General features: G+C 43.0%; 1 protein-coding gene across 1 annotated transcript; it reads right to left on the minus strand.

Moving 5' to 3' along the window:
- Window positions 1-4506: 4506 nt before the first annotated feature.
- NDRG1 (N-myc downstream regulated 1) lies at window positions 4507-44044 on the minus strand. Its single transcript, XM_041407579.1, has 16 exons — window positions 43986-44044; window positions 30554-30632; window positions 27811-27846; window positions 20423-20528; window positions 18842-18962; window positions 16532-16594; window positions 14877-14937; window positions 14332-14418; window positions 13130-13186; window positions 12104-12207; window positions 11636-11692; window positions 10835-10886; window positions 10033-10080; window positions 8461-8496; window positions 7082-7133; window positions 4507-6356 (listed from the first exon to the last, which is right to left on the minus strand). The coding sequence occupies exons 2-16, from the start codon at window positions 30614-30616 to the stop codon at window positions 6091-6093; spliced, it is 1209 nt and encodes a 402-aa protein (XP_041263513.1). The 5' UTR covers window positions 30617-30632; window positions 43986-44044; the 3' UTR covers window positions 4507-6090.
- Window positions 44045-72089: the final 28045 nt, after the last annotated feature.

Below are 72089 nucleotides of genomic sequence, written 5' to 3' on the forward strand. Positions count from 1 at the left end.
TTTGCTGGTCTATTTCTGGCTCAACATTTGGGGTTTTTTTTCTGCATTGGATTTGGGACAGAGGTCTAGATTATTTGAGCAAAGTGGAGTGTATTACCCAATCTGCCTAAGCGTGTCTTCATTATTGGTTCTCTTGAGAAGTTGTAGGAGTAACCTGTTTACAAAATCTATACACACAAAAATTGTTCAAATAAGGTTATTAAAAACATGGGGGAAAGCATTTAAATCAAAGAATCATTGTTTTGTATCCCTTCATTTTCATACTTCCAGAGCTAACCCCAGTAAGGATTCTATCTTTCAATTCTAGAAAAAAATACCTGTAGTGTTTTCCAACAAATCCAGCTTGCCTTCCAGCCTGAAGTATGTTACTTACCTTCATAAGAACATAAACACTTTGAGTGGCCTCCTGTCCTGGACTGAGATTGGTCACTTGGGCTTTTTATGGTAAGAAAGCACCTTCTCATTCTCCCCAGCCTTCTACTCCAGTGTGCCTTTTTTTTTTTCACACTTACTCTTTTTTTTTTTTTTTTTTTTTTTTTTTTTTTTTTTTTTTTTTTTTTTTTTTTTTTTTTTTTTTTCCCCAGGAGGGGCAGTTCTCTACACTTTTAAGCATTTTCCAGCCAACTCTGCCTCTGGCAATAGTTTTCAACTAAGGTACCATATTTCCCTGCTGTTTCTACAGGTACCAGAAGTCCCATCTGGCCTCTGCAACCTCTGCTCACCCATGCGGCAGCTGCCCAGCACACAATCCTGCATGAAGGGCTGCCTGGCTGCTTTCACTACTCTGGGAATATCATCATCTCCTCAGTACTTTCCACTTTGCAAATGAAGTGCTGACCCTTTGTGAGGCTCTGCTTCTGTAGGAGCCCCTCTGCCCCAAAAACACATGAGCAGCAGAGAGGGAATCACAACAGGATCAGATCAATGTTTAACATTGGCAGCTGGTGATAAAGAAATAAGATTTTTTTTATTTGGTCATATTATCATTAAAAATAAATGAAAACACATTGCAGTCATTCAGCAAATGACAATTTCCTAGCTGGAGAGATCTGTGTGGGTCTCAGGCCCAGCAGGTTTGTGGGACAGTGTGCATCTCACCCTTGTGTGTGGGGCTGGCTGGCACCTTTGCATGGGGTGGGTTTGCCAAACCCTACAAGCAGATTGGACATTCCCTGTGCCAATGCCAGGTCCAAAGGGTGGTGTCGGTGTCCGCTGTTATGTGTCTCTGCCCCGACACGGGGAAAGGTGGCTATGTGTCTCTGCACATCCACAGTGGTGTGCTGAGATCCCACAGGTGGGGCAGACCCACAGCTCAGCAGCCCCATCTTCCCTGCCCATGGTGCTGCTGAGCCTCCTGGGGACTTGTGCACACACAGAGGTACACACACACACAGGTACACACACACACAGGTACATACACACATAGATATATACACACACAGATACATACACACATAGATATACACACACACACATAGATACATACACACATAGATATATACACAGATACATACACACAGATACATACACATAGATACACACACACACGCAGGTACATACACACACAGATACATACACACACATAGATATATATACACACAGAGCCAGGGCATGAAAATCTCAGGCTGGTGGCACGTCCTGCTCTTTTCCAAGTGCCCCGGATCATGTAGGCTTTGCCTGGAGCTGCCCCAGCCCTTCTCCAGTGCTGCTGCCCAGCAAACAAACCTGCCCTCACCCAGCCCCCTCCACACACTGACCTTGACCTGAATACCATAATCCACCCCAGCCACAAGCAATTGCAGAGAGTGGCAGGTCACCCAGGGATAGTTTTTGCAGCTCTACTTCAGGTCACAGCCCACTATGGTGCAGCTGCTTGTGTAGGAAAACTGCCTGCCATCCCCTTTCCCAGCCCTTGGGCTGTTCCAGACATGCCCAGCAATGTCTGCATCCAGTGTGGGATGCACATCCACCAGTGCCAAAGTATGTAAGGGTCTATGGGATGTGGGGCTGCCCCTTCAATGACATCAAAACAATAACTCTCCTCCAGCCCATAGGAGTGCTGGGTAAGCAAATGATCCCCACGCTAAGCTGCAGAGAACAGACATTGAACTGTCTGGCAGTTGCAATCAGAAGCCTTTTTTTTCCTTTTTCTTCCCCCCTAACACTGGTCAGCAGCTGTGTTGTTTATAAAATGAATGGAGCCCTTAATGAAGCAATAGATAGAAACAGTGAGAGGCTGTGTCTGTCTGTTACAAAGGGCTGCGGGGGAAGGGTTGAGCTCTTAAAATACCCTGACATCCTTTCTGTCACTTATTTAAACATTAGGCATAGCAGTGATCAGCTACCATCATAAAGTCTGTATTTGGCTCAGTGGAAATGCTAAATCCACACATCAAACCAGCTGTTCATATAGACAGACAGGGAGAGGCTTTCTGTGCATGTGAATGTAAAGTAGTGCAAAATAGTGCAAAAAAAAAAAAAAAGAAACAGACAGCATGTGGGAAGGGGGAGGGCCAAGCTGCAACCAACACTGCTCAGTGTGTTGCATTGGTGGATGCAACAGACCCTATTACAGGCACATGGAGGATTGCAGCAGATACTCTGCCCAAGATGCAAAAGCAGACAGGGAGAGGATTCCAGCACTGGGGAGGAAAAAATAAGCAGCTTTGCTATAAACAGTTTTCACTCCAGCTCAGTCTATCACTCACAACACATGACATCAATCATAAACCTCGAAAACACATCTAGGTTAAAGTTTCCAGCTGTCCAGTCAATAGAGACTTTTAAAGAGGAAAGCAGCAGCATCCTTCAGCACAAAAGTCCTGCTGCCACCACATGGTATTGGCACATCCTCCCCCAATCCCCCTCTGCCAGGACAGGGAGGGGGGAGGATAGCATGAAATTTAGCCAGTTTTTTATACAGTAGATGTCGAGGCCTAGGCAGAGGTGGAAATAACTTGGATTTCAGCAATGACATCCTTTCTGTTAGTGGTTTTGAAGAGTTCCACTGCAGCAAAGATTTGGCATTGAGATACACTAATGCAATCATGAGGCCTCATGGTCCCTGGGAGCCCATCCTGTCTTCTTTATAGGCCCAAAAGCACTGTGAGGGGCAAACTGGTTATTTTCTGGAAACCTCCTGTTACCCAGTCAGAATTTCCTCTATGCCACAGTAGCTCTTTGTTCCCTAGTGGCCATTCACACTTGGAAAAAAGTGAGACCCCAGCTCCCGTTTTCCAGGTTAACAACTCTACAATATCCAGGCTATTTTTGTCTCCAACAGTAACACCAAAGTCAGCTTTTGTAGGTCAGGTTTTTTTAAAAATTTCTAATAAATCTGCAAGCCACTTGCATCTCTTCAGTTACAACACAAGCTAAAGATGCCAGGGGACCAGTACTGCAGGGAAAGAGGAGTCATAACTCCTTGTAAAAAGTGAGACACCACTCCTCTGCGCTGCCCTCCAGCTTTTGTGCACAGGGACACAGCGTTCTCTGCCAAATGAACCCTTCTGATTGCAAAGCTGACATTTGTAATGATCCTAGCAACTCCTTGCAGCTCAGAAGTGCTCGCAGATCCCTTTGTGCTGCAATAAGCCTTGGATGCATTCCTCGTCATTAAACCAAAATAAACTGCCTAGGCTTGACAGGCACACCATGGTGTCCTTGTGGAAGGAATGATTAGCCATTCCCAGAAAAGCTCAGCAAAGAACCTAACTTTGCCCTTCTTTTGTAAGATGAGCTGGCACAGTTTGCTTCTGTTTTCACTGGCACTGGCTGTCAAGCCCTTTGCTGCTATCAGTCCAGTCCTGATTGCTGAATCATCATATCCAGTAGAGCCTTGGCTCAGACATGACAAATATTTGCTTTTGCATCTTCCTATCACAGGATTTTTTGAGCTACAGGAGGAATGAGCAGCCCAAAATTGTCCCAGCAGAGTCATCAAAGCACCTGTCCCTGAAAACTACAGGATGTTAAGTAAGTCACTAGGTTAATCTTTACTTTCCTGAAGTTACATTCTTGTAAGAGCTCCAAAAAGAACCACCTTTAGAAAATACAAGTGGCATCAATTTCAGTCAGGAGGACTGAATAACTCCAGATATTCATGGGGAACTCATAACAGCAATGGATTTAGAGATCAGAAAGGATGCAATGAGCGTGGCACCAACTCCAGTGAGGATGTCAGACCCCAGGTCTTTGTACTAGACAGTACTTCAGCCAGGGAAACAGAAAAAAGTTCAAACAGCAAATAGTGCTCTGTATCATGGCTCAGTATTTTTCTGTATTTCTATACCCTTTAGTACTAAAATAGTCAGCAGCAATGCTGAAGAAGTGTGTGGTGTTTTCTTAGAATAGTAGGCTGGAGGAGGGAAAGCTCTGAGCACAAAAGCAGGGAATGACAGATCTGAGTAAAATCAGAAAGACTTCATTGATACAAAGGGATGACAAGAATACATTTGGACTGAAAAAGATTATTGTACTCCTGGTAAAATATGAACACACCAGACATTGCAAAGTTACAAATTTATTTGTTTTGAAATAAATACAAATACTTCATTAAGAAACTTTTCTTGATAGACTTTACACAATAGCTTTATTCTTTCTGGAAATTGTCTGCTCTTCCCACAAAATGTTATGGATATTCTACACAAGAGCTGAAGTTAGTCAATATAAAGTAACCTAGATGGTGTTCTTCTGAACAAGCAATCCCAAAGTATTAAAGTTTGCTATTTAACTGCTCAGCATTTGAGCTTTTTGTCTGTGTGAGGACTGCAATTCAGCAGGTATGCACTGGAGCTGTGGAAATCCTGTCCCACTAGCTATGGAAGGACAAACTTAAGAACACCCATCTGTGACATTCTGAGTGGCAGAAAGGTATCAAGCCACTAGCTTCAAAGAAAGCAACTCAAGGAGGCTATGCAAAGATGCAGAACCAGCAGATCATGACATTTACAAAGTCATTAGACACTGTATTCCAGAGGTACAGTGTTGCTGTTCCACCACTTCATGGAATACACTTTTCAGCACCAGTGAAATCTCATCAGTTTCAAATCTAGTAATTAGTGGCAGTTGAATGTACAGTATCTAATTACATGCCCATCCCACAGTTATTCATCTCCCCTGACAAAGAACAGCTGGATCTGTCTTTGCTTACAGAATTCCAAATTTAGGACAATTGTGCTGGACACAAAAAAACTTGAGCTGCAAAGATAAGAAGCTTTCTGAAGGAAATATCAAGCTGTTTCTGCTTAGCTGGCATGTACAGCCACCCTACTTGTTACAACTACACCAACTTCTGCAGTTTGGTAAACCCTTTGGCCCAAGTTCCCAAACAGGAAATCCTACCTTGCTTACCAAATTTAAATCCTGTCCTCATTTGGCTAAGCAGGTTTTAGGGTCTAGGAGGGGGGAAGGAAAGGAAGACTGGAACTAAACCTCAAAAAAGTGAAATGAAAAACCTTAAAGATTTAGTTCATCTCAAAGTCACATTAAAATGCCTATTTTAGTAGTATATTATTGTACATAGGAAAACAGGCTTGAATACTAATGAATTAGAAGGCCTATAAATGCACGATACGTTAACTTCTCTATCATTTGAAGTCAAGCTATATACAATGAATTCAACTCCAGCTCCAACATGAGGCCATAACACATTTGTTTCATTTCCTTTTCTTAAAGTCATCCTTAACAGTTATTTTTTTTCTCCCCCGCTTTGAAACTCATCTCAAATTGTGCCAGTTTACTTCAAGAGAAGAAGAGATAAAGGGGCCTGTAACAGCTTTGATTTTAAAGGAGGGTATTGAGCAATTCTGGTTTGTCTCTGAAGTGTTTACAACCACATCAGCTTTTGGCAAGTATCCTTTAGAATTTGGCATCCACTGAAGGAGGGCACAATAGCAGCAGTTGTCTGAGATACAAGAATAATGATAGAGCAAATGAGATGCTTCTTTTCTTTGGTCCCTCTCAGACCCTGGTGAACAGAGCTCATCCTACAGAATAGCTAGAGATTAATACCAGTTATGTTTTTGTGATACACAGGGGGCATCCATTACTTTTTCACACTGTGACCAGTTTTAAACCTCCCACAGCCATCTAACAGGACACTTCCATGGACTTGGGGCTTGATTGTTCAGCGTTACTCGCCGAGTTGGGCGTCAGCTCGATCCGTGTGTCTGTGTGGGAGCGGTGCCTGGAGCCATCCCCGGTGTGGGAGCGGCTCCTCGTTCCCTCCCCGGTGTGGGAGCGGCTCCTGGTGCCTTCCCCGGTGTGGGAGCGGCTCCTCTGTCCTTCCAAGGAGGTGACACTGGAGCCAGAAGCAGTGCGGGACCTCATCAGCCGGGTCATGCTGGCAGAGGGCACTGGAAGAAGAGCCTCTCATTAATGCCTCGCTGCACGGACCTGGAAGGAAGCCCTGGCCTTCCCCTCGGCCTTAACCATCCCTGGAGGAGCCTCCATGGTTGAATGGATACTTTTCAGGGTACCTTCACATGCAGCAGTACCTCCCCTGCTCCAGGCATGTGGTTAAGGAGACCAAATTACGACACTGGAATTAGTGGCCAGGGCTGAGGGATTCAAGAAACTTTAGGGCACGCTGCTGCAGCTGCAAGAATCCAGAGGGGAACTGAAGAGACCATCAGCCCTCCCATTACTTTCCAATATTCAACCTCTGCTGGCAGCCCAGGCTCATAGTGCATCCTCACAGCAGCTGCCAGAAGCAAATATACAAAAAAACAAAGCTACAACACAAAGAAGTTTAAATGAGGTTTTAAATGCTGCATGCAGTAGATGAACCATATCCTTTGATGCCACGAGGGGACACTATTTCAAATAGCCAACCTTAAAAACACTGAGATGAAGTAAAAGAGGTATTTGTGGGTTTAAGCTGTTTACAAAGCTCTCTACTATTAAATAACATCACTTTGCCTGAAAACCCTTTGCACAGATACAGCATGTGTTTTTCCCCTTACAAATGCATATCCAAAAAGGAAAAGGTGATACATCTGGGATCAGAGACTTTCTGTATGCTTAGATGCCCAATTAACTTCGGTAGCAAGATCAGCCATTCAATAAAACCAATACTTACTGTATCCCATTCCCTGAACGAAGTATTTGAAAGCTTCAGCAAGCTTGGCAGGCTGCAAAAGAAAGACAGAGTTATTGTAGGCAGTGCTCAGTAGGTTATATTTTACAACGTTACAGATTCTACAGATGCCCTATCTTAACAGGGACATATTAAATATTCTCTGGCTTCTACTGACTGTGTGAAAACTTCATTTTTAAGAAAATTCCATCATTTCCCTCCCTAGTCATCCCCCATTATTTTACAAAATGGATACATGCATTTCAGATCTAGGGAATACAAATGGTCTAAACCTGGCTCAAGACTTGACTTGAGCAGTTTCTGAGGCAGGTGAATGAAAGTAAAACAACTGTCCTCACAAAATGTACAGGGCAGTTCATACAAGACTGGTAAGTGAGTAATTCCTAATCAGCAGAGAACAAATTCAGCCATTCAGAGCTGATAGTTATGTGTATAGGGCAAGAAAGCTTACCAGGAATAGACCAGCACAACTGCCTACAACATTCTTGCAATGAGGCACTCCTTGTTATTCTCCTCTGCTAACAGGGGCCACATAAGCTTTACATAAGTCTCAATTATTTCACATGAAAATATTTTTTGTGTTATTCTCAGAACCACTGCAAAGAATGGACTCTCTATAACAGAAGCAATGCACATACTACTGTCTGGCTTTAAAAAAACCTGTTCCCAATTCCCACTGTTGGAGCACACACTGCCTATATAGGGACTTCAGCTGCAGGCAATTACAAATTTAGCTTTTCCTAAAGTTCACAAACATCACTTTATGTTGCTTAGAAATCTGTTTAAACGTTAGATCACATTCCAAAGCTGATTTACAAATCAGCTCTTTAAGTGAAGCAACACAAGGGCATAGGTAAATTTTAACTTTGCCAGCCTGGCTTTATTAGCAGCTTGGAACTTATGCCTAAATGTGTTGTAGAAACTCCAGTTCCTCCACAGTCAAGCTGAGCCAGTGTGTGCAATAACCTAGCATCATAATTTCCTTTCTTCCACTTTCCTGATGTATACTATAAATAGTCCAAGTAAGAATGTTGTTAAAATGTCAGTGGCTCAAGACTTAATCCACATTATCTTAGTAAATAGGCATCAAATAATACCTCTGCATTCCCACCTCAGTTCTTTACTTGGTTAAGACTATCAGTGAAAACAATATCCCGTCCCAATCTTAATTTTGTGCTTCATTGCTCTTTAAAGAAAAAGGAAAGCTCAGATGACCAACTGAGATCATTATTCATGAAATCATAACCATCCTTTTGGCTGACATTTGGGAACAGCAAGTACCCTACAGGAAAACACTCATTTGTTGCAGTCTGACACTCTGCAGAACATGATTAGTAGGATTTCCGCCAGCCAAATCCTACCTGGGAAACTTGGGGGAGCCCACCACAGTCAGCCATCTGAAACGGGATGAGAACAGCCAGTTAGAGTAATGCCAGAGGAACTCGCTTGTGCTCAGGATATATTGAAATGACCTTTTTAGCTATCTGGCAGAAAAAAACACTTCCTTTTGTTGTGTGACTACATACACATGGACGAACACATCAAAGCAAGCTGTTAAATGTTCAGGAAAGCTATGACTGTACCCCAGAAAACCACAAAGGCTCTTGATGCTCAGGGAAAGCATCAGCTGGAGCTACAAATGCTTTTTGCTGGGCAGCCATTACCAGTTTCTTAGAAACCAGCCTATTAGTCCTGCTTGCAAGTTCAGCTCTGAATTCCAATAACATGACTCTGCATTGACCTGGATGACAAACAGGGTAGAGAAAACAAACACCTAAAGCTCAGAGGTGAGAGAAAAAAGGGGAAAAAATGATTTGCTGAGATTGCTGATGGCAAGCATCAGCCTGACTTGCCAAGGGAAGCAGGGAAAGCCAAATGAGAAAAGCTATCTTGAGTGCATGAAATATTTTTGGAGCATTTCATTTTTCCTGCCACTCCACCCCTCAAAGTCAACCCAACAAAAACAGTCCTGTTCCAAGGAACACTACAAGCTGAAAACAGTAGAGTTGTAAATTACAGGAAACCCCAAATCCTATCTAGGATTAGTTAGCAGAAAAACAGGCCTGCAGCAGGATCTGGCATCAGCCACATCCCTGGACTGAGCAAAGGCTGGTCGCTGATACAAGGTCTGAGACTGTGTCAAGCTTTCTTAGGGCGTCTGCCCCACCCACATTATAGGACAGCAGTAGAACTCCTCAATGTTAGGAGGAAAAAAAAAAATTATTTATTATAATTTTCACTGACAAGTTCACTAAAGAGAGATGCAGTAGAAGCTCTTGGCAAAACATGACCAAACTTGTTTCACTGTTTGCATGCTATTACTTCATCATTACTTCATTACAAGCTGAAGATTGCACTCATACTCTGAATGCCAAATATCAGCCAAAGCCTTTGCATGATGTTCTGCTGTTTTTAAGTACATTTTAGCAAATGCTCTGGAAAATAGCAGGAAGAAGTCCTGGACTGTACCCTCATAAAAGGTAAGTTGACCAAACTGTGGCTGATAGATTAGCTGTTGATTCACCTGACACTACTGCTGAGAGGCAAGCACAGGAACAGAATGAACTGGTTTGCACTCCTACTCTGCTCACAGCTTTTCAAACCTTTCAAAATATCTCAAGATCAGCTTTGCCAGCTCTAGTCAAATTCATTATGGGTATGTGAAATACTGAACATTTCAACTCTCATCCCTACTGTTCTAAAATGGAGGAGTTGAGAAATTCCCTGTTGTTAATTCTGACACGAAGCCCCTAATCTTGTTTATCTCACTAAAATACTCTCACCCTGAAGGAACTGTCTTTTTAAATCAGAACTGGATTCTCACTGTATTATCAGTATTGCAACATGTCACTCTAGTTCTGCTTTTTTAGCTAATCCAACTGGTTTTATGTGAGAGGAATGTTTATTTTGAGAAGCACAGTTTATGTTATTACCTTCAGAAGCGTGGTTCTTGTTGGGTCCAGTTTTGAGTTGCATTCAACCTATAGAAAAGAATAGCAGGATAAGGCATTGCACACAAGATTTTAAGTATGAATTCCTGTATCAAAACAGACCCAACACCTTATTTTGTGGCTTAATTCAGACTAAACTGAGTGTTTTATGATTCTGTGTGAAGACTCTGTATACATATACACATTTTTAAACCCAAGTAAGTCAGCTCACATTTTTAACTGCATTTTGTCCATGTTACAAACCCATACTTGGGAACTGGAGACTTTTTTTTTCCCATCTGTTTCTGGGACTTCAATGGCAACAAGTGTTGTTTATCTTGTGATTTGGGGTCATCTGGTAGCGTCCCAAGTGGTGAGTAGCCATGTGGCCACAGGCCAGCAGACTGGGCATGCCCATTAAGGCACAACATTTGAAGTCATCCAGTCATCTGGGGAGAGTTATAATGGTCAAAAAGAAACTCTTCACTTCCAGAGTGACCCAGGGCACAGCTCCAGCACCACACAGCAAGTTAAAATACCAGCAGCAGATTCCTCTCTAAAGGAAAATATTTGCGGTTCACTGGAACTGCTGTGGTGATTGTTCCTAGTGTGGTAGCTATTAAATAATAGTGCACAGGCAGAAGGGACAAACAGCATGGAATTAATGGCAGCTCTCCTGTGGTCTGGAAGAGGAGAGCCACTGGGCTCAGGGCTGCTGTGTGGCAAGGGCTCTGCTGGCCTATTGCAGCCCCTTGGCTCGCCCACCCATCCTCACAGCGGGGCAAAGATGGCTCGAGGTACCCACCACAGCATCCACTGCTGGGGAGCTGTCACCGACCACCAGGAGGACAGGACACCTGCAAAGAAGCACACACAAGTGATGTTATCTCTGCCACCCAGCCCAGACTTGTCCTGAGCTGAATTTTGTGTCTCTGGAAGGGTGAGACAGTTAATTATGTGAAATGATTTGGTTTGTAGTCCAGACACCTTAAAGATACATCAAATCCTGCATTAGCTGCAGATCTAGTGACATGCTCTGATTCCTTGCCTGAGAACCTGTTCTTTTCCCCAGCTGGCAGCAAATCAGTGCTCTTATTCCTTCCTTGCTTTATAAGAAATTGAATGTGAGTATCAGCATCAAAGTCTCATGCCTACCACCCCCCCAGACCCCTAAGCTCCAACTTTTGGTTCTGTCCATCCAGTTCCAAACTGATTGTCAGAGGAACAGAGTGATCTGTGTGTAACCATCAGCAGCTGAGCTAGGAAGGACCTGACAACTTATGTTGCACAAGTAGAGGCATATGGAAAAGCCAGATGATCTGTCAGTAATTGTCATTCTTGCTCTATCTTCCTGGAAGTTTTTGTTGTTTGGTTGGTTTTCTAAATGGTTTTAGGCTGGGCTTTCTTGGTTGCATTAGCACAGCTCAAGTGCCTTTAGAGCTATAGTTTCCATTAACCATAACACATTTGTAAGCCCAAATTTTTAGATGCACAGTGACAGGAACTACTTAACTTTCAATTTTAATATGTTTGCCAGGTCTGAAGAGAGGTGTTCTTCCTAATGGCAGTCCCTGACCTGCAGTAAGCTCTCAAATAAAATACTTACTGAAGGGTGACAACATTCACTCCAGGAACAGGGCGCTCAATCTCCAGGTCTCGCCGACTTAAAAAAAACAAAAAAATAGAGAGGACAAAGGCTTTTGAAACACTGGAATTTTATAGATACTTCTATATTCTTCTAGTTTGGAGAATTTGGAGAAAGCACAGACACTCACTTGTTAATTTAATCTGACTTAATGTTAATTTAATCACAACTTAATATGTTGTGGCCTTCAAAACTGATGTAGAACCACACTTAGACTGAAGGATCAATGTTGCAGTTCAGTCCCAGTGTATAACATTTCACCCCACAAGTGCACGAGGTCCTTCTCCAATAAGCAAACCACCTGAGATCCCTAAAGACACTATTAAGCAGAGCTTCATACTGGGGGAACACATGTAATCCCACTATGCAAGAAATACCATCTCTAAAGAGCTGGAAGTTTCCAGTTAGAAATCAGGTAAATGTATTTACCTGTTGTAAGAGTTGACAAAGAGATGAAGGTTGGTTTGATTCATATCATTAATGATATGCTGACGGTAAGTATGGATCAGGTCATGGTTGCTGTGAATCTCTTCCTAAAGTGGAGACAGAATTGTTCAGAACAGGGGCTATTTTCTGAAAGGATCTGAAGACATGGCACAGTAGTTGTGTATCAGACTCATAGATATGATATGCACAACAGGAGTGTTTCCTTGAGGAAAGGGACAGCTTTCAGCACCCAGTGAAGTCACCCAGAATTAATACTGGCTTCTGATTGCAGAACCACAATTTTCACTTGAAAACTCAAATATGTTGTAATGTTTAAATCTCACAATTGCAAAACATGTTGTAGTGCAGATGGTTACAGTCAGACAAGTGTGAGGTTTTAAAACAAACAAAAGCAGATTCAGGGTAAGAAGCCTAATAAATGTTTCCAGGGTAAAGCAGATGTTGAAAGCTTACAAACATGTAATGTGGAACTCAATTTCACAATAGTATGTAACTAAGCTTTGAGGACTTCAATCAGTAACATTTTCAAACAGTTGGGTTCTAAAGTCTTTATAGATTAGTTCCTTGCTCTGCTGGAATGGAGTTTTCCATTGCAGTTTCAAGCACAGTGAAGTACCCTCAAAAACAGTCCAGCATTAGGCTTGCACTGGAGAGCACTATTAATGCTAATAACCAGCTGTCACAGAGCTACAGGAATATTATATAAAAAAATCTGTGGGGTTTTTCAGCTCAGAACATGAGCATATACAACTCTTATACCCATGTTTAAGTGTTGGCTGCCCAGACAGGGAGCTACCCCTACTAGACTTGTCACAACTGAGATGCACTTGAGCACTCAGGACACAGAAAACCCCATAGCAGGATACTGTCCAAAATGCTGGGGACAAAAGTATGAATCCTATCTCAGTTTAACTTCATCTTCTGTTGTTTAACTGAAAGCTTCTGTACTTCTCCCAGCCCCAGGAGGTAAATACAGATGAATACATCAGAGGAATTTTTGAATATTACCTTTCCAAATAGATGTGAAATGACCATGTCTGGCAAAGCATTCGTCCAACCTGAAATCTGAACAGCAAGATTACCTAAGTATCTGCTATTAACACAGCCCCTGAACAAATTATACCTTCCAATTACCCATAAACAGACCAATGGATGTTTCTCTGCTCTCTCTACATGTACAGTACCCTAAACTGGTATTTTTCCCCCGCAGTCCAACTAGGGTTTGAGTCTCTCTCATCAGCTGTCTTCACTAGTGCAGTTACACAGGGAACACACTGCTAGGGGCAGAGGTGTACAGGGATTCCCCCTGCAGGAACACCAAGCAAACCAGCCTGGGGCTGCCACTGAACCCCAGTGCCCACTCTCCTCCCTGACAATGCAATGGAGCTGGTACCAGAAGCTCACAACCCGCAGTAGATGCTCTGCTGTGGAAGAACACAAGAACATAAGGCACCTGCTGTGCTCTGGAGGTGAGCTATACTCACCTTGAGAGGTGGAAGCCAGAGGCACAGATGTGAAAGAATTGGGCGGCATTGGGTGAGTGCATCAAAATGCATCAGGAGGTTTATTCAGCATAGAAAAGTTACTACATTTCATTTAAATAAGTTTGTCTATCAGTTGATAAATTTGACATGGGAATATATATAGTAACTAAGCCTTGAAAGAATGTTACATCCTGGCTCTGCAAGTTTCTCCTAGGAGTTTCTTTTATATCAGCAACTTCTGGTCCTATAAACGATCTATAGCCAATGCTCTTTTGTGAGTCCTTTTGGCATCAAAGACTCACAGATGACTGAAACATGGAGGGTGCTGTTCTGGACATTTTTCTATGCTCTGCTTCATATTTTGGACTGTGTTGGTAAACAAAACCATGAACAAGAAAGCACTGAATGCTACACTACACTTGAAGTTTTCTTGAAAGTTGTTTCCAAAACTACCATGTCCAGGTAAACTGTTCTCCCCAGCAGTTACGAGCTGTTATGAATTGTCCCAGTCACTCCATTGTGCCACATGTATGTGTTTTCTCAAAGTATTTATTTTTATCACTAGCCCTGCTTAAAGATTCTTTTTGCAAATGGAAGAATAAACCCAAAAGGAATTATCCCAGGATGTTTAGTATCTGCAGCCATGCCTGACATACAAGACTGCCAAGCTCCTCATGTGCCACAGACTTGCAGTACGATTTATTTTTCCAGCTTAAAGAGGTTTACCTTAGTTGCTGCCCAGTCCATCCAACCTTCAGCACAAGGGTTTACATTAATGAGAACTAATCCTTCCACCATCTCTGCATGGTTTAACTGCAAAAGAGAAGATCTAAGATTCATCAGATATCCTTTGCAGCTCGACAGTCAGCAAAAAATTTAAATTAGCAAATTATGTCATGGGGATGAAAGTGGTAGGTCTAGTTTTATCTTGCAGAAAAGAAGCATATGTATGGGGAAAAAAAAATCATTAAAGCAATTCAACTGAGCAGCTGGAGAACATTAGGATTTAACTTTTTCTCCACCCTCAGTTTAAATAGAGAACTCCCATTATAAAAACCTTCTGCAAATTAACTGGGTAGAGCCCAGGCCTTAAAATGGAAAATCTAGTTCTTCTGGATTAGCTATCCTGCAGACTGTGGTATTTCACTTGAAAGCTTGGCTTGCATACTTAACTGGGCACAGCAGAACAGGAATTCTCCATGCATGCTACGGGACAACAATGTGTAAGGGAAATCAGCCTTGAGGCTTTAGGGAAGTTCCACAAAACTTACAGCAAATCTGGTTAAAATGTAGGCACCAGCTCCAGTTCCCATTCCTATGATGGTTTTCAGCCTGCACAGCAATAAAACAGAAGAGACAAATGAGGAAGGGTGCTGAAAATAAAATTACACCAGTAGCCTTCCTCTTTCACATGCCTTCACAAGGAAGGGAGGGCTCAGCTTGGGCAAGCTGTGCACCCTCAGCAATGTCAGTGGCCCCAGGGATATCTGCAGGACCCTGGTCCTCCTGCATTGCAGGGTAGCAGCTATCCTCACTTATCCTTAAGTAAATATACTGAGCAACCACAGCATTGTTCTGATCCTGGGAGGAAATTATTAGTCTCTGCCAGAAAAACTTATAAGATACAGACCTGAAATCTGCAGCCTAAATACAAAGCTCCCCCTCCCCAGGCTCCCCCTGCCTTCCCCAGAACAGCCATCCAACTGGGGCACTGGTTCCTCTTTAACAGGAGGCTGGCAGGGGAACATCTCCTGCTATCCAGTCACTGGGGTGATGAAGTTTAAATTTCATAACCAAACAGGGCAGAGACAAACCAAATATTTGCATTAACTGAAATCAGATCTAAAGCATCACCTTCAAGGTCATAGAAAATACATGGAAGGAAAGGCTAGACAAAACCACTGAGAAAAACAGGTTATTCAATGTTTTTAGGAAAATACCTGAGGCTAGTTTTAACTCTCATTAGCAATATTAAATAAAGATTTTGTAAAAACACTCCAGTTTCATTGATTTTCAAGGTACTGATGTTATTGGTCACATTTTTTTTGAGCAGTGCAACAGAACTGATGACCCTCTGCCTGACATTAGGCATTTCAAAAAATACCCCTAAGGAGGTAGTGAGGTAACCTGCTCCACAGTACTGTAAGAGCTGGTTATAACTGTGCAATGTCTAAACTGGGGAGATGGTCCAGCCTGTGTTTTCCAAAGCTGCCTGAATGCCAGGTTTTCTCTGCTTGTTCTAAAAACCCGTTGGAGGTGCCTACCTGCCCTCTCCACTGTGTACCAGGAGCACAAGCTCCACAGAAAATGAACTTTTCTCAGCTACAGCTCCTTATAAAGCTGAGCTTTAAGGGAGGACAAATCCCCAGACGTGGTGCAGGTAGACCATCCAGGAACACTGCCACTAGGTCTTTCAACACTGGTAGCCTGGCATCTGCACTTGGTAGTGAAGAGGCTCAGGGAGGTCAGACTGACCCCCTAGAACACTCAAGCCACAGAAGCAAAACAGTAAACGTATTCAGATGGGACTGTGTTTTTGTGGGTTTTTTTGGTTTTTTTTTTTTTTCCTGCTTAACCACGCAGGAAAACGTGGGTTGTTACAGTGGGAAGAACAGATTGTCTGTGCCCTGCCCCTGAGAGGGCTATGCACAGAGACTACTGGAGGAAGGCCCTAAATTAGGAACATGGGATTTCTCCTAAGATGCTTCCTGTTTAAAAATAACCAGACCTTTCAAAAAGGGCCAAAAAATAAGCTCTTTCAGAAACCAAGGCAAAAGCAATCCATCTGTAAGAGAGGAATCCAAAAGAACCACAAGTGTATTTCTGGCAAACAAAATGCCAGACAGCCAAGTTAAAACAAATGCCTGCTCTTTCAGTGAGCCACAAAGAGAGAATGAGAAAAATAAGTAAACAATTCTGCACTCACCCAAACTGTTTCAGGATTCCAGGAATCATTTCAGCCAGCTGGTCCATGGAGGGATACACATACCTAAAACACGCATGTTTTTGAGGAGTTACTATCCCACGTCCAGCAGAACACAGTGGCATATTTAGAGACACAGTGATCACTGTAGAGCTAGTACCAAATGTGGTCATCATGAGATCACTGAGTGCATGAGCTGAATTTAAATCAGAAGCAGAAATATGAGCATAATCTATATATGTATTCTATATGTCACAAGCCAATAGATGTCTAAGAACAAAACAGACTACAAGGAATCCTTCCCAAGGAAAGTTAACACTTAGAACTTATGAGAAAGTTTGAACAAGAGAGATGAATTTCCAACCACATTCACTATGTTTGTATTTCTAGTCCACCACAAAAAAGTTTCCCAGTATTGCATAATCAGAGACTACAGAGATGACTTCTAGATATTTGGCAAAAAACTTACTTGCATGTTTTTAGGGACACAAACATTACCATAGGATAAATGAGAACAGCTTCCCCTTAATATAGATTAAGAAAATGAAGGCATAAGAAAGGCTATGAAGCTGATGAAGAAGGTTCAATAAAACCAGCTGTTTCTTAATGATCTTGGTCTTCTTAAAAGCAGAAATAAAACTTTAAGAGAAGGAGATTCTGAGCAAAATCTCAACTGAGTAGCACGTAGAAAAAAATCTATCCAGAGTAGAGCTGGAAAACATCTGCCTAGGATGTATTTAAATCTCTGTTATACCTAATTATTCTCTAGTTTAGTCTCCAAAATATAACCAAACAAAAACCACCAAGCACTCAAAAACATTTATTTTTTAGATTTTATTTTTGGGAAATTAAACCTTAACATAACAAAAGCTGGTGCCACTGCAACAGCTTTGGTCTGGGAGACTTTATTGCAGCCTTTCAGTACTTAAAAGAGACCTATAAGAAAGAGGAGGAAAAACTTTTCAGCAGGGCTAGTTGTGATAGGAAAAGGGGTAATGGTTTTAAACTGAAAGAGTGTAGATTTAAATTGGATCTAAGGAAGAAGTTTTTTTACAACAAGGATGGTAAATCCTGAAACAGGTTACCCAGACAGGTGGTGGGTGCCCCATCCCTGCAAACATTCAAGATCAGGTTGGACAGGGCTCTGGGCAATCTGATCAACTTGTTCCTGCTCACTGCAGAGGGGTTGGACTAGGTGACCTGCAAGTTTCCCTTCTAAACCAAACCATGATTCTGTGACTTAATTTGGGAATGCTGGTCTCCCAGCTGAAGGGCAGGTAGAGATAATACAGCTTCTTATATGACCATCATGACTATATCAAGTCTTTGCCAGCCACAGACCATGATGGTTGCCCTCTGCAACTGACAACTCAGAAGTGTTAACACTCCTCCAGGACATGAGGGCTAAGGCATTTAAAAGCTCATGATTTAAACAAATGCAAAGACAGGGTGACTGAAATAGCTTTGTAGGCTGCTCTGAGAGACAACTGGGCCATTGCAGCTAACAGCAGCATCAGACCAGCTTAAATATTAAGCAGGGAAGTAGACTGGCTCATGCAATAAGGGTACTTATAAGCTCCTTAATAGCAGTTCTTACAGAACAACTGCTCCTTGCCTTGTATCCTCTCCTTGGCATGCTGGCTGCTCCCTTCCTCAGCCAAGCTGATTCTTGTCCAAGGGGCATCTCAAGGTAAACCTGTCTCACTTGCCCTAAACAGGTAAAGCATTTTTGGCAGTGGCAGTGCTCCTGGCCCACAAGGTTTCTGAGAGTTACAGCATCATACATGGCACAGCCAGGAGCACACAGCTACCTACAGCCTTCTGTGGGGGTCATCACCCTGTTACTGCCCAACCACCTGCATTTTCCAGGAAGGTTATCAACTTCACATCTACCATGTTGCCACTTCATAAAGACCACAGATTTAGGAAGGAGGTGATGTAGAGGTTAATGCCTGTCTTGTTTGCAGCAATCATTTAGTTTTCATTCAGTATTTATATTCAGGATGTCATTATAAAACAAGCTAAGTCAATATTTAAATTGGCAAGATGTAGATATCTGTCAAGGAACTGCTTTACAAGCAGCCTAGTTAGCAGAGCTAAAATGCAAAACTGCAGCCACAAAGTCTGCTGTGAACTGGCACAACAAAACAGAGCTCCCAACACTCCAGTACTTTAGAAATACTGTCAGGATTTAAGTCCAAAAGTTAACTACTGTGCTTGGTGCAAGTACTTTTTCATGAAACTGCAGCTCAAGGCTCTTTTTTTCCAAAAATAGGGTAACTGAAAGCATGGGCTGTTTCCCTGACAACTCACCCAGCCTGGAAAGATGGTGCTCCATCCTGCTGACCAGGTGCATCCACATGGCAGACTGCAAAGTGCTGGGTGATTTCCTGCATATCCTCGAAGTTGAAGAGAGGATTGAAACAAGTTTTATCTTGGGAAGGAAAAGAAATGAAATAATGAAAAATGAAATAATTATGCTGAAAGAAATACTAAGTTTGCAGCTACAAAAGTAATTTATTAATCTATCCTGCAGGTTAATGGAAAGTTCAACCAATCAGGTCAGCTAAGGTTTTCCATCTTATTTTTGTACCAACTAGAAGTATTTACTTGGTACACCTAATTCCTAAAAAAACTATTCTTTATGCAAAGCTAAAATACTGACAAAATTTAGCCAAGGGTATTCATCTCAGGTTGTGTCATACATTAAATTATCCATTTCCTTGTCTGTGTTTTTTTTTTGGTTTTTTTTTTATTGTGTCAAGAGAAGTGGAGGGAAAAAAATATTCAAGGCTAAGATTGTGACTTGTGCTTTTGCCCAAATATTACAAGTTAAACATTATGTGATCAACTGCTGCAGCTCAAGACAAAAGCATCTTTTTGGGATACTCAGTGCCATAGGCTCCAAGGCTTGAGGTGATCTGATTTCTGATTTTTAAGCAATATTAATACAGGGAGAGGATTATCTTATTTTCCTTCTGGTGTGGAAAGTACCATCTTTGAGATGCCTAGAAAATGGTTCAATACTCTGTGTGTTTCTTGAATGTCCTCACAAAACACACATGCAAAATCTTGGCAGAATATAAAATACTTTTAGCCCAAATCAACTTTAGAAGAATATGCAAGTCTATAACAACTTTGTAACTCTGGAAAGAAAAAGATGCAATTTAAAGTTAAGTTCCAGATTTTCTCTGAGCTGATTCACTGAAAATCAAAATTAATGACACTTCCACAAAACACAGGCAAGGAAGCTTTTTTTTTTTGGTCTTAATAGTAATATTCACCCCTTGTAATAGCCAGCCCATAAAGATCAACAGGTGTTTTTAAATATTGATAACTGATTAAGAAACCATGAACTGTGTGCAACAAATAGGCCTGACAAAAGAACAAACTAGGGCAGGTCTGGCTATTAACTCATCATATGACAGATAAGATAAAAGGCACTTGAAGTATTTTTCCCAATGCTGGTTAGGGACACAAAGCAAGCACTCATTTCATACTGACTTGACACATAATTCATAAAAACCCAAGCAGCACAAGACTGCTTATCAGAGAGGACCCAAAGCCCCAGCAGAGTTCTTTTTTCAGTCCTGTTGGCAATACACCACCAGCCTCCCCCTGAGATTTTTTACAGCATTCATACACAGTCACTGTGAACTACCAGAGATCTTTCACCCCTTTAACTGAAGTACTCCAATTATTTACTGAGCAGGGCTAAAAAAAAAAAATCTGAGAATTACACTTGCTGTAAGAGTTAGGTGCCATCTAATGTCTTCCAAGGCACACAAACAAGCAAGGACCTGGGAAGGGTTTCCTAAGCACTGCTGCTTTCACACCTCTGCTTGTGGCAGCACTGTCCCAGCACCCGTGCAGGTAAAGGCAGAGCCCACTTACGGTTCAGGCCGATGTCGTGGTAGGTGAGGATGGCCGGGCGGTTCCCCCGGGGAGTGCCGCACATGGTGACCCGCACGGATCCATGCACAGTCTCCACATCCTGCTCCTGGCAGAGGACAGCAACCATCTGTCAGTGGTTGTCCGAGTGCTCCTGCACAGCTGCTGCAGCAGACCCTGATGGACCACGAGCACGGGTCCTGCCCCATCCCAGGGTCTGCCCTGCAATCCCACCCTGACACCCCCTGCTCTCCCCCATGGTGGGGGCTCTGTGCTGACATTTGACTGTCACCTCCTCCAGTCCAGAATTACAGAAGCACTCAAACTGCTGGCTCTAACCAGATGCTGAGGGAACAGTTTAACAGTGTTTATCCGCATTAAAAGGCAGGATAAGAAAGCAAAGAAAGCAGTTTTGTTGTAATGACACCCAGAATACCAAGAGCTTACAACTATGACCCTCAACATTTGCAAAAGTCACCATGATAAAATATTTCTGATTTCTAGGAAAAGAACTCTAGCTGAGAAAATGACCTCTATTCCCCAAAGAAAGCATTAAGCAGCTTGTACATGCTTATCTGCCATGAGGATTTATTACACTGTGAAGCCTTGGGATTGCAGTAGTCTTCTCCAATAAAATCAGCAGCTACATGTGTTTGTTTTACAGCTTGTGATGTACAAACCTGAGCATAAACCCAACTGTCTAAAGTTTGCTATTAGAACAAACTAGCCACAATATTATTCTGGTGCTCTTCAGAAAAAAACAACATTAAGAAGTAAACTGCTATTATTTGGCATAACAGGGTTTTATATTGCTTACTGATCTTAAAGCCAAGGACACCTTCACTAACAAACCAAGTCCCCATGAGCACCACTTTTCGGATCTCTAAGTTAGATGTGAGTTACACAAAAGATGGAACAGTTTTTTTGTTTCTTTTCCACTTGAACTTCAGATGGGTATAAACAATTTTGTATTTTGCTAACATGTATCAAGGGAATCACAAACCAACAGTTATTTCTGACACTTATTTACAATATAGTTACACTCACATAACAATCAAGGAATTATATAGGCAGTAGGCAATTTTTGCATCTCCCCAGAATCCTTTATTTACAGCACAGGACAGAGATATGATCCATGGCATTCCAGCGCACTGCCTGCTGCTGCAGGGCTTGCTTGACTTGTTCCATGCAGTAACACTCAGAGGCAAAGTCCAAGTTAAATTGAAACCTATCAAAAATTATGCTGTAGAAATCAGAGGTGTACAGCCCCTGCAAAAACCTTTTTAAAAGATTTGATTACCTTCCAATATCTGAAGTAATAATTCAATCTAAATCTCAGCTCCTCGATTTGATACAAGGAACGCACTCCACATTTTATTACAAATAAGGATTCTAGGCAAGACCATTCTACATTTAATCTATTTTCCTTTTAATTACACAATTACATCAGTTTTAAGTTACAACTGAGGCAGTAAATCAAGATCTATCCCTCCTTGCAACACAGGACAAGTTAAGCACCGCTGCTCTCTCTACTATACTCCAAAACTCTAATTTTCAGATTCTCTATCTCCTTAGAGACTCATTCCTCTGCATACTCACTGCATTACTTATCAGGTAAGCTGTATCTTCCACATCTAGGACCATCCTTAGGCAAAACAGGGTGACGGATCCAGCGAGTCAAGCAGAGGACGGGTGGCAGGTTTTTATTCTGCCCCAGCAGGAAACTGGGTTATATAGACAAGCTGCTCTTCTACATAGGCTTATGACTCCCATAATGCCCAGCTGGGGAAACCAAAACAGACTAAATCACGAGGATGCCACTCTTAAATAGGATTTGAGCCAGGTTTGACCAGGGGAAGAAAGTACTCAGAGGTCAGACATCAAAGATGAACTAAGTCCTTGCCACACAATGTACAAAGTGCCAAATTTCTAACCTGGGATTTAGCAGTCTTTCCTGTTGCCGTTTCCATCAGATTTTGAGAAGTTTAGCTTCATTTAATGTTTTGTTACCTGAAATGCTGAAATACCCCAAACTTACGCTAAATTAAATCAGAATTGAGTTCTTTCCTAAAAGCCAGGATTAAAGTCTCCAGTGAACACAAAAGAATGAAAAATTAGTGTAAGTCACAATGATTCTGAACAAAAAAAAAAAAAAACAAACAAGGCCATTTAAACGTTTGATATCTGGTATTTCCAAAGTAGATAAGCAACATTTAGTTTAAGGGATTCCTACACCACCACACTAATGTCACCAAGTTCAGCTTTTGGTGGAAAATATGGTATTGTACATTATACATTGGGTAGGTCATTAATATATACTATTAAAATATAATTATAGAAAGGCTTGGGTCAGAGGTGATGTTAAAAATCATCTAATTCCAGCCCCCTGCTGTGGGCAGGGATGCCACCCACTAAATCAGATTGCTCAGGGCCCCAGTAACATTCTATATCATTAATATATATTTGGGTACTGTCATTATACGATACACCTAAAGAAATTTGCAATGCCAGTATATAGCAATTAATAATACATGAAATTAATAATGATGGCGATTAATATTTTCCACATTGTACTCTCTCAGGATTAGCTAAATAAAAAAAATAATAATTTGGCAACCTCAGCACTGTAATGAGAGTAAGCATTATTGTGTAACACACCTCCTACTGAGTGTGGAATATTGAAATTATTTTCTCCTCAGTTAGAGACTAATAGGCATTTCATATAATCAATTTTCACAACTGTGAAAATCCAGAACCTGTTTTCTTTGCAGGGAGCACCTTCAAGATTCAGGATCATCCCTCCTTCATGCATGAAAGGAAGTCTGTTCATGGTCGATAAAACCAAACCCTTGAACCTGCACATCCCACTGACCGCCACAGAGAACTCTTCTGGAACTGGAAACCTGTATCTAGTTCAAGCCCAGTGTCAACTAAAAATAGTTCAGAGACAACAGGTGACCATGCTCCCAATAAGTGGCACAACACAGTCAGTTTAACAATTGGCTCAATTCCTCATTATTGTCACAGTGAGACTCCCCTAATTCACTAGGGTTGTGCTGTTTTCCCGTAGCACAAATTCTTAATGGGAAATGCACACAAGGTTCTAAAAAACAATCAATTCAAACCAGTTTGTTTGGTGACATCAACAACTTCACATCCCTATTGATCCTATTAAAGATCAAGAGATTTGTCTACGTGATGTAAGGATGGATGTTTTCAAAATGCAGAGCACTGAAAACAGATGGCAGCACATCCCAATCAACATCAACATTATAGTAAGAGGCTCTTCACCAACTGATTTGTATTAAAACACTATCTTGGAAAAAAAAATCCAAGGTACACTAATCCGATAGAAGGATAAAGACAAACACACCATCTGTTCACATCTCTCACTTTAACAGAGGTGCAGTCTTATCTCAGGGCACTAAACACACACATAAAAATACTTTCAGTACATGCAATTTAAGGAAGGCTGTCTCAGTTTGGAGGAGCTGGTAGATCCTAAAATAGGTTTTATTTTTCTTCAAGTGACCTTTTTATTTTTTCATGAGGTTTGAAGGGAAAGACAATTTGTTATCACACAGGAGGGCTCCTTATTCCTTCCCCTCCACCCTGGGTAAGTAAGACATGGATTGAGAAACATGTTTATGAACAAGCCGTTTTCTGAAGTACGGAATACACGACCGAATTTTCTCAGATAGCTAAAAAGGAAAACTGCACATGCACACTGCACATTTTGCTAAATACGTCATGTTTTATATTTTAAGTAAAACACTGCATTCGATCAAGATTATTTTAAAGCTTTCAAATATACTTAATCCTCAATTACAATCTCATGCTTTTATTTTAATTCATGATATTATGACTGTTAAATACACCTCCCTTCCCTTGCCTTAGAACTGAGGGAAAAGCTTCGGAGCTTTCAAAGATGATTTAAATAGCTTTTAAATTTCTAGGAGAGAGTATATTTTAAATTCATATTATTTAAGAACTTTATTATAGTAATACCTGCCTAAGCTATTTTTCCACTTTTCTTTTTCAATTTCTTGTAGACTAAAATTGAGATTTTAATGTGCTATTTCAATGTTGAATTTCAAACCCCCTTTGCCCTGAAGTTCTTTAGCATTTTCTCAATAGATTTTTTACTCTAAAATAGAATTTCAATTCATCTTATGCTCATTTTTTTCCTAAAACCCCAATGTCCACATTTCGAATTTTTTTTTTTTTAATTTGTTAAAATTTCTATTTTGAATCAGGAACATTAAGAAAAAGGCTCCCCAAAATCAGGCTGGGAGTCAGGTACATTAGTGAGGATGATGACTTCAGATGTAAATGTAAGTGACCCTGCTAAGTTGGAAGCCAAGAACAAAAACTTTGCAGCAGGAACTGACGCAGGTTATTGCGAGCGCTCTGCCCAGGGATCCTTCCTAGTCCGATTAGCGCCGGGTCACCCTGCTCTGCTCTCACTCTGCTGATGCAAACCACAGCCACCCCCATCCCTTTCCTTCAGCGCCCCAAAGGATGAGGAAATCCACACAGCACACTGCTCCAAACCTGGGAATCCCACCCCTCCTGCTGGCTGCTCCAGCTGATCCATCTCCCTTGCAGCTCTTCCCTTCTCCCTGAACAGGCAGGAGGGGGAGGAAGTAAAGCAGAAACAGATCTTTCCTGCCTATGGATACAGATGGCCACAAGTGCAGGGGACAAACTCATCTCTGCAGCTGCCACACTGCTCCAAGTTCTGCTGAGTGCTGATGGACTGAAACAGAGCTGGGAGGATGAACATGCACAGTGAGGAGGAGCCAAGGCTCCATTGGCTCCAAAGCTACTGAGCTAGAGACTACACACACACACCAAACTGGAAATGCAATTAAAATGTGCTTGGCTTGAAGACAACAAAGGCATCCAGGGCACAGTGCCCTGCACCATTTATCATCAATTATCCTAAAACAGGTTTGGCCAGGAACACTCCCCTGCTTGAGACACAGGAGACCTTTACTTCAGTTTTCAGGTGGGTGCCACAGACATCATAACAGACAAATTGCTGACTGGAGGCAGCTCAGAGCTGTCAGTTCTTTCATCTCTTGTCTTGTCATCCCCAGTAACTCCAAAGATTTTTTTCCCAGAGAATAGCCACATACATGTCTTGCAACATGTGCTTTCAGAAGGGCAATATACCACTATACAGTGGCTTACTCTAAAAACGGAAAGCTGTGTTTAACTCCAGTCTGTCTAGAACTGCATGTGAAGTAAGAATCTATTTTTTTCCAAATCCAAGCAACTAGGTAAAATTTACTCTTGGAAGGAAAACATGTCACAGACCTTTTCACTAGTGGCAGAAACAAAGCCATTAACTGAACACTGCTTAACTGGCTCCCAGAAGGACGGAGGAACTTGCAGTGGATATGGTGGACACCCATGTCCATACACAGGCATTAAATAAGAAGCTCCATCCTGCCAAGCACCAATAACTTCCTTCCCTGGCCAGGTCCATCCTCTTGCCAAGTAGTTCATAGGAGAGGTTGCTCCCTCAGAGCATGCTTCAGCCTCAGTCCTGAGAGACCTGGGTCCTCTAGGGCCACACAGGAATTTCACTAATGAACTAAGCAATCAAATCTCTCATAGCAGTTCCTAACCACTTTTTCCACAAATCAACCACAAAAGAACTCAAAGAAACACAGGGAGGGTACTTGTGGCTTTAAGGACCAAAGCTAAGTCTCTTTTGCAGTCACAATTTTTAACAAAATGCATTGAGACTTATTCCACATTTTTCCTGAACTAGAACAACTAAAGATTAAACTCTTAACAAAGATAGATCATTAAAAAAAAGTAAGAGCTGGCAGAACAGAGCTAAATGACGAGAACCACTGCTCTGGATTAGTGAGAGTTAATCCAAAACATGGAGGGGAAAAAAAAGCAAAAAGGCTTAGAGAATTTGATCTTGCAAGTTAAAAAAATCTATATATACACATGGTTTACAAACCAAGCAATTTATTCCAAGAATAGAAATGAAATATGGGTCACTTCTGGATTCTTAATCAAAAGACTGTAGTATTCCTGTTAGCAGGCTTAATCTGAGATTCAATTCATTTAGACCAAGTGATCAATCCGGAACCAAACAAAAAGCTTCTCCCATGCTGCGCACAGTCCTGCAAGAAGCTGTGTGGTGACAATCTTAACTTACATTTATCAAGACTTCAGGCAGTAGATTTCATCAGAAAAAAAATGAGGGGCAAGACACGGGATTAGTGTAAAGTACAGCTTTGCTGTAGAAGTAAGAACCATTGGAAGATGAAAAAAGTTCAAGATAGCTGTCTCACTTGGTTTCCAATAAAAAGTCTCAAATTTGGGCTGTATTTTTAAAGCAACTGGCACAACATTGAAAAAAAAATACATATAGAGGGGTGCTAATAAAACACAACATGCAATAAAGTAGAGAAAGGTTATTTCCTTCAAGGACCTGAACAGAGACTAGAACAATTTAATAGCTTTCCCTAGTTCTGTACAGTCTGCTTCCATTTCTGCACACCTTGATAAAAATGAGACACCCAGTGACCCTCTTTTCCCAGCACACAATCCTCGTCCTCAGCAGTGGGAAAACAGCACTCACACCGATCATCGGGGCAGGTACACCCTCCCTGATCTCCATCCCAGCTCACTCCAGCCTGGCTCCTGCAGCCATGCAATTCCTTAGTCTCAGCTAAGAATCAGCAAGGACAAATTCTCAGTCAAAAAAAGCCCAAATGACAATAAAACAAGGGGAGCCAGGAGAGTGACAAAGTCATCTGCCAAAAGCATGACACTCAGGGAAAGTGAAGGGCCTCCATGTGCCCTAGTGCTGTGCTATGAACTTGTATGCTCTGTCTCTAAATAAAAATATAGAAATACCATCATTCCTTTTACTGACAATACTGATTGCTTAGCACCTTCCACCACCCCACAGGCTTCAGGAATATTTTGGAAAATTTCAACTGCATAATGGGATGCATCCAGAGGTACGTTTCCTCTGAGGAAATGCACGCACACTGCTAACGAAAGCAAATTAACTGGGGGAAGTGTGTGTCCATGTGGGAGGGATATATTGTTTTCACCATCACTGCTGAAGATTCTCATTCTCTTAGCAAGAGTAGAACTGCTTGCAAACCAGCCACTTCCCTTTGACTGAAACTTTCTCAGCTCCAGTCTCAAAAGGCCCCCTGTGGTCCCCTTCACATCGCTACAGCACAGCCCCATTCAGACCCCTCTCCCACAGTAACAGCATTCCTGGCAAGCAGGCAGTCCCTTCTGGTCACATCTTGCTGTTTTTCTCAAATGTCAATTCAATCTCCCCTTGTGCAAAAAGAGAAAGAGAAAAGGAAAAAAAAAAAAGAAAGAATAATAGCTTTACTTGCCTGAACATCAAAGTCTGGAAGGAGGCGAGTGATGGCCTGTGAAGAGATTTGAAAGCATTAATGGAAGTAACTTGCAGCTATGGAAATCTATGCTTGGGTATGTGTTCAAGTCCCCCAGTTCTGCAGCTGAGAGCTCTCTCTGTCCATTCAATGAAAGCTCTTCTGACAAGCATCAAAATTCACCCAAGAACTTTTAAACCCACTAATGGAGAAATGAAAGCAGTAAAATTAAAGCAGTAAAAATGAAATCTAATAAAATACTAGATAACAGACCAGCAAAATGATGGTCAAAGGCTGGTGCATTCTCAGTTGTTGTTAAATCTCTCAGCAATGCACTCACAAGGAGCAGTAAAACTGAACTTTTCTGCATCACTTATTGTAGCCATGGGACAGCCAACAGCCTCAGTCCTGCCTAGGATGGAAGTCTCAGTTCAAGAATGTACTGAACACTTGGAACTCAGTTAAGCAGTCATTACTGGGACTTGGTTACGTGATGTGGAAGGTGGGAAGGGTCTTATTCTGACCAAAATTAGTCTTTGCAGTGTTTGAGAAGCTGGTTGGACACAGAGAAGTCCATTCCACCCTGTCACCTGCCATAGCTGCTACTGACAATCTCCTGCACCTGTCAAGGGTCTCCACCAGGAAAGGAGATAGGTGACAGCCTCCCCACCTCCAATAGCCTACAAGGCTTATAGCTCCAAAGGAGGAAATGTCTTATAGTTACCTCCTTTTTTTAAGGGAGAAGAAAGAAGTCAAACTCTTATTTCCACTGGAGGGAAAGAAAACAGAGGGAAGAGCAGCCAAGAAAACACTTTATATGCTGCAAAGTGCAAAAGGCCAAAGCTTGAAAAATAATATTGAGATAAAAAGGAAAGCTAAGAATTCTGGCAAGGAGGTCACTCAGCCTCAGAAGCCCAGGTAAATTAAGGACAGATGTCAGAAGCACCATAGCTGCTTTCTTAGGGACCCTGAAGCACTGCAGTACAACCTGTAATTCTCACAGCTGTGACTTTTAGGCAATTAGGCACAGTCTTGGACAGGTAAACAACTACCTAAGATCTGACTGGGCAGAAATAATTTTGCACAGCCTTAGCTTTAGAGAATATGCTGTGTTTCACTCATATTGTTGGTCTCATGATCTTTTAAACAAAACATTTCAGCCACTGTTTCTCCTGTGGGACCCAGGGCTGAAAGGAATAAGTATGTTTGGCACCTGTACCAACAGCATATGAAATAAGGGTAATCATTGCTCAGGAACAAAGACTTGGCTGCAGCAGAAACCCAAGCACAACAAGCCAGGACACAACTCCAGAGAGCCTCACCCAATAACCCGCTCAACACCAGCTCCCCTGTTCATCTCAATATGTGCTGAGCAGCCTTCAGGGCAACCTTTTCCGCTTCCTCAAAACACATATGCATCCTCCATCGATGTTAAAATGGCCACAGAGGAAATCAAACTCTGTCCTAGTTTCCCCCATGCAGACAAAATTTAAGGTAACATCATGAACAAAAGCATATAGGGCTCCTTGTCAAGATTCCAACTTTTGGCCCATGAGGTACCAAAACCCAAGAAGTTAATCAGTATTTTAAGATATTCCTGAACTTTGAAACAAAAATATTCCAGTACCAACAGGACTTCTGCTTAGAATCTCCTTTGCTTTGGTAGTTCTGAACAATATGGGCATTAAAAAGGGGTCTTAGTTTCTGAAAAGTTTGAGCACTGCATTCAGTGGTATCCAAACAAGTTCTGCTTTCATGCAATGTCCTTGGCAAAGGAGCCGTGTTTAAAGTTTCTCTGGCCATTTCACTGCAGTCACAAGTGGAAATTATTTTCTGAAGTGTTTACATAAAAGAGGGAGGGAATAAAAAAGAAAGCAGCAGATAGAGCAATGAATTCTAGTGTATAAGAACACAAAAAACCCAACACATTTACATACATGATTGTCAAGAAAAATGTCATTGGGAACAAGAGAAAAATCTTAGTTTTGTTTCAAGAAAATGTTGATATGTTTCTTCACATATTACAGTGAATTTTTTGCCATGAACACACAAAGCACAAAGTATAGCTACCACTAAAGGGTCAGATAGCCAATAAATCCAGATGTTGATAGGTTTTTTTTGTGGTTTTTTTTTTTTTTTAAGTCCAATAAAGAGTAGAAAGTAGTATAACAAGGTTAAGGGGAAAAAAAAAAAAAACCAAGAAGGCTAGGATGTTTCTGTGCTGCAACTCCAGTCGCTGCAACAGGCTGTGGGTTGTACACACCCAGCTGTCTGTAACTCATGGCTCAGTGCACTCAGGACAAGAAGGGGCTCAGCCCTACCTCTGGACTCAGCTGTGCCCAAAGGAAATGTAAAGGCTCTCTCTGTGAGAGGCAGCTGACAGAGCAAAGTCTGTCTTCACACTGAGAAATGTGTAGCTGTAGAGGCATGTACACGAGACTGCCCAATTGGCATCTTTTGATACAGATAAAGACACCCAGAGCTGTCATTACTCAGAGAAGAAAAAATGTCGTCATCATCATATTAAAAGAACAAAACCAAACAAGAACAAACCATTAGGGTCAGTTGTGCATTATTAAAACAAAACTAACAAAACAACTCAATGAACTATTCCTATTCAATCTCCAGTTTTTCTTTTCTTCTTCCACACAATATGTTCAAAATAATCTAAGCACACACATGCAGTTCCAAAAGCAGTCCTGACAGAAAACACATAAGCTCTAAAAAGCTCTAGATTAATTACCTCCTCCTTCTCCACCAGAGGTTTCACCTCTGCAAGGTGAGCATCCTGGAACTCTGTTGACATGGTCAGTAGCTGATATCTGCAAAGAGGAAAAGAGATTTGTTCTCAGCTTGCATCAAAGATTAAATACAGGAACAAGTAAAGATCCTGCTCCACCCAGCCCCCACAATGACCCACTCTTTCAGGTTATAAAGACCTCTGCAAGAAGATTATAAATCTCTTGTAAAATGCCTCCCTGGTTTATTTATATACACACTCCTGCACAATATGAGATTAAAGAAATATTAAGGCTGCAAGATCAAACAGAAGTTTGGCAGCTTCAAAGCAGGGAACGCTGAAGAAAACAGGGTAGGGACAGCAGAGAGAACCATGGAAACTGTCGTTGCAAGAGTGAAAGAAGATACAGCCAAATCTGCATGACTGCCTATTGAAATGTGCTTGAATAGTTGTTTCTGAAAACCTTTTTTTCTTTTCAGAGTATACAAGGCTTCCTCATTATTCCCCAGATTTTTACAGTGAGAAAACCAAACTGGACACACATTAGCATCATTTTATTGTCAGATGTGCTCCATTCTTCAGGACAGATAAAAATCAGATACTCCTTTAAGTGGACACCAACAAGGTTCATGCAATAATGGGGTTTTTTTTCAAAACTGTCAAAGGAAAGGACAAGACTGCTGTATCCTGCTCTTGGACTGGACTGGCATTGTGATGTCCAGCCCTCAGCTGCACGAAGCTCAGCTGGGAACACAGACACAGCAAACCCCAGCAGAGGTGATTGCCAAGGCAAACAGAGTCATAGGTCATGGCTCAGGTGCAAAGCACCTTCTGCTTTTGTCCAGACTGGGAGTCATCTTTCCCTTTGACAAAGAGAAGGTACCAGAGTCAGAGGGCTGTTCCCTGTGAAGCTCTAATGAATGACTAGGAACAGTTCTCAAAAGAGATCCTGGAACTGCTGCGCAGCAAATACAGAAGTCAAAGTCATTTTATTACATATCCTTTAGTCTGCTGAAGAAATGCATATCATATGGGATTTGGGCATCTTTAATAAATTTCTAATTTTGTCCATCTACACAATTATAAAACAAATTAAATATTTTACTTTTTATAAAAATTTTAGAATGGTCTCAAGTAAAGCATATGAGTAGGTGAACTCAAAGCAAACCAAAAGCCTGAAACATATTTAGGAATTATTGATTAAATGTAACTGAACACATTTTAATTATTTTCTGAAAATAAGCATAGAAGTACAGAACACAATTTACATTGATTCTTTAAAGCATGATTCCCCATCTCCTGACTTAAATCTGATTTAAGCCCATCATGCCGTCTACATAAATGACCTGAAGGCTCAGGAAGGGCTGTGAAGCCTGCAGGAGCACCCAGGCAGTGGCAGCAGCATTATTTTTCACTCTGCCCCATGGGTTAACTCGATGCACTTGTCCCTGGGCAGAGATGCTCTGGTGACAGTTTGCAGGACAGCTGGATGCTGCAGAAAGCCACAAAGGGACACACTCAGACTAAAAGAGTGTTTTAATGCTGGAAAAACGTGGGTGTCCATTCACATTCAAATAGCTTTGGACTTTAGGAGCTCTTCTTGATAGCTATGCAACTGCGGAGATTTTAGGCAAAAATTAGACTGTGGATTTTAAGTTCAGAGAAATTTTTCATTAATATTTTACACCACCAGCTGAGGCATGAAGATAGAACCAAAACTAACCCCACTAGTTCAAATTTACAAGATGACATCAGAGATACTTTAATAGTCAGGAGACTCAAATTACTCTGCTTCACCCTTTCCTCCAGGTTTTCCATTGTGTTTTGTCCATTACAAATTTTAATCATAAAGAATAACCAGTAAAAAAAAATATTGCAAAATATTGAAAAAATGCAAATGATGTTCTAGCAAATGTTACATGCTTTTGTGATTACAGCCTTCTATGTACTCTGCCATTCTACACAGTGGGCCACTGGACACAGCAGAGAGGAAAAATAAATATTGTTGCAATATTTGGCAGTTGAAATATCCATATGCAATTGCACCTAAGAGCTTTTTTTTTTTGTAAATTCAGCAAATTCTGTTAAGACAAATACCTTAATATTACACCTAATACTGCAGTAGGGATTAGAAGTGCAAGAGATTTTTCTATGGTTTACCAAAGGTGAGGAGAGTACGAAAGCAGGTCCCTGCAGTTTTCCAGTAAGAAGTGGCTCGGGGGACAAAGCTGCAGCAACTGTTTGTGGAATAGAGCTGTTTACATGGGGCAGTTTTGCATTTTCAGGGACTCAGAGCATTGCCTACAAATGAGTGAAAAAATTGTGCCGAAAAAGAACAAGATGGATGCTTTTTATAGCCTTAAAAACAATCCTGTTTTCACAAGAGTTCAAAGTTGTTGCTCTGTGCTTCCGAAAGAGCCGGCATTAGGAAGTGCTGACCAGCAGATTGCACGACTGCCACCAAGTTTGCTGAACAAAAGCCCTACCTTCAAGTTCTCACTTTTGGAAAGATACCATATCTTGGAGCCACAGTGTTTTCAGATCAGACATTCCCAAGCTGTGGGTTTTCCTTCTGCGCATCAGGAATACCTGAAACATTCCTACCAAGCGGCAACCTTGCGTCAAGGCGGGATAACAACATGCTGTTTGTTCACAAGAGCTGGCAAACAAAGCCCTGCTATCTGACAGCGCTGCAAAAAACATCTTATTTTCTAAGGAGAAAGATGGGGAAGTGGCTTTGTACCACCCTTGTTCAGCACAAATTTTTTACTTTCTAAATAGGTGCTTTGTGCTGCCCTCTGTTATGTGACAGGGCAGCTCAAAGCTAATCTATCTGCATAACTCTCCTAAATAGATAACCATACAAGCATCCCTTTATACACATTTCAAAGCACTTCCCTCACAGATGCCTTCCAAAGACAAAGTTCATTTATATCTGGAAGCAGTAGTGTAAAGTTGCCAGCTTGGAGGAAAACAACTTTTTTTCACTCTGCTTGGCCAATTCAGTCTGCTGAGAGGTCCCAGGTTCTCCTCTCCAGGACAAGCCACTTCCACCAAGCAGCCACCCACCAACCTGTACCCAGGTACCTGTCTTAAAATAATTATACTTTAAGAGAAAACTAAATGTTTAAAACACTTCTGAGCTGACAAAATGCTTTAAAAGTGATGGCATATCGATTTTTGCCAAGTAGTAGGAAAGGCATCAGACTTTAGGAAGCAAGGAAAGTGTGGGGTAGGGTGAAGTCATCTGTGTTGGCTAATTTCATTCAGAGGTTTTTCTATACATCCCTTCCAGCCCAATCCCACTGCTCCAAAACCACTGCAGCAACTGGCTAGTAGCTATTGAATTTCTGTCAGGAGCCTGATTATTTTGATATTAAAAGTTCAGAACACATCCCCTCTCCCTCTGCATCATTGCTGGAAGGACAATCATTGCTGCAGCCTTGTTTTGGTAGCAGAAGGTACAGGATAAATGTGCAGCCTGGCTTTGCATAGCAGAGGTGCCAGCAAAGAGGCTAAGAAGGCACCCATCAGGCCATCCTCAGACCCCAGAAACACTGCAATCATAAATACCAAACATCAGTGTGATCAAATTCCTCTCAAGCACAAAAGCAAACAAATTCCAAGATCTCCCATTTCCAACTTCCTATTTCTGAAGGCACATACAGGGTTGTCCAAGCTTGTGCCATGGGGTGCAAAATCAAACACAATGGCCTCACACCCATGACGGGCTTGGGAGCACTGCTACTGGCTCTACAGCATTTTTCTGCCCTCAAACCCAACCATTTTTTATTTATATGCTATCATAGAAAACAAAGAGCAACAAAAGGCTCCTGCCTGAATTTCATAAAGAAGGCAATTTCCTCAAATTGGCTTGTTTAAACACTGGCAGCAGAAATTATTCTCCTTTTGAGTACTGATGTGTAGAAGGGTAACCAGAGCATCTTGATGGCATTTTCCTCTCTGCAGGCTGAGCAAGCAGGAGGGACAGCAATCACTTTGCATGTGGGATTAAATACTCATGAGCATCTAATGGTAAAGAGGGAAACAGTTGTGGGCACTGAGGGTCCCAGCTCCCAAGAACTGGTGTTGTTCTCTTTGGAGAGAGAGGGGCCACATGAAACTTGTGCTCCAGGACCACAGGTGAAAGGTGTTTCCAAGGCAGTCACATCACTCTGCATTTTATCCCTTGAAAACTATGGGTGTCTTCTGCACTGTCACCAAAGAAGGTAGGAAGGACAGGGGTGGTGGAAGTTTTGTGCACCAGAGCAATTACGCAAGAATGAGAGAAGAATGGAGAGAGCTAAAATGTCTCCAAAGCTCTGAAAAACTTGATTGGCAAATATCCACTTAAAAAAAACCAAAAAAACTCTCAGGCATCTGACAATGAAGAAAGGTTACTGCAATACTCAAACAGCCTTTGAGCCTTCCACGGTGAATTAGACCTCTTCCAGTCATTAACAGCAAATGCTGTAAACTTGTCTGACTGGCCTATCATAAACATGGTTACTGCAAACTGGAGGCAATCTTGAAAAAAAAATAGTCTCCACTAATCAGAGACTAAACAGAGTTAAGTGGACAGCAAGACAAGACAGTTCATAGCACCCATGTGTGGTTTTGGGGCAGAATGCATCTCTAAGTGCAGTTTACATCTCAGATATTTTATAACAAAGTTCATAAATTTAATCTTCCTGTTTGTGAACCAAATGATTCATTTGCAAGCATCCAAACAGTTCATGCATAAGCATCTGCCCCCACTGTGCCCTGTTTAAACTACTCTTTGTTACAGGCGTCGGTATCACGAGGTCCTTTGTGCTCAGTTACTGCTTTTCTCTGTCATCGTTCCACACAATAAATTATGAAAGAGGTTTTTACAGCAGTTCCTCCCCTTTAAAAAAGGCAAATGACTTTTGGCATTTAAATAGGATCTGAACAAACATTTTGAGCAGGAAGTGTCAAAAGTTGAAGACACTCAACTACCTGGGACTCCCCCGGCTTCCTTAGCCTCCAGTTACACATTATCTCAATTTGTAACTAAAAGTTAATAACATGAGACAAAGGAAGTTTGAAAGCAGAACTCTTAAATAGCCTGAAGTTTCAAATAAGAAAAGGTCAGGAATCAAAGCATTAAAACAAATATTATCAGGGAACTGAAACAATTGTGCTGCCTGGTGGTCTCCAGTTCATAGGTGTCCTGGGAGCTGCTCTCACCTAGCCCTCTACACTGCTGATACTCAATTACTTTTTTCTAGCCATTTAACTTTTATTTTCTTTCAACCCTCTTTGTGAGTTACTCCACCAGCAGGTTTTCATGAAGGCTTTAGCTGAAAATGAGAGCTGGCAGCCAAAGGAAAAAAAACCCAAATGTGAGTTGTTAGGAAGATAATGCAGCATAACAGTTACTTTTTCAAGCCAAAAAACCAAGAACCTTAAGTTTTAAGCATTTTTAACTTTACACTTATGCTATGTGCTAATCAATCTGATTAGGAAACGAAGACCTTTCAGCCAAGAACTCGAGCCCTGTGCCAAGGAGCAGCCGGGTGAAGCCACAGGGAAACAGCTGCAGGGACAGAGCCAGCAGCTGGCCCAGCACAAAGGCACAGCTGGGGGCCACAGCATCTCCCCAGCCCCACTTGCCAGCAGCTGGGACACTGTTCTGCAGTGAGGAGGAGATCTCCAGGCTCATCTCCACTCTGGACCTGGTACCTGATGGACAGAGCTCAGTGGTCACTCCAGGATCAGACACAGCTCTGAAGCTGCCGGTCCCTCACACCAGGGGCTGGTCAGCATCCACACGCACAAACCACGCCGGCAGCTGCACATGGAGAGCAGCACCAAAACACAGGGAGCTCGAAGCAGCCCTTCGGCCCACCCCACAGATGTTGAGCAAGAAACTGTTGCAATGTATCTTACACAACCCTCTCTCTGTGGGATGCGATGAGGAATGTTCCTTAGAAAGCTTGAGGTCCTCCCGTGTTCCACAGGAGTAGAAGCTGGCTGTGGGAAGGGTTGGTGAGCTGGCCAAAGGACACCCCTGCTGTCCCTCATTGTACCCCTCCCAATATAATGAGGTGCTCTCTCTTCCTAGCTGGCAGGGAAATGGAAAGATTTCAATGCCTTTAGGGCTTTTTCCTGTTGTAGCAATCCTTAATGATACCTACACTATAACATGTTCCATGAGGGACAGATTACAAACCCTAATGAAATTCTCCAAAAATTAATGTTTACCTGAAACTGCCTCGGGTCACACCTCTGTGACAAGTGGTTCTGTCTAGTAATGCAGAGAAGTGTTCAAGGCCAGGCTGGATGGGGTTTTGAGAAGCCTGGGCTAGCAGAAGAAGGGTTGGAACCAGATCTTCAAAAAAGAGAGATTTGCCCATTCACACTGGTGCCAGTGTTGTGCTTTAGCTTTAAAGGGCTCCAGGCCATGGGTGGCAGCACTGGAGGGTGGAAAGGATGAAGAGCAATCAGCTGCTTTCCCAGGCTTTGTTTCCTTACACCCACCCCACCAGCCAACCTGTCTCCTTCCACTGCCCCAGCACCCTCCTCTGCATCCATCCCACTGCTCCTTCCACTGACCACACACAAGGGTCCGAAACAAAGATTAAAGGTGATGCACTGACACAGGACCTGACACCTGCTCTGCGCTGGGCTGTTGGGCTGGGCTTTGGGGGTAGAGGAAATAACAGAGATGTTATGAGGGGGCAGAGATGGATTTAGGTATTTCATAACATGGAAGACACAGCTTCTGCCACAAAGATTACAGTCTAAACAGACAAGAAAAAAGCTATTGTTCCTGCAGCTCACCAGTGTCAGGACATGCTCCCTGCCCCCTCCTATTCTCGATCTGCCATGCCTTAACAGCTCAGAGCTGCTGCCCAGCTGCAGCCGCTTCAACAAGTGGGTGGTACTGTCAAAGTTAGAGGCAAAAACACACTGAGATTATTCCAGAAGGGAGAGGCTCACAGTATCCTCAGAGATGAGGAATGTTTTCTGGCTCTCTAGGTTGCACCCTCACAAGATTATAGTGGATTATTTTTATATGTTTTGCATTTTCACATTGATGTTGCAATGATGAGGACTTAAGTTACAAAAGCATCACAGCTAAAGTTGATGATGTTTCTTAATTTACATTTATTCATGAGGTTGTACTATACAGGTTGCAGCTTCTGAGTACATAGATGACTTGTTCTACCACCTATTAAAATTGCTTTGTCATTGCTATTACAAGATCTTTCTAACCCCTGCCAAAATGTCTGGGCTGAAGTTTTCCATGATGAGTGCATGAGGGTTTTTGCTTGTTTGTTGAAAAGTATAATTTATGGATATTATTCTGTTCCCATGCATGGCCAGTTCCCTTTTCTAGGATGAACTTTAGCCTTCTACAGCTTAATCTGAACTCGAACTTTGCACAAATGGCCATTGTGTTAAGACATATCTTTCATTCTTCCCAAGCAAGTCCCTTTATAAAATTACCCAAATGTAAGCATTTTCACATGCTGAATTACGTGGGACTACATCTGAGCAAAAGTTTTCCACTGCCTGCAAGCACCAGCACCCAAATATACAATATGATCTTCCCAAGGGCTGAGCACACAGCCTGTAGCATAACAGGTGGCACTGGTGAGGAAGTGTCTAAATCAGCAACATCCAGTACCAGAATACTCCTTGTTTCTCAAAACAAACCCTTTCAAAATCCTTCAAAGTAGGCAAAAGGCAATTCACCATCTTCTGCTGACTTATTTCAAAGCCTTACCCATCTACACTACAGGTTAGTGCCTATCACAGGCAGAGAACTTTCTTATCACTTTCCAGGCCATGTTTACAAGAAGGGTTGGAGTTATACATGTCCAAGCTTTTATATAGCATTGGGATTTTATGTAAAACTTCATAAAACTCATAGTGTTTCAGATGGGAAAAAATGTGATGCTCTTAAACTGAATCATCTAGGAAAGAAAATATAAAAGGTCACCATAAAATTCTGCAGTGCTTCTACTGCATAATTAGTCTCATGGCCCAAAAAGCCACAACTTTGTCAAAGGATAAAAATACATCTTAAAATTTAGCAGGGATAAGTTACAGTACATGCAAAGCATGTCTAGAGCACTCTAGAACTATGGCAGCAGGAAAGTGACATCATGAGTTTGACAAGGTGCACACAAGCTTTCTGAAGGAAGCAACCGAAAAAACCACAGCAAGAGCAATCCTTCCTTTCTTGAACAGTGCATTTCCCATGTCTGTTCACTGTGTTCACAAATAAAAGTTCCTTTGGAAGTTGCATCCTACTTTGCTGATTACTTTTCCATTACAGATTATGCCTACCAGTAAACACACTACCAAATGTTACCTCTTTTTTGTCACATTGCCTTCACCTACAGTCTTTGTGAGGACATTAGAGTTTAAGATCCTTATTACTTAGTTTGTGCTTCCTAAAATTCAGAATTTCCTAAAGTCAGGTAATAAGAAAAGTGAGGTTGTAATAGTGATGAAATGGCAAGGACAGAAAAACAACACACACACACACAAAACGTCCAAGGAATTGTTGAAGGCAAATGGAAAGATTTGTTTTGCAGTGAGTTGGGGTTTTCATGCTGCACTAAGTCCTAATGTTTGGTGTTTCCACTAATTTCTGCTTCATATGTACAGGTCTAGCAGACCAGCCCTACACGTCCACGGTAGAAAATAAGCTGAAAAAGCTATACTTTCAAAGCTATACTTAGGTCAGGCAGGAAGCAGCCAGTTGATGGCTTCGAAAAGTAGTGAATACCCAGTTCTAAAAACAGGTCTTGAAAAGGAAGATCTACATTGACTAACTTCCAGCTACCAAGAGAAAAACCTTGACAGATGAAAAAGATATATTAAAATTTTGACAACTAACTGAAAGGAAGCAGCCCCAAACCCAAAAGAAACATAGGAAACGTGATCAGCCACACAAAATAAGAGCAGCAAAACTGACACACATCCTGCTTAGTACAAAGAGATACAGCTGTGGAAAATTTCCTCAGCACAGGCAGTCCAGCTGTGCATCAGCAAGCACACCACAGAGCACCTCTGCATGGAGAACACCCTGTCTGACGACAAACTCCTGGGCATTATCCAAAGGCAACACTCTCTTGCCAGCTGGGAAACAAAACAGACCTGAACCTGCAGCAGCCCTGAGACAAAAGTAAAACTAAACCCTCATCATCCAACATAGGAGCTTGCACATTCAAGTCTGACACTTAGACAATTTCAGGCTTTGCTTTTTTCTATACTCCACACTTGCTGTTCTGGTTCAAATGACAAATACTGGTACTGATTCGCAGGGACTCTCAGTACTGGGATTAATTATGTCATAATAACACTTCAATGATACGTGAACACATACTCAGGAAAAGCTCTAAAAGGCTCCTTACGGCTGCTTAAAAATCACAGCCAAAGGAGATTGACAGTAGGGATTACCTCCCACTAGCTGTCCCTCACTGAAGTCACCCAGGGCTCTGGAAGTGACACAGATGGGGAAAAAAGCTGCCACCATTTGACAAAAACACCAAGTTCAATAGCCATTATATATTCACAGCCATTGATTTCCAAGAAGTCTAACCCAGATTTTAGTCATCCATAGGAACACATACCACTGAACCTGAAAATGGGTTTGCCTTACTCTTAGTCTTTGAAGCAGTTGCAGAATATTTCCCCTAACTTTCCAGTAGTAGCAAGTAATTTACTTGGAACTTTCGCAACAAAGCTTTGGACAGAAGGCAGAGGAGTAACTGCTGCTCCTGGACCTAAGCAACCTGATCTAGTGGGTGGCATCCCTGCCCATGGCAGAGGGGGTGGAACTAGAGGGTTTTTAAGGTCCTTGCCAACCCAAGCCCTTTATGATTTTGTGATGAGCTACTGAAACTGGAGATCAGCCCCCACCTAACTGTCCAGAGAACTCTCCCACAGAGGCAGCTTCAGGGACAGCACCATCCCGCTTTAGGCAAACATTCAAATTCACATCAAAAGCTGAAGCCAGGGGCAGTCTATAAGTGCAGTGCCATCTTTTAACAACAGTGACAGGAAAAATTGGGGTCCTCCGTACTTCTGTATTTCTAGGTGCTGTGACTGAACTTGAAAGTCAGATCTAAAAAGTCATCTGGAGGTCTTACTTCATCTCCAGAACCAGTATTTCATCCTGGTTAATGCTAAGCAGTTGCATTTCCTGTATATTGGAAGGTTTTCCTTCCAAGGGATCAAACCATGGCAGCTAGAGACAGCCACTCATGTTGCACATTGCTGTGACGGAACTGATCCAGGCCACTGCTTCCCCAGGCTCTGCTCTCCCTGACAGCAAACAGGCTTTTGCTGCCTTAAGCTTCCAGCTGTGCGCATGATGTAAACATTGCTGATCCACCACAATTAGAATTTGGATTATTTTTGAGAGTTTCACAGTTTTTGCTCATGTTCATTCTGAAGAGCTTCAAGTCAGCTTCACCCCTTCTGTATCTTTTCTTTTACTCTTTGTTTTGAGACAATAAAAGCTGGAAATGTCTCATTACATCTATGCTCTATGTTTTGTGCTCTAATGAGGTAAGTGAAAAAAACAGTATTTTCTGTGGGAAGCTAGAAGTTTGTCAAAATCTCTTAAGCTGGTCATGAGAAGATTTATGTTGCACTTCAGTCAAAGAAATTAATCACTTAGGCTTAAAAATATGAATCAAAGAATTTTTCTCCCAACGTTTCACTGCTAATCTCACCTGAACTACAAGTGCAAATTACTTAATTGCCCTATAACTACCTCTAAGGATCAGGTTCCCTTGCCAAAGTGTTCCAAAAGGTGACCTGTAATCTCCCCATGTAATTGTCATAGTCCAAAAAGGAATATCCAAAGAGCAGGGTACTTCCCACTGGAGGAAAGACAATAGGGGAATCCTGCTGGTTTTACTGAGCATTCATACAATCTGCCCAGATGGTCTGCCAGAGTTTTAGTGTTCCTTTTCTTTTGGCATGAATAAAAAAAGCCATTGTGGAAGGCACAAACTGAAAACCTTAAGAGCTTGTTTTCTGGTAGCTCAGGTGCTGGTTCCCAAACACAGGCAGTGCATGTGGCAGCCCTCTCTCAGCAGAGGGTGACACTTCTTTGGCTGTTGCCTAATTCTGTGGACACCTGACACTTTGACATCTCTATCTTGCTGTCATCTTGGTAAAGAGGCCAATGAATACAGGAAATAAGTACACAAACCCTTCTTTCTAAGGGAAACAAATGCAAACACTAGTTTGTCTAGACCCTTCTTCCCCAGTCTGGTTCAAGGTCTGTCACTTTGCAGTGCCCATTCTCAGGGGAAGAGCTCATCTTTTTACAAGGGTGTGTAATGACAGGGCAAGGGGGAATGGCTTTAAAGTGAAAGAAGGTCCATTTTTAGCTAGATATTGAGAAGAAATTCTTCATTGTGCCTTCATTCTGAGGCACTAGCACAGGCTGCCCAGAGAAGCTGTAGATGCTTTATCCCTGAAGGTGTTCGAGGCCAAGCTGGATGGGGCTTTGAGCAGCCTGGTCTAGTTGAAGGTGTTCTTGTCCATGACAGGGGATTGAAACAGATAATCTTTCAACAAAAACCATTCTGTGATCTTGCAGTTCAGTACCTGTAGAAATTCCTGTTCAAAGTTTTCAAAGTTGAAATCAAACCCCTTCAGTTTTCTGCTGTGCAAAGAACTCAGACTCAGAAGCTGAGGCCTCCAGGTCCCCAAACCATTATGCTGTGGCATCTGTTCAGTTTTTACTGAAAAATATTAGGTGTAAAAGCCAAACCCTAAGGAGTTCGTCATTACTACATTAAAAACCTGCTTTCACTGCATCTGTGTTTTCCATATCAAAACACACACCAGTTCCTCCTGAACACATTCATGAGTTACTCTTCTTTGAGGGCCTGGGACTCATTAGTACTCTGGGAGCTGTACAGGACTTTAAGAATCACTATTTGTGCTGCATCTACTCCAAGCTTTAGCATTTCATCCAAAGTCATTAAATTCTTGCTGTGCAAAGAACATCATACAGCATTAGCTAACTGCTGTTTACTCAAGTACCTGTGATAAAAACACAGTCATTCTATGTCAAACTACATTAGACTCTGGTTAAAAGACCACAAAATTAAAATAAACAATGGGAAAGAAAACTCCACACACACACAAAAAAAAAAAAACCTAATGAAAATACCAAAACCAAACTAAAACAGAAAAAGCCCGCCCCCCCCCCCCCAAAAAAAAAAAAAAATCAAAACACAAAAACCAGCCACCAAATATGTTCCCAGAGCCAAGTTCAAAGTGCACTGCTTAATACCACTGGCTGAAGTTTTGAGGTAAATTATACCTGCAACAGCCAAGGCTAAAAACAGCAAGGCAGGCTTGTCAGATGTTTGCCTGAAGCACTTGATAGCTCCTCTTTACAGGTTATTTCCATTGCTTGCCCTCAACAGCGAGTTTTGCAGCAGTCGTGTATCTTTGACACACTTCAATACACACACACAAAAAAAGTTGATAAAAAGCCAGAAGAAAGCAAAACAATCAAAACACCATGCAGAGAACCTGGACAGAAAGCTTCAGGTTGTCTTTGACCTCTTCTACGTCACTACAATTGCATTTGTGCAAAATACAGCTCCTAGGTTCAAAATACAGTTCCTATTTAAACCACAGCAAGAAAATCATCAAAATAACGTAGGTGAGAAATATTTCTATCTAAGTCTGTTTGGCGATGGGGTGCTAAGCAGCGCACTGTGATCTTTGTGAAATAGTGGGTTATGGTGTGAGCAATGCCAACTTGCAAGTGTTTCATAGGAAAACTGAACCATGATGAAAAGCATCAGCCAAAACCTCCTCCTTAACAGAAGTGAAATCCCTTATTTCACCAGAAGTGAAATCCCTTATTTCCAGCGCGTGGCTGCGCCTCCACGGCACACACTCCCCTCAGGGGCTCCGAGCCGAGCAGCGCCTGGAGCACGGGTGGAACTGCGCCTGTCGGCACACACGATGGCAACAACCCCGCTGAGACACAGAGCGGACACGGGGCCGTGCTGCCCGGTGCTCCAAGCCCAGCACAGAGCTGCGAGAGCAGAGAAACACAAGCAACCACCACCAGTGGTCAACTTCCTTAGAGAAAGTATGTGCCTTGGCTGCACAGCTGTTTTCCTACGCAGCCCATCCCATCCCGCTGCTACCCGGGAGCCCGGACCTTGGCAGCAGCATCCCGCTCCCGGGAAGGGCCGGGGTCCGGCTCGGGGCGCGCCGTGCGCTGCCCCCTCCAAGCCGCGGAGAGCCGCCCGCTCCCCCGGCACCGCCCTGCTCGGAGCCACGGGAGAGGGGGATTTAGTTCTCAGAAAAAGGAGGAGGGTGATGCAAGGATGCGCGCTCGAGGGGACTGCGAGGTCCGCGGGGGCGGGTGAACGGACGGACGGAAAGACGGACGGAGCTCCCTTACCTGCCACGCTCCCGTTGTCCCTGCGCCGCCGCTGCCGCCCCACGCTCCGATCGCCGCCCGCGGCCCCGGGGTGCCTTTATAGCCCCTGCCCCGCCCGCCGGGCGGTGCCGCCGCCCGCCCGCCACGGGCTCCGCCCGCCCGCCCGCCCGCCACTGGGCTCGCCCCGCCGGCCGCGGGCCTTTGCGGCGGCTGCGTCCCCGTGCCCGGCCTGACAGGGAGCCCCGGTATCAGCAGGGAGCCCCGACAGTCACCCCCAAGCCCGGGCCGCCTCCCCCCTGGCCGCGCAGCCCCGGCGGAGGAGGCTCAGCGCTGGCACCGCGCTCCCGGGCAGGCTGGAGAGCAGCCAGCGGCGGAGACCCGCATCCCCCTTCCCGCATTAGCCGGGGCATCCAGCCGTTTGGCGAGGAGAAGGGGATGTGTGCAAGGGCTTGCCCAAGGACCGAGCAGCCGCCTTGGGAAAGGCTGAGCCGAGGATGGCGACAGCGGGGTCCTGCCACAGGTGGTCTTGGCAAAGTCCTGCGGCCATACTTCTATGTGATATAAAGTCTGTTTTCCAGAGTTGCAAAATCTTATGCTCACACATTAAAATGACCGCTAGGAAGGAACTGTATTTGCAGGAGGGAAATAATGCCTTTGCACATTTCTCGTGAAGTTCAGAGGGTGCAGCTGGTGCTGCAAGTGCTGGGTGAGTTTCCCATTGAACAGCCCTTTGGCAAGAAGTGCAGCTAATCGTTTATTCCAAAAAAGAGGCCCTCGCCTGCTGAGCAAAGAGTATCTCTGTATACACAGCTCTGTGTGGAGCCATCCGCCAAGAGGCGGGTTAAACTGTCACTGCCTGAGCTGCTTTTTCTGACTTTACTGTAAAACACTCTTCCCTCAAGTGTGTGATTTCACTTAACAAACTTCACTTTCATGGCATGTTACTGTGACCCAAACACATGAAATCCACAGCATGTTGTCATTGCCCCTTGTGAAGTAGCCTGAAGAGGAAATCAGAAATTCCTCAAACTCTGAAACTGTGTTAAACTCTCAGCCTCTGTTTTCTCAGCTATATAATAAGGTTATTAACTGGAGTCTACCAAAGCTTGCTTCTGTTTAAATGCATATTAGCTTCTATCCTCCCAAGTCAGCTTTTGCACCTGAATCAGAAACTTCTGCCTTTGGAAGTAGAACCCTGGAAGTCTGGTTCCTTTTTCACTACAAAATTATGGAAGATCATGTTCTGCAGCTATAACTGAAGTATTACCAAGTGTAGAATAAAGGAAATGTTTTGTTTTCTTCCCTCTGATTAACTAATGTCTGCAAGGGTGAAAAGTATTTCTGAACAATTCAAGATAGCATTTGTCATCCTAAGACAGTGTTGTTCTCCACGTGCTTTCTTTGTTGTTTTTTTTTTTAATTATAAAAGGCCTAATCTTTTTCATAATTGTTTTAAACTGTGATGTCAGGAAACCAATGAAATCATCACAAATAATTTGATTTGCAGCTGAGCCTATTTTGAAGTCATATGTTCAAAGTTATGTCATCAGGTCACTGGCATGCTGTGTTTGTTATGGAAGATCTGTCTAGCTCGATGTACCAGGTTATGGAACAACTGCAAATGCTAGAACGAGAACGTGGGCTTGACTAATTTTCCAACAGATTAATCCTTCCTTCATCTGATCATGAAACAATATCCTCACTCAAAAACATTCAGTCCTTCAGAAAACAGATCTGGGGCAGTGTCTGAATTGTATGATTTGGCCCATCCTCAAGCAGTTTTAGTGTGCTGTACTTGGCTGCTTTTTGGGGAAGGGGCTGAAAACTTCAGAGATTCAGATGAAATGAACTATTCTCTGTTCACTAGATTCAGACTTTTGCAGTTAAAAAATAAGTGCTGAGTCTGGAATGGACTGGAATACTGAAATGAAGTGTTTTCTTTTGCTTTTGTCTTGCAGTTTGTTATTTAGATCATATGCAGTGTTGGACCTTCAAAAATGCTGAAGGCAGGCAGGTAGAAGTCCCAAGGAGTAGTTGCTTGGAAAGCCTGGTAATCTGTGCATCCAAACAGAGCCTTCAGTAGTTCACGCACTCCTCCCAGCTATTTTGCTAGTTGTGGCTGAGGATAACATGGTGGTTTACAGTCCCTTTTGAGAGATCTGTGGATTGCGAAAGAAAATGAAGTAATTCTAAAAATCCAACTTAGGAAGTATTTTACTGTGTAAAGATGTAATTGATAAAGTACTCAGAGATCCAAATTCTGACCTGTGCCAGAAAGGAGCACAGCTGAAAGCTTGGGGAACATCACTCCCCTCTGCTTGAAAAAGTCTGCATAGAAGACAGGTTGGAAAAACAGGAATTTCCAGACTTAATTTGCCAGAGTCACTGCTGACAATGCAACAACCCAGCCTTAGTGAGTTTTCAGGCCGTGCTGGGCTGCAGGACTGCTCTCACTGCATTCCCACAGCAGCTGAATGGCTCCTGTAGCAGCAGCTGTACGTGTACAGACGTGTGTACTTTAGGAACCACTCTGCTGGGGAGACAATACAAGCTGCCACCCATGTGGGCCCTCTGAAATCCTAATGGCTACTTCTACTGTAAATATTATTTCACTTGATAAACCAGCTCTGTGCAGCTGGCATGCACTTGTCCTTTCAAGAAGAGCATCTCCGGAGGGGTGGCTGCCCTGACCAGATCTCCATTCCCATGCCAGCAAACAGGCTGTGCAAATGAGCCTGAACTTCTCCTGTGCTGCTGGTGCTTTCACTTGAGATCACAGCATCTAACAGGTCTTCAAGTTATTTAAGGGTAAAGTAAACAAGTCTTGGATTTACTGTTGTATTTTATTTCACTGAATTGGATTATTGTAGGTAGCTACACAACCAAAGAATGAAAGGCCATAATTCCATGCTAGTGAAAGACTAATCACATGTGCTGAGCAGAAACCTGCCTGCCTATGTGTTCCAGTATCTGGCAGTTACAATATTTCAGCATTTAAACAGCACTTTAAAGCCATTAACTAATCAATGTTAACAAGGCTTCAGGGAAAAGAGTATGGTGCAAATGAAGAACCACCAGAGTAGAGACCTGATCCAAAGTCCACCAAAGGATGTCAATTCCATCAATTTCAATACTATGGAAACAGCTGTTAATTATGAGACTATTCCTCTTTCCCTTGACATTATATTTCTTGCCATGCCAGCATTAATCCAGGAAATTTCAGTGGTTGTGCTGCAGCAGCAAAAAAGAGTTAAATAAAGTTGGAGTACAGGATTATATTTTGCAAAAGATATTATGCATTTGTTTAGAAAGATCTCTGCACACTGTTTACATTTAAGCAGTGGTAATATTATTAGTCATTGCAAAAGAAACTGGGTGTTCCCTTGTTCTCACTAACAATACAGGAGGGATAATTTTGGATTAAGCTACATGCTTTATGAAAAATATACTTGATGTTTGCTGGTTCATGTTAAAAGCATTCCCTGTGTGACCCATCAAATATCACACCCTCTCCACTGGGAATTTTATTCTACTATAGTCTTTTGTTGTTGTCTTTGGATCCCTGGATGATGCTGACATGTAGCCATTCAGATCTGTTGTCCTTCCAAAAATTATTCAATGCAGCTTTGAACCAAGGGCATTGACCTCAATTAAAAATATAAATAAATAACACCACAGACTGAAGATTCACATGCCTTTGTCAGAGATTTGCCTGGTATTATTCATATCCCCACTTAAGTACTTATTTCCAGTTTGGAAACTACTCTTGGCAGGTTTAGCTGCTTCAGCAAAAACATAGATGGGGGGTGAGTCATTTATTTGGTCTTACATTAGGAACTTCCTGCCATTTGCAAAGGAAGTGGATTTTTTTTAATGTATTTCAGAAGATTGCATTTATCTGTAAAGAATGGAGTGGCTGGGGGGTTGATCTGTTTCACCTTGAGGAGGTTTGTGCTTTCAGGAGGTTTTGGTGGAGTGTTTTACCAAGGGGAGCATTTCTGTAGGAAGATCTGTTGGCTGGTGTGGAATCTGTGAGCGACGTTGGCAGCGGGACTCGGCTGCCGAGTGACGCAGCCCCACGTTCCCCACTCAGGCTTTTGGTCCCATGACATGGACAAATAAGTGCCTAAGAACTGGGTTTATGAGAAGCCAACATGATGACTGGTAAATATTAAGGCTAGCCAAGAGAAAAAGCCAAGAGAGACAAGGTCTAAAATAGATTTTATGTTTATTTCCACATAAGGTTTTTGACTGTGAGCTCCCTCTGAGATGAATACCTATGGTCACTGAGAGTTTTCTCTGTACTGCCTCAGTCTGTAACCCATAGAGGATGCAGGCAACCAGGGACTTGGTGTCAGGTACCACACTCAGCTGTGTGTGAGCACAGCTCTTCTGCTAACCAGGAAAAAGTCTCAGCCACAGCCTGCAGGGTGGGGGTACATCCATTGCACAATGCTTTGCTTGCAATTCTTCCTGAAGGAGTTAATGCATTTTGTAAAAATAATGAAAGTTCTTCAAGCCAAACAGGAAAAAGGAAGAATTTGGCTCTGCAGCTCACAGATGTCATTGTGAAGGCAGAGAGATAGCTCTATATCCCTGCTACAGTTGGAAGGGGAATTGGGATTTGCCGCATACTTTCACTCCTCCTCTAAACAGAAAAGGCTCCAATTGCCATATCTAGATGAAAACCTGTCTCTCACACCAAGAGCTCACAGAAAGAGCCTTCATTTTTGGATCTATCTGTTGGGCAAAGCTTAAGCCAGCAGGGATTCACTGTTGTGCAGGATAAGACAAAAGGAAAGAAATCCCAGCTGGGGTTTCAGTTAGGATCTAGAGCAACTCCTTTTCCCAGGGTGGCAGTGGTTTCACACGTCCTGATTTGGTGGCAGCCCAACTGGGGTTTTAGAGGTCTCAGTGGCACCCGTGTTTCAGACTAAAGGAGCAAATGCAGGGTCCTGAACCTGTGTAAGAATAACCCTGGGCATCAGTACAGGTTAGGGGCTGACTTGCTGGAAATCTGCTCTGTGGAGAAGGACCTGGGGGTCCTGGTGACAAGCTGTACATGAGCCAACAGTGTTCTTGGGACCAAGAAGGGCAAAGGTATCCTGGGATGCATCAGGAGGAGCATTGCCAGCAGGTCAGAGGGGTGAACCTGCCCCTCTGCTCAGCCCTGTGCAGCCAAACCTGGAGTGATGTGTGTATTTCAGGAGTCCTCTGTACAAGGGAGATGTGGAGCTCCTGGAGTGGGTCCAATGGTGAACAACAAAGGTGATAAAGGGACTGGATCTTTTCTCTTCCCAAGGAAAGGCTGAGGGAGCTGGGCCTGTTCAGCCTTGGGAAGAGACAGCTGAGAGGGGACCTCACCAATGTCTGTCAGTGTCTGTAGAGGTGTCAGAGGATGGACCAGGCTCTGCTCGGTGGTGCCCAGAAAAGGACAAGAGGCAATGGGCAGAAACTGATGCCCAGGAAGTTCCACCTGAATATGAGGAAGAACTTCTTTACTGAATGGGAGACTCAGCACTGGCACAGATTGCACAGAGTGCTTGAGGAGCCTCCTCACTGGAGATATCCAAGAACTGTCTGGACAAGATGCTGTGCCGTGTGCTCTGGGATGACCCTGCTTGAGCAGAGAGGTTGGATCAAATGACTCACTGTGGTCCCTTTCACCCTTACCCAGTCTGTGATTCTGTGACTGGGATTCTGTGAGGTTCAGGTCAATTCACCACAATCAAAGTGTAACACACTGATTTAGTCTCAGTTTGGCTGCTCAGATGGGTTCTTTGTGTATCCTTCTTTGTCACCTGCTTGCCACTGTGCAGAAGTTTGAACAGTGCCATGCACTGTGGCCCATGAAGGTCCCTGGGGCCCCAGCAGATGTATGTGGTGACCAGCTACTCACCTACCCTCTTGTTTGTCCAGTGGTCTAAAAGAAAGCTGTTTGGGGCTGCTGGGGGGTTAGAGAATTGGGTTTGCACGAGTTTGTTTGCTCGTGCTGGAGGAATATCATACTCTTCAGACCTGTCCACCTGTTAAACACACATGTACACACCTTGTGCAAAATTGCACAGAGCTTGTTGCTATAGTGATCTACACTAAACATACACAATAAGTTCCTTACAGATGTAGCTTTACCAAGCTGGCATGATATATATATATTTTTTTTTTTTCATTCACGTTGATTTTTTTTTTTTTTGTGGGCAACTATGTGCAGGCAAGGAAGTACAGAAACCCATTTTAACTGTGAGCAAAGACAGTGCCTTAGTCCTACACAGCATTTAGAAATGGGAGAAATGGAAATTTGAAAGGTTTTAAATACAAGTGGATTTTTCTTAGCTCTCTCAGAGATGGGTGGCCTTCTCTATCCCATCCCCAATGAGAAAGTTCGTGTTTGTCAGACAGAGTTTCCTCTGCCTAAAGAAATCCAATTAGAAAGTACTGCTTTCAGCATTAACATCTAGCCTTTGACATTTCTTCCCCTTTAACTTTTCTTTCCAAAGGACCTACAAGAAGACAAGCTGCACAGACCACTAATGAAACTTCTGAGGGATTGAGTGAGCAGAGATTTTAACAGAGCCCAGCTAATGCTCACAATTGGTCATCCACAACTTCTTCCATCTGTAAGCCTCCCTCAGTGTGCCTGGCCAAAACCTTGGGGTGCCAGGACTCTATCCCCATTCACTCGATGGTTCTTGTGGGTCCTTTCAAGCCACAAAGTAATATTGTGGTTCTGTGGTTCTGTGATTTGCTCAGTGAGAATCTGAGACATCCACTGCGAATACTGTCCAGTGCTGCAAATTCAACAGTAAATTTAAAAGAAGTATCTGTAAGTTTTACTTGTTCTTTCTTAAAAGCTGCTTTCACACACTAGAAAGGGAGGATTTTGTGTACCTGACCATCGTGAGCCCTGCTCACATCCTCCCTGGAGGCACAGTGTCCGGGATGTTCTAACAGAGCTCACCTGGGGGCTGCACAAGCAACTTGAAGGGGACTTTTAAAGCCATCTGTGTAAAATAGACTTTGCAGAAACTTGTTCTTTAGCAGGAAAGTGTGGCCAGAGGGGTGCTGTGTATAAGTCTGTGCTCTGGTAAATTAGGCTGTTAGAAACAAGAGATCACAGAAATTGGAAGCCACTAGGAAATATCCTGATTTCAAACACTTTGCTGCAGGTCACTTTAGCTGGGATGCCTGCAGTTCCTATACTGACCAGGGCAGAAGGCACCAAATGCAATTTGGCATCTTTTTGATTGTCTGTGGTCATTATTTGTTTGAGCAAAATTGCTCCAAAATTGAAGTGCAATTGCCCTCCTCTCTCACTTTTGCTCCCATCTTTAGCTGTTATATTTTTAAAGAAGTTCCTCTACTGGCTAGAAATCTGGAAACACTTCCCTCCCCCCTCACCTCTTCCTCCCACTCAGTCTGGCTGAGGCATTGCTATACACACAGACACGTAGCCAGGGTTCATCTGTTTGTACCAGAATCCTTCCCATTCCATTTTTCACAGCCTCACTGAAGGAACATCCAGCTCACATCTCGGCTGAACTTTTGAACCCACCAAGGCTGAGATAGCTCAAAATCAAGCAGAACAGGCTGAAGGGTGCCTATCAGTTTGAGGAGTAGCTAAGCAAGTGCAAGTCATAATTCTGTCCTCACTGATGTCTGATAAGGAAGAGCTGGTAAAAGGCCTGATCATTGTCTAATCTTCCTCACATAGAAATATCATGTGCCCTCTGCTTGAAAGTGCACTGAAAAGTGTGTGTCCTTTTGCCCACAGGCAAAGCACAGCAGTACAGAGCCAAGCAGTTCACTAAAAGAAAGTCTGGCCCTTCAAGACCCTAAATGACATGTGTCACTTGTGATTAGTTAGATGGCTGCTGCTTTTTTCTGAAGTTGTTGGTCATAAATGCTGGTCTTAGAACTTTGAACACAGAATCTAGGAAACACAAAGTAATATTGTTGGTTGGCATTGTATACTCAGAGCTGACCACACCAGCAGGACTGGGACCACGTTCCTGTTCTTGGACTCCTGGGCATAAAACACAAACACCTAAGAAACAGATACTTCAGGTTTCTTCCCTGGCTTCTGTCCAGGTAGAGGAGACAAGGGTTGAATGGCTTCATATAAAAGTTTCATGGATAGGACACAAGCAGCAGTTTCTGACTGCAGTCTGTTTAATACTTGACAAATACTGGGTGTAGCCTTAAGACAGAGTAATGGAGGGAGTAGGGACAGGAGAAGAGAGCAATAGGTAAGCTGATTGCAGCTCTTGCAGCAACACTGGACATGCTCTTTTTGCCAGCCATTTCAAAACAGTTGCTCAGAACCAAACAGCCAGCTCTAAACCAGCAATTCATTCATTTAATAGCTTTACAGGCTGTTCCCTATTAAACAAGGCATGGTAAATCTGTTTCAGATTAGCAGAGCAAAAGAGTCACAAAAAAAAAAATCCCACTTTGGTGTTAAGTTTTGGCCTGTACAAGCTGCATCTCAAACAGATGCCGTGTCCATTCTGCTAAATATAAAATGGCCAAGCCCTGACCCCAAGTGATGTAGCCTGATTTCAGTCTTTGGGCAAGCCCTCTGTGTCAGACTGACCCCACAAGCTGTGTGGCATTTGGCCCTGGCTCCCTTCTGTGCTGCAAGTGGTGTCCCTTTGGGTCCTAAGATTTATCTTTATTTCTGTGCTGTGTTTTTGGGTACAAAGGTTCTGAAAAAAAATCTAAGGGCGGTGTTGCAACCCAGAAGAGTGATGTTTTTATGGCCTGAAGCTGAAGGGGTGTGTTGCATCCCCCAGGGTATGCACGAGGCTCTGCAGGAGGATGAGACAGCCTTGGGAGGCTGGAGTGTGGTCATCTACATGCTGCTGGCAGCTCCTGGGAAGAGGGCAGCCCAGAACAAGGAGCAAAACAGAAATTCAGCATGTGGGAAGGCAAGGGTCTGGGTATTGAGCTCACACCCTGTCCCTTTTAGCCTACACACATCCAGAGGATCTGAGCAGGCTCCTCTGTGTGTTTTGTTATCACATGCATCCACCTGGAGTTAAACACTGAGCAGCCCCTGCAAACATCTCAGTGCTCCTCAAAAACTTCTTGCTAATGAAGAATTGCAGCAGTGAAGAACCACCTCTGCTGACATCTTCTGAATAGGTGGAAAACACTGGGAAATTTCAGCACTAATTCAGCTTCCATCTGCCTGAAATTGGGTGCCAAAAGGAAGGCAGTAGTCTTATTTCTCACAGCAACTGAAATGTTTGATATGTTTAACAGCTTTCAGTTAACACAAGAACAACTCTGATAAGTTTTTTTAACAGAATACAGACACTCCCATAAATAAAACATAACTGTATTTTTATCAGAAAACTAATGTAAAAGAAAAATGAAGAATTCCTCAAGATACCACAGAACAGAGAAATTTGCAATCCAAATCATACCTCCAGGAAAGCTTTCCTCAGCCTAATGCCAAAAGAAGGAGAGAGGTTCCTTGCTGTAGGGACCATCCAGCTAGTGCAACCATCAAAGATGAGTGATTGCCATGTTGATGTCCACCATCTGCAAAGCATCATGTTATTTAGGGGAGGTTCCTGACTTTGGTCCTTGGAGAAAGGACAGCTGTTGGAAAGACTGGCTATGTGAATAAAGAGACAATGGAGAATATATCCTGTCTCAGGTAACATTTTTGACACTCACCCACAGCATTCTTGTTTTCAAGTTGCGAACGTATTGGAGGATGCATGAATGTGCTTGGAAAATAGTTGTGATGCCAGGCCTAAAGTGTGTCATAATCAGTGGCTTAAGATCCAGCTGAAGGCCATGAACAAATGGAGTAGCAAGGGCATCCACGATTTTTCAATGTCTTCATCAGTGATTTGGATGATGAGACAAGGGATGTGCACCCTGCAGCAAATTCCAGATGATGCTTACTAAGGGAAAATGATTGATCCCAAGTGACAAAGTTTTACCCAGAAAGACTTTGAGAAACATGAAAAATGTACCAAGAACTTCCTGAAATTCATCAGGGAGAAGTGTCAGGTTCTGTGCTGGGGTGGAATAACCCCACACATCAGCACAGGCTGGAAACTGAATGGCTAAGCCTTTATAAAGGGAATCTGGATGCCAAAATGTGTAAGGAGGAAATAGTCTGCTCTCATTACAGGTAGTGCAAACAGCACGTGGAGTTGTATCAGGAGAAGCAGATTCAGGGAAATTATTACCTCCTTTATGCATGCCTGGTGAGACCAGTTTGGGACCCAGCAGGATGTCAAGAACCATAAAAGCTCATCAAAGGGCTGCAAAGATAGTTATGGCAAGGCAGAGATCTTCAAGGAGAAGGTTAGGGAGCTGAGCCTGTTTGTCCTGCAAGAGGAGACACAGGGATGGTCTAACAGCAGCCTGCACCTGTGTGAGAGGAAACTGGAGGGATGATGAAGACAAACCCTTTTTGGTGGTGGCAGAGAATATAATGGGGAAACAGACACAAATCATGGCTTGGAAGGCTGAGATAAATCTGATGTTTAAGACAGTAACAAAAAGCTACAGGAAACCAAAGTAAGTTCTGCTCAGTGGAAGGAGCAGGCCCAAAGGAAAGGAGTGTGTAGAATAGATCACAGCAGTGCTGGGATCTCCACTGTAAAACAGAGTCAACAGTAAAGAGTGCCAAGAGTGCTTAAAAAGGTGAACTCTGGAGGCTCCACCTACTTGGAAAAATAAGCAGTTTCTAGACAGAAATTCTACTGTACAGCATGTCCTCTGGATATGGGAGGAAGGCTTCGAGTTTAAAAACCCAAGGCAAAAATCAGAGGCATAAGGTCTCTGATAATTTTGGAAGAAATATGGTTATTTCTGACCCACTTCTTAATGTTCAGAACAAGGATCTAATAGAGCAAACATCTGAGGGTGGATGTGAGCAGGTCAGCATCATTTAAAACCTGTAAACATAATATTTCTTTTTTAAACAAATAGGTGGTCCACATTGGCAGAACTACTTCTAAGGATGGGCTTTAGATCAGAAGACATTGGTTAAAGTTATTGTTAGGAGGCAGCTGCACTGCCTTTTTCCTTTGTTACTGGAAGGGTAAGAGCTCACTGTAAATAAAACTTGATTCAGAGGCATCGAACTGCAGAGCACCAGCTGGAGCAGGAAGGAATTCTGGTGAAAATGCTGAGGACAAGGATGTCACAAAAACTGGGAACTTTCAGGGCTGTGTTGGAGGGTATCCAGTGAAGAGAGATAGAAAAATCCTAAGGCCTGCCTTGCTTACAAAAAGTACAGGCCAAGCAGAGTAAGAAGGAACAACCAGAGCAGTGTTAACAGCAGCTGGAAAAATGCATCTTAAAGGGCTACTTGTATTTATCTTCTATGAAGCACAGTCCTTATAGCTTGTATCCTAAATGGCCCTGGTGGAAGATCCTGGTGGAATGACACATCATTTTTCTTTAATTCACATCTCATTTCACAGCAGGTGATGCCCAGCAGTGATCAGAGCCTGGGGGCAGGAGCTCCCACCTGCAGCTCCTTCCTGGGTCCTCACTGCAGTGGGCTGGTCACCAGTGGTGCTAAATGGGAAAAACAGCTTTTCAGGAAGTGTGTGTTGATCCCTGTTACCTCACTGAACTCTCCAGGTGTCTGCCAGCATGGCTGAGGATTGAGGATTAAATTTAACTTTTCATCACCCAGAGCTGAGCCATAACGTAAATGGATGCAAGGCCACAGCTGTTTAAGAGTGTGTAGCAAAGCTTTATAAATGTGTCTAATTATTATTCATTAATTTTGGTGTTACATTGCTTGGGAGAGCTAAGGTTAGGTTAAAGTTGATTTACTAAATTGAGGCTAATTTGTTCAATTAAGGTCAATATAGTAAGCTAAGGTTAATTTACTAAGTTAAGGTTATTTTACTAAAAATTAATCTTGAGAGACATTTTGTGACAAAAATTACTATTGAAGTGGTGAGGAAATTCCCTATCCTTTTCTGCTTGAGAACCAAGGCCAGAATATAAGACTGGAATGCTTTGAGGTTGTTGGTAATTACAAGTATTGGAGCTAGCACAAATGTTGGTGTTGTGGGATGAGCGGATTCTGAGTGCACGTAGGCACACTTTGAGTAAAGGCCTGAGAGTTGTAATCCACCCACACGTGGTCTGTGGCACTGGGCAGCCTTGCAGAAAGGGAGAATCCATCCCAGCAAACAGCACCATGTATCGTGGAGCTTGGACACATCTGAGCAGGATGATTAATACAACATCACCCTGGGAGAGTAATGTCAGCATACTGAAACAAAACAGTTCAAGCTTAAAGGCCCTGTATCTGAAAAGTCTGCCTGTACCACACTTTGTGTCCTTTCAGCTCTGAAAGATCCTGAGCAAACTGATAAGGGAATAATTAAGAATATTTGTTACTGAATGTAAGATTTCCTGTTGGTGTGCTTTCCCTGATGGAATTCATTTATGGCTTTGTTTGTCCCACACATCGTAGGTTATTTCTGTCTCACAAGAAGCTCTTTAAAAATTATCAAAGAGGGCAAAAATCTGTTGCAGTTTTTACTGTCAAATTTCAAACATGATATCTCAAGCTGTATTTGGAGAGAATTTGAAACCCATCTTGTTAGAAACTTAAATAAGTCCTGAAAACAATTCATAACTGAGAAAGGAAGCCTTGACCATAACTAGTTAACACATTTTGAAAATCATAATGATCCATGTGCAGCAGTATTTTAAACTGGGAATTACAGTAAAATTTGGAACATGATTTAAAAATTCTTTTAAGGTAGCATGGAAATAATCAAAAACCTGTACCTAGATTTTTTGAGTGCAAAATCAGATATGCCATATCTGACTCTTCCTGCTGGGTTATCACTGTCATTATTTTCAGAATAGAAAAGCCCACAGAAGCCAAATTTAATCTTGTGTTCTTTCTGTGGCATTTGATACAGGCTGGGAGAAGGAACAGCTCTTGCCCCACATCCCTGGGCAGCTGTGAAGCTGCTTTACTGCAGTTTATTCTCAATGGTGAAAAGAGATTTCCTAGACCTTTCTGTCTGCCACTATTAGAAACTCATGACAAAGGCTGAAAGCAGACTTGAGCTGCCTGAGACCCATTATTGATTGGCTTTCATCAGGTTTTAGCTTAATCCTGGTCTTGGCCATGCTGAAAGCTCCAGATGCAGACATGAAAGCCAGACCACATCTGTTCCTTCTCTGTGTGTATGATGGTTTTCCAGGAAGAGTCCCAAAGAATTCCTGGGATACCTGCAGGAAGCCCACCCAGGTCTGATCTACCACCTCTCCATAACCTCGGGCAAGAGCTCACATTTATCACTCACAACTTGAGTGATAAACACTCAGGTGATGGAGGAATCTGCCGGGTTTTATCCCCAAAGGACAAGATTTGTAACCCTATCTGCCTCAGGATAAAGTCCTTCAGGGCTTTTTCTAGATGGGACAATCCACATCCTTGGTTTGGACCCTCCTTCAGGCAAATTTGCAAGAGTAGGTTATCAGAATTTCTGGTCTAGGGAAATTTTCTGCTGTGGAAAATGGATCCTCACCTATATCCAAGTGGCTTCCAAGAAGTGCCCAGCTCTTGGGGATCAGCCACTGTCAGTGCTGCAGGGTAACTTGTGTCCTTTGCCTGGGTCATCACACAGAACCAGCAGCACACTAAAAGCCCAAGCAGGAAAAAGCCCAAACAATATGTCTCGTGATAACTGCTGGTACCAAAAGTGCCCTGGGTTCTGCAGCTGCCAGTGCCTCTTGTTAAAAGTTTGTCAAAGCAGAACTTTCTTCACCAAAAGGGGAAGTGTCCTTTTTTTTCCCAGCAGCTGCAGTGTACTGAACTAGACATTTTTAGAGCCACATTGTATGTGTGCCCACTGCCAACATCCAGCAGTTATGTTATGTACTCAGGACTTTTCCTGGCCAAGTGTCAAACCTCCCTGGAATAATCTGAAGGGGCCTCAGTTCCCATGTTCCCTGGCACTGCAGAAAGGCTGAGCCAGGGCACGGAGTGAGATACTGAGCCTGCAGGCCTGGTAAATATTTAAGGTCAGGATTAACCACTATTTTAAAACACCTCTTTCTCGTAAACAGTCGCTTATGTTGTGACACCCGGAGTCCTTCCTGAAGTTAAATAACAATAATGATTCATTGTTGCCATTGATGTGTGTTTCTGTTTAAATACTTTTATCAGTTCCTTAATATAGGAGGTTTGTTTATAAAAGTGAAAAAGGAACAGCATATCTATCCCAGTCTGACTGATTGACCAAAGATTTGAGGTGCTTTCAGTACCTGGGTATGTTCTTTGTTGAACCCTTTTTTGAATGGGAACAGATTCCTGTTTTTCTGGTCATAGAGGGAGGGATGTAGTAGCAGAAAGCATGAATAAAAAAGGGGTGGGAGGGATCTGGTAGCTGAGGTAAAAGTCAACTTCATCTTCTTTAGACTGTTTCTCACTTAAAGGATAAACACATGGCATAGCTTCTGGGTTTTAGAAACTTTAACAGCATTTAAGATGATTTTAAGTCAGAAAGCTCCACTGGGGAAGTGGGTAGCCCAGCTGGCAAGAGCTTCGGGCAACACAGGCATATATCACTATACTGAGTAGACAAAACGCAAGTAACTCTGCAATCTGAATATGATTTCTCCTGCTTATTCCTATGTGCTCAATCTCCTCATGGTGCAAATATTTAATTATTGCATTGTGCTCAGTTTATTAATGGTGTAAATATTTCAAGAAGGAAAACAGCATAAACATCACCAGAGCATGTGGAGAAGGGAGGCTCAGACATCCTGGAAAATGGGATGTGACCCTGCAAAGGACTGAAAGAAGGTTTTCATCCAGCTTTCTATAGAAAGAGGATTAGGGAAGCTCAAGTGGTTTCTTGTTTTTGTAACCATTTAGACAGTAAAAGACCTCAGAAAAAAAAAAAAAAAAGTACCAAAAGCAACGTAGTGCTGCATAAAAAGGGATTTAAAAAAGAGACTAGATGGAAACGCTACTGGAAGTACTGACTTGCTGTAAACATTTGAAAAAAGACCAGGCTACTAGCCTTGAGGCTTTGAGTAAAAATCAAGGAAACATGAGTTGGAAAGAAATTCACAGCAGTTCCAAATATTACTCTTTTTTTTCCTCTTAAAGTGAGAATGCTGCCAGCAGCTCTCAGTGGAAAGAACATTTATTTTCATATCATATTATAGAAAACTAGAGTTGAAGAAAACTCAGAATGGGAATCTGTGCCTCCTTGGAACAAGGGTCAATTAAATATAACCATTGCTTATCAACACTTTTTTAACCTCTTTTAAAATCCTCCAGAAATAGAATTTGGGAGCTCTCTAGGTTCTTCTGAGATACGTTAATTTAAGAAATTATTTTTCATTTTTTCTTCCTTTTAGTTATTTGTTATCATAGGCTAAAGGCACTTAGAGAACAAGCTTTCCTTGTAATATGTAACATTCTTGATAACATTTCCAAGTACAGGAAGGCCAGCAGTTTTCAGGCTTTCCTTCTCTGTGTGCTTCTACTGGTCCTTTTTCCCTTTTGGTATAGAAAAGCACAACAAACTTTATTTTTAAAACATTTCCTCATATGTCCTGTTGCTTCAATGGCTTGCCAGCATCACAGTTTTTTACTCTCTGTTTTCTTTACATGTTTTTTGAATTCTGGTATTCAAAGCTGGCACTGAAATCTGGAAGTCAGAGGTGCTGAAGTTACTCAAAGAGGATAAATGGAGGGCAAAGTTTGCCTCCTGTATCTGACTTACAGTAGTCCTGCTAATATAGCCCAGGGTGTGTTTGCTTTGTTTCCCAAATATCATCCTCTTTCATTTCTAGTTCATAGAGCCTGTTCTCTCTTACTGCTGCCTTGAGAGGTTCTTTTTTCTCCTAATTAGTTCATGATTTCTGATTTCTACGTTTTTAATAAATTCACTAATTTAGGCCATTTCTTCTGCACAATGAGATCAGTTTGAGTGTTGAACTTGCCTGCATGTGTTGATGCCAGTTGCTGGTGTAAATTGGATTTCTATTTTAGTGATATAAATCACAATCTGAAAGGAGCTTTTTTATGTTCCATCTCTGTTGGGTAGCAATTATGGCAGCCTGCTATGAGTCGTATCACTAAATTTTGTGGTTACATTACAGTATTTTTTGTAGACCATCTATCCTAAAGCTTTACTACTAATGCCATTAATTACTTCGATGCTTCCCTGCCATCAGCTGAGCACGTGTGGTGGATTGACCTTGGCTGGCCAGCAAGTGCCCATCAAATTGCTCTTTCACTCCTTAGCAGGATGAGGGGAGGAAATGAGGTGAAAATTATGTGGGTTGGGATAAGAGCAGAGATCACTCACCAGTTACTGCCAAGGGTGAAACAGACCTGACTTGGTGAAAATTAATTTAGTTTATTGTTAATTAGCAACAGTGAGAAATTAAAGGAAAACTAAAAGCACTTTCCTTCCATCCTCCTTCCCAGGCTCAGCTTCACTGCTGACTCCTCTACCTCATGCTCCTCCAGAAGCACAGGGGGATGGGGAATGGAGGTTGTACTCAATTCACCACCCGTTCCTCCTTATGCTCTTCTCCAGCTCCAGCATGGAGTCCAATTACACAATTATCCTTCATGAACTGTTCCTACATGGCTCCTTTCTGCAGCCTGCAGTCCTTCAGGGTCAGACTGCTCCAGTGTGGGCTCCTCTTCCTGGGTCACAGGTCCTGCTGGAAGCCTGCTCCAGCCTGGGCTCCTCACGGGCTTCAGCTTCCCTCAGGACACATCCCCTTGCTCTGGCAGGGGATCCTCCATGGCTGCAGGTGGATCTGTACTGCCCCATGGACTTCCATGGCTGCAGGTGGATCTGTGCTCCCCATGGACCTCCACGGGCTGCAGGTGGATGTGTGCTCCATCACAGACCTCCACGGGCTGCAGGTCGATCTGTGCTCCATCACAGACCTCCACGGGCTGCAGGTGGATCTGTGCTCCATCACAGACCTCCACGGGCTGCAGGTGGATCTGTGCTCCATCACAGACCTCCACGGGCTGCAGGGGCAGAGCTGCCTCACCAATCTGGGCTTTGGGTGACTCTCTGCTCCAGTGACTGGAGCACCTCCTCCACATCCTTCTTCATCAACCTGGATGATTCTGCAGGGCTGGATTTCACACGACTGGATTCTGCAGGACTATTTTTTCACCTAGATTTCTGCAGAACTGTTTTTTCACATATTCTCACTCCTCTTTCCCCTGGCTGCTGTTGCACAGAAGATTTTCCCCCCTTTTTTAGTTCATTATCCTAGCGGTGCTGCCACTGTTGGTGGTGGGCTCAGCCTGGCCAGTGGTGGGTCTGTCTTGGAGCTGGCTGGCATTGGCTCTGTCAGACATGTGGGAAGATTCTGGCACCTTCTCCCAGAAGCCTCCCCTGTAAACCCTGTGCTACCAAAACCTGACCACATGAGCCCTGCACAGTGAGTTACCACGTCAGAGAAGGAACTAAATTCCATTGACTTTACTCTTGACAAAACCATGCTGGCCATTTCTGAGCACTGTATTTTCTTCCAACTGCTCACAGGCCATTGCATAATTCATTCCAAGAGCTTTCCACATTCAACTGAATTCCTTGGATTTGTTCCTCTTCTTTCCTTCCACCTCCTTAAATGCAGATAGGACACTCACACTCACCAGTCCTTACTGCAGTCACCTTTAAAGGCTCCCTCTTTTAGGGATTTTTCATGCAAAAGCAAGTAAAAAAGAACACAGTTGGTGACACACTTGCTGGCTCCAGCTGGACATCTCTGTGTTCCTCATTCTTCCTAAGGTTTTTATTTGGCTGGAGTTTATGAGCTGTCTCTTTCTCCAATCTAGACAATGCCTGTTCCACGCTGGAATTCTGCAACAGGAGTCAGAGTTTTTGGCACGCTCATGATGGATTTTTGATAACACAGCTCCTGCTGTAACAGTCTGCCATTTGTCATAACCATTCAGTGAGCAACAAAAGGTCTCTGTTAAATGTTTAATGCCAGGCACGATCCCAGCAATCAGGCCTGGTAGAGTTAGAAGACTATGAAATATATGAGGTAAGAAGAAGACAGAGGAAAAAAACTCAAGAGACAAAATGTGGAGTTATTGTCTGGCTTCTGCATAAATATAGCTGGAAGCTTTATTATCTTTAAAAGTGGAAGATTTTTCCTTTTTGATAGAAATAAGAAATCTAATGAGTATGACTATTCCACTTAGTAAAAGAAAAACTGCAAATCACAAATATATTTTATTTTACTCTCCATAAATATGCTTGATTTAAAACAATCAGCCATACCCTAGAATGGTTCCATGTAAAAATAATCAATTATAACAAGCCTATTGATTAAAATTTAACTTTTGTTATTGGAAGGCAACATTGGCAGCAACAGTGACATTTTTTCCTACAGCATTTCTGCTTTGCAGAACAGAATAAAATTCCACTGCAGGCCAGAGTCATCTGCCATCCTTCTTCATCTGTGTTGGCCTTAAAAAGTTTCATAAAAACCATATAATGAAACTTGATTTATAGACATGTCTTTTGTTTGGTTGGGATATTTATTTGGGAGGGATGGGGACATTTGGAACATATTGCTGTCTCAATATGGAAAATAATCATCATTGACTCTCCAAAGATATCATAAAAATGTGGAAAAGTGTTCAGAGTTGACCTGAAGGAGCCCTTTAAAGCTGCAGCATGCCGAATAAGTGTGGTACAGATAGCTTGCAAGTAACAAAAATAAAATCCTTGAATCAAAGCTGAGGTAAAAAAATCTTCCAATATAAATTCTTACAACCCAAATGCCAGTGAAGTGTGGAAGCCATTAGTATAAAACCTCATTTCAGAGGAATTAGAACTGTAAATAGTGCCTAGTAAATAGCAGCAGTTTATGTTTGTATCACTAAATTGAGCAACTGAGGAAGGATTCAGCAACTGATGGCAACCTATACTGTCCAAGAAAAAGCAAAATTCCCTTTAGAATGCTATTATTGCTCAACCAAGTCTTATTTAAATTCTCTTCCCAAAGGAATAAGACTTTGTGACCTTTTCAGGACATTATATTAAAGTGTCCTTTGCTTATTGAGTGTTTTTGAAACAGCTTGGGCCAAAATGCAGTTTTGCTCTAATAAAATGTAGCTGGAGCAGCTCCATTACCCTCCCACTCTCTGAAGCCCACAGGACTAAATGGGTGTAACAAAATGAAGTATTTGGCCATTGACCTGCAAGTCCAGTGACTCATCCTGGGTCACATAAAACTGTTTCCCAGTTAGAGCTGTAACAGAGATCTGCTGCTAATGCTGAGCTTCCCTGCTGCCACACAGAACGTGAGAGGATTCAGGGAAAGGGATCTCTCCTGTGCATTCACAGAACCACAGATAATGATGGAGGCAGGAAGGAATTTCCAGAGGTCACCTGGTCCACCCCCCTGCTCAGGCAGGAGCACCCAGAGCTGGTTGCCCAGGATCATATCTGGCTGGCTTTTTGTTACCTCTAAAGAGAGACTCCACCAGTGTCCCAGGGAGCCTGTGCCAGAGCTCTGTCACCTGCATGGTAAGGAAGTGTTTCCTGATGTCCAGTGGAATTATCCTGTCTTTCACTTTGTGCCAATTGCCTCTGCTCCTGTCAGAACTGAGGAGAGAAGTGAGAAGAAGGTTTGGAAACTAGAAAGGCTGTGTTGAACTGCCAGCTGACTTCTCCTCAAAACCCACTATTCAGGCTTCATTCTTCTGGGTTTTTTCCTGTGACAGAGTCCTTGCTTATGGAACCTAAAAGCCTGTGGGAGTTTTGGTTAGAGGGTCTCAAGACCCATCAAGATGGCTCAGTGTGGAGCTCACTGGTTTTCACTGGTTTTTCAGATTCCCAAATTTCTGGTGCTCTCCACAATGCAGAGACATATAGAAAAATCTCCACCTGGGCAGTTCTGCAGGGTCTCATCCCTGAGTTTCTCATTCCATAAGAGCCTGACCGTATGCTCCAGCAGATGAGCCATTGTGCTGTGGCAAGGGAGGAAGGGGAAGGATGTCTGAGGTGAAATCTATCCCTATGTTTGTCTGCCTGCATTTTTGTGCTATTCTCATCTCCATTTCCTTTCTGAGGTCCTCTCACCTGGGGTGTGTGGAAGCACAGTCCCTCTCCATTACAAAAGCAGAGAATACTGTATGATCCCATAGACTTTATTTTAGGATTTGAGGATTCCATTACGTATGAGGATTGCCTAATCCAATACATCAGCCAGCCAAATTGGCCAAGCATGTTGATGAGGGGCTTTCCTATTTTGCTCAACCGGGGAGCTAAATGTTTTCTCTGCCTGGAAAAATTATCAAGAAATATTGTTTCAGAGAAAATGTTTTGGAAGCATCATCCCAAGTGGGGATTAGACCTGTTTTAAGTAGGCTAATCTTCAATTGGAAAGCTGCACAGACATCTGAGAGTGCCTGGTGATATGTGGAAGCAAAAAGGTGAGACTGACTCATAAAAGTGCACTCGGGGCTGTTTTACAACAGCAATTCACAGAGTAACTGATCCAAAACAAAGCAGAATTTGCTTGCCCGCAGGGATCACTGTGTATATACAGAGGAAACAAAGGGCTTACATCTTTCAACACAAAATATTTCTGTATAAATAGCTCACAGGAACGCAGCTAATCTCTAAGGCCTTCTGTCAACCAGCTGCAGAAGAGGGAGGAAAGGAAAATCTTTTAGGGAAGGGCTTCTTCAGCATGAAGGGTAGGCTTTTTGTAGCCAAAAAGGCCCATGCCTGGTGCTTCATTTCTGAATCCAAAAATTCAGAAGAGGGGTGATTACTTTAAGCAGAAGAGCCTCCTTCAAAAACCAGGGACTGTGTCTTCTCTGTCCCTGAGACAGAGGACTGCAGTATGGGTTCTGAACAGTTTGATCTCCCACCTGTGCTCTGGGGTTATGTTTGCCAAATAAAAATTATCCAGGTAAGAAACTGAGGCAACTCAAATTATGACTCCTCACACTGCAGAACCATTTCTTCTTTCCCAGGATCTGTTAGAGACCAGCCCAGCCAGCTCTGCCCAAGACAAAGCTTTGGCTTGATGTGGGTAGCACCTCCCCCAAGAAGTCTTCCCCACATGCAGTGAGGATGAGACCAAACCAGATGACTTATATTGCCTCTATGACCATCCCTGCTGTCTTTGAATCCCCAGGCTCTTGTGCTTTCCCCTAGGAATGCACCCTCAGGTTCATATTCTAAAATCACCACTCTGGTGTACCTTGTGACAGGAGACAAGAGGAAATTTCCTAGAGGAAATAAGTTTTTATGCCCCACTGGGCAGCACAGCTGATTGCCTGATGCATGGGCTACTTTTCAGTGAAAATGTGGCATTTGGGGGGACAAAGACAAATTCTAACTGTCCATCTGCTGTCAGACACAGAAGGTTGTCTAGGAGTGATGCAAGGAAGAAAACTGTCTAAAAGTCAAAGACACCCAGGTAGTGTGGCCTTTGTGTGTACTCACCTTTAAGGGGCACAGCCTTGTAAGAACAGCCTAACATTTCCTTTCAAACATAAATGCAGAATTCTGAAAGGCATGAAAGCACAAATTTGAGAGCTAACCTCATAACCTCGTTCTTATGTGCTAGGTTAACAAGGTGTACAGATCTGGGGTTAGCTCCTGAGGTTACTCAAACCAGGTGACTGAAAAACCTCAGAGTACTGAACTTCTGATTTTCATAAGTTTGTGAAAAAATTAATGGAAATCAGAAACAGATTTCCCCAGGCATGGGGAAGAAGAAGGAACAGACTACTTTTTGGGGGGGTTGCCTGTCTGCTAGATACATGTGCAATCCACATGTTTTTCTCAGCATTTTTTCAAGACTGTTTAACTGACAACATGTTAGTCTGGGAAAGAAGAACAGCTTGCAGAGAGTTTGGAAAAACCCTTTCCCATGGATACCTTGGCTCATGGTGTTGCAGTTGAGCAGATAAGCAGTGCCATGGCACCATGGCCCAGAGATCTCAGCATTTTTTGGTGTAGAGTCAAGGTGGGGGACACCCCCGGCAATCAGGTGGATTGGTCTCAGCACTTCCTTCTACCAGGACTGTCACTGTTCCATGCAATGCAAGGGAGCCAAGCTCATTCCTCAGGTGGGCAGCAAATGGAAGGAGGTGGTGTTCATGCCACAGTGACAGTGTGACTGATGTGGTGATGGTTGCAAGCAAGATGAATTGCTCAGGAGAGGTATGAATTTGTGAAAGATGGTTTCTGCCAGGTTAGCTTGTCTCTTTCTGATGTGCACACACCCTGAGGCCGTGGGCAGGGACGCCTACATTTGAGGAAAGGCCAGGAATAGCTTGTTGGTCTGTGTCATATTTCAGCTGCACAGGTACAAGAACTGTTCTATGCACAGCAGAAATATTGTGGAAAGTAACTGACCAACCACACACTGAGTTAAGCTCTACTTGTACTTGAATCCCAGTGTTTTCCCCATCAGATGCTCCAGACATGATGCTGCATGGTGGGATTCTGTGTTAACTCTGGTGTTTAACACAAGGCAGCAAAAGCACATTTCATCATGCAGTGAGAGGTGACCCTGCAGCAAATCAAACCACTCTTAGGGGACCTGTGGCCAGGCATTGGCCTCAGGAGTGCCAAGGCCCAGGCCTTACATACACAACCCTCACCATGAAATCCAGAGGTAAGATTCCATAAACAGTGCATAAACATGATCTGAAGATCCAGCACAAGCACTGCCACCTGACAGGAACATGAAGTGCATGGGTTTGCTGCATTGCTGACCTACCCTGGATTTATATGCCTGAAGCAGAAGAGAAATGAAGCTATCACTGTGTGCTGAGGATGAGGAGCCTTCTCCTGAGTGCACATGGCTGCTGATGACTCCTGTATGGGCTTTCCTTTTGGAAGGAAGGAAAAGCAGGAAAAGAAAAAGCAGGCACCTTCTGGTCTTGGCTGTACCCTAACCCACAATCCAGAAGAGTACTGGAGCAGTGTCCCATTAAAAAATGCCTGTTTTAGGGTACTTTTAGGGTACTTTACACAGGCAGAGGATGTGCTACACAAAAGGTGTTCTACATAAAGGATATCTGTCATTATCCATGATGTAGCAGTGTTTCTGGAGCAGAGTCATGCAGAAGAGTTGTAAAACAGTCTGAGAGAGATTCTGCCTGTCTTTCCACTATGGCCCAAATGGAACTTGGAGTGTTCTTTTACCCACCTGATCTCTAGATCACAGGTATCAGTCTCTCCTTGCTGTGTCAGTTGTCAAGGCTCACCATTCACAACTTGGTGCACAAGGCTCTGGGGAGCTGCAGTGGTTGAGCAAAATGTTGGACTCCACTGTCTCCACCTTCCTTCCCCTGCTATCCTGGCTGTCAATGACTGCCAACCACCCTACAGGCAGAGCAGTATGTGGCAGCACTCTTCAGTCAGCTGCTCATAAAAATCAGCTCAAGATGAAGGACGAAAGTAATTGAGCTGGTTTTCCATGAGAAAAAGAAACAACAGTCCCTCCCACAAGTGCAACATCAAGTAGACTGGCAGTGGATGACTAGACTCCGTCTAGGAGGAGTAACCACTGATACAAGTGCATCCCAGAAGCATGTCTAACTAGATGGACATTTCTGTTTGGGTCTCTCTCAACCTCTCCTCTGCCTAAAGGGGAGTGTTTCCAGGAGGAGCAAAACCTAAAAGAGATCAGAGATCCTTTCCTGCCTATGCATTTGTTACTCAAACACAATTCAGAAAGAGATCTCTTTCAGTTGAGATCTGTCCAGGGCAAGACTCTTTCAGAGAGGTTCGCTCTGCATGTTAGTTTGAATAATCTAACTGCTCTTACGCCATTGCACTTACTTGGAAAACTGTTCCCTAATGCTCTGCATGTTAGTTTGAATAATCTCCTAACTGCTCTTACGCCATTGCACTTACTTGGAAAACTGTTCCCTAAACATTCCAGCTCCTGGTCAGTTGACAGGACATTTCTTTCAGTTCCCACTGAAATGTGCACATATATTCTTCTCCTTGGAGTCTGCACAAAGCCCTGCATTGTGGGCTGCACTGGATGCTAAAACTAGCACAATTGGCTTAAACCTGCCTTTTTCAAAGATGTGCCCTGCCTCTTTTGAGCAAAACAAAGCCTTTTGTATTTTTGAGGCCAAAATGGTTCAAGAAAGGGAACCACAAGGCATTAAGGGTACCCAGCTCCTCTCCCATTGCAATTTGGAATCCATTTCCCAGCCCCATGTGAACACAAGGGACAATCATATGGAACTGTCCTGCGTAATTTGCTTTAAGAGCATTGCAGGAGGGAATAGCTGAGAGCAGAGGTGAATGTTCGTGCCACCTCTTCTGCCAGTCTCCAAGCTGGCAGAAGTGTAGGTTTCTTTCCCCTTCCCATGATAAAGGATTCCTGTAACATCAGCACTGTGTGTTGGTTTACCCTCTGAGCCTCCAACATCTTCATGATTTTCATAAGGACTTTTGGTAATGAGCAAGGTGAATACACTGGAATTAGAAAAATACCTTTTGAATTCAAGATATGATTGAATGGCATTCTCTGGAAATGAAACAACTGAGGTTTGCTAAAGGAGGGGGCAGGACAGGAAGTGAAAAATGCATTAAAAGAAAGATGCAGGAAAGAGAAGATCAGGGAGGTGGTGTTGCCTCAAGATTGTGCCAAACACAGACACAAACAGATGCCTGTAGTAGCAATGTTTTGCTTTCTGAATCAGCCTGACCACAGAACTAGTTCAGTGACTGGTCCTTGTGAAAGGCAAGCACAGAGGCTGTAAAGAACTAGTCCCCCACCAGCACTACGTGATACCAACAGCAACACTTGCCCTGTCCAAGGGCAGCACTGGCAGTCCATGGAGGTGGGACGTGAACAAGCAAGGAAAACTCTTATCGCAGTATTGAGTAATAAAGCACGTGAAGTTCCACTGGTGCCTGTTTTGTTGCCTGGCACCTTGTCTTGAAACCAGTCCTTCCAATCTGCCCTGGATCCCAGCCAAACCAAGAGGTGGTTCCCTTTGCATCAGGGACTTTCAGTACAGAAAACCTCCTGCTCCTCTGGAACAGGAGGACATGCTCCACTGCCCGTGCTGGTCCATACAGCAGGTACATCAAAGATAACAGCACAGTCACTCATCACTGAGGGTGCAAGCAAAGATCCAGCATGTGACCTGAACTTGCCAAGGGATGAGAAATGTTTCCCTTATTTGTGTCCTGACAAGATGTCAATTTGCAAAATGTGGTGTGAATTCTGTCCCTGTTCTGGGTGTGTGCATGTAACTGTGGTGGTGCACTACGAAGTGTGCAGCTTGGGGGGCTAACCCACCACTTCCCTAGGGACAAGTTATAAGGAGGTTAAAGCAAGGCAAGGCTTAAGGGTTTAATTTTTGTGGGACATACAAGGCTGGGCTCTGTGCCAGTTCATCTAAAAAAATAAATATTCATGACTGCTGCAGAAAGGCAGCAGTGAGTGCCCCAGACACAGAGGAGGTGCTGGAGCAGCAGCAGGATCTCCTTGGTGCTGGCTCTGCCTCAGCACCGTGGCTGCTGCAGCTGCCCAGGACTCCTCTGCTGCCCTGAGCAGCTCCTGCAGAGCACAGCCCCTCTCTGCTGGGGCTGGGCTGTGCTGGGAGGCAACATCAGGCATTTGGAAAAAGGTAGCAAGTGGAAGCTGGAGCAGACCCTGAAAGGAGGCCAAGCCACAGTGATGATCTTGACCTAAAGCTTTGCCTTTCACAGGGGCAGCAGCCAGGCTTGGTGCTGAACTCCCAGAAGTGTCCTGGAGGCAAGAGTTCTCCAGCCTTCAGTGACTGCTAATGACTAGCTGACAAATTTGGGACAAGTACCTTTGTGTGTATAAGGTGGCATTAGTAGGTCCAGGTCATTAATGAGGCTGGAAAATGTCTAGTTTGCTGACAAAGCTGAATCACTTAACCGTCCTCACTGCAGTGTTGTACCAGGTCTTATACTTGCATACAAATTAAAGTTGTTTGTTCGCTTGATTATTTTTTAATCCGTTCTATATTTAGATTTTAAATAGATATGTTGTGATTGAAAGCCTAATCTCCCCCATTTATCTATTAAAGTCATATTCCATAACTTGGAGGAAAAACACCTCACTACAATGCAATGACTAAAACACTCCTTTCAAAACACTTTAGCATGTCTGCACATTTCTCAGCTGGGAAAATACATTATTCACCCGTGGTATGGTTAGATAACCTAGGGCACATGATTGCAAAGGAACTAGTCTGTTCTGAATGAGTACATCTCCTAACTGGAAACACCTTAACCTAATAAAACAGACTTATGAAACTATAGCCTTACAATTTACCCTAATTAGCCAGTTGAATGTGGAAAGCTCTTGGAATGAATTATGCAATGGCCTGAGAAGGAACTAAATTCCATTGACTTTACTCTTGACAAAACCATGCTGGCCATTTCTGAGCACTGTATTTTCTTCCAACTGCTCACTGGCCTTTGGTTTGTTTGCTCTTTGCATCTGGGCTTTCATTTGGTTCATGCTGGGTGCTGTGTGGACATTCATTTTCAGTGAATCAGTGAGAGAGCCATAAGTCATCCAGGATGACTGACTCACAGTCCCATGATTTTTAGCAACAGACATAGTGGACAGTTTTAGATATGTCTAATAGCTCCATTTCACTGACATCAACATTTTAGGAAAAAACAGATCAACTGCTCAGAGATACTCCCCACACATTAATCAGTGCAACAGAGTCTCATTCACCAGACAGTGAGACCAGCTAGTTACCTGAATCCCTTTGACTGGCAGGTCAGCTATAAAAATCTTTACTCAAACTGAACTATTTTTTCTCTAGGCGTTTTGCTTGAAACAGCTTTAAAGCACAAGATACAATTCATCCTAAACAATCCTGGGAGAAAGTAAACATGCTGTGAATTATTAGCTAGCTTGACCTCCACTTTCTAGTGGAACAATGTCTTTTATGTGAAAAGTTGGAAAACACCAATGAGAACTGATGTGTGACTGCAATTAGCATTGCTGATTACTGTAGCTGTTTTGCCACCCACATCCTTTGAGAGGCTGCTAGAAAAATTATCTCTTTTCAGAGCTCAGTTAGCACTGCTATCACATGAGGTGCACAGGTCATGGCTTTCACAGTGGCACAGCACACTGAACTTCCATGCTCTGCAGTATTTTGTGCACAAGCCTGTTTTTTTCCACTTGGACAGCAGCATGCCAGATTTAGTTATTTGATTTACTCCAGTGAGAGGACCTTCACCCTCTTTGCCACTGCTGGTTGATAGCATGAAATGCTGTCTGCAGTTGCCAAGGATGAAACCTAAGTGAAAAACTCAGGCAAAGAAGGCCTGGTAAAGAAGGAAAACAGTGGAGATTTGGTGGCAACCTGGAAACAGTGCTGATGTGACATGGTCCTGATCAGTGTCCTACAAGAAGGAGCTCCCCAGAAGGGCCCTAAAGCAGTGCCTTGTATCAGAAACAGGACCAGGACCAAGTATGAGGACCAGGGCAGTGATCAACCCCCTGTACTTGACACTGATGAGGTCACACCCCAAATCCAGTGCTCAGTTTTGGGCCCCTCACTACAAAAAAGATATTGAGGCATTGGAGTGTGTCCAGAGAAGGGAAACAGGGCTGGGGAAGAGTCTGGAAAGTAACTCTTACAAGGAGCTCTGCAGGGAGCTGGGGGTTTTCATTCTGGAGAAAAGGAGGCTCAGGGGGGAACCTTATCACTTGCTACAGCTCCCTGAAAAGAGATTGTGCTGAGGTGGGAGTTGGCTTCTTCTCCCAAGTAGCAATCAATAAGACAAGAGGAAGCGGAAATTTGCACCAGAGGAGGTTTAGATTGAATATTAAGAACAATTTCTTTGCTTAAGAGGTTGTCAAGCCTTGAAACAGGCTGTCCAGGGAAGGGGTTAACTCACCATCTGTCCTGGTGTGATTTATTATGATTTATTATGATGAAGATATGTAGAAGATGTGTAGATGTGGCACTTGGGGATGTGGTGTAAAGGTGATAAGAGCAGTGCTGGTTAATGGTTGGAGTCAGTGATTGTTCAGGTTTTTCCCAACCTTAATGATTCTGTGATTCAATGATTGTATGACTCAGGTGTCAGGAGGTAAAGGGTGGGACAGGGA

The sequence above is a fragment of the Onychostruthus taczanowskii genome, unplaced genomic scaffold, assembly GCF_017590055.1.
Source record: "Onychostruthus taczanowskii isolate IOZ18803 unplaced genomic scaffold, ASM1759005v1 scaffold27, whole genome shotgun sequence".
Taxonomy (NCBI): Eukaryota; Metazoa; Chordata; class Aves; order Passeriformes; family Passeridae; genus Onychostruthus; species Onychostruthus taczanowskii.

Excerpts from the sequence above, each read along its gene's own strand:
- NDRG1 (XM_041407579.1), bottom strand. The coding sequence starts at position 30,616 with ATGTCAACAGAGTTCCAGGATGCTCACCTTGCAGAGGTGAAACCTCTG. Across the intron at positions 10,887-11,635 it reads GTGAATGTTGTCACCCTTCA|GTGTCCTGTCCTCCTGGTGG; the intron begins GTAAGTATTTTA and ends GCTTCTTTGCAG. Across the intron at positions 10,081-10,834 it reads CCCCAGCAGTGGATGCTGTG|GTTGAATGCAACTCAAAACT; the intron begins GTGGGTACCTCG and ends TCTTTTCTATAG.